This window comes from Lepisosteus platostomus, chromosome 5 (assembly GCF_059453375.1).
Source record: "Lepisosteus platostomus isolate fLepPlt1 chromosome 5, fLepPlt1.hap1, whole genome shotgun sequence".
NCBI lineage: Eukaryota > Metazoa > Chordata > Actinopteri > Semionotiformes > Lepisosteidae > Lepisosteus > Lepisosteus platostomus.
The window spans coordinates 60392875-60461931 of NC_142615.1; the positions used below are offsets into that span (position 1 = coordinate 60392875).

Consider the following 69057-nt stretch of genomic DNA (forward strand, 5'->3'; position numbering starts at 1 on the left):
TCAAGGCATAAATCAAGCCAATGACTTAGTTTAGGAATTTGTTAATTTTCAGAATAATCAAACACCTGAAAAATATGTAGTTCAAATTATACATGATATACAATATTGTAATCAACAAAGGCTAATTATAAAAAGACACAACTAGTGAACTTTAGCTACAAATTCTTGTAACATGGCAATATATATAGTAAAGACAAACACAAACTAATTACCTGAACATGCTAATATTTAAGTCAAAAACACATTTCAATTCAGATGTAAATTTTGAAATGTATAACTTCTATATTTCCAAGAAAATATGATTACAATGTGAAGTTAAGACCAATTTTTACTGTTCACCATTTGCAAAGCCCTCTCTTATTGTCCTAACAGTTAGAACCAGCAACTTATCATTTTCAGTGTCCAGACTTCCAGGCCCCCTGCCTTGCGTACGCAATCTTCAAACAAAGCATTTTGTGCTCCTTTATTTCATTTTCTGTTGTTGTTGGGTGGGACTTCAGCACTGCAGCTAGGAGAAAATTTTATAATATTAGTACTCAAATAAATTATGATTAATCTCAAGAAAGAACCATTAAGGTTTACTAAGCTCAAAGCTTAATCAGTGTATTAAGTTTAGCTTGCATCATAATAATGGACCAATAGTCTGTCCTAATTAAAGAGTACCCAAAGTTTGAAAGTACAACATAAAATAAGAGTACCTTTAATTACTCTATAAAGATTTGTCTCTCCCAGGCCCCTCTTTTGTCGTTGATCTTTCCAGTTTATGCCAGCGAAGTTGAATTCCATCATCAGTTCATTTGTCATTTGTCTGAAAAACAAATTCTCACTGAGCTTAGATGTTTTTCAAGTGAGTTTCCAGTCAATGTTTTTTTACTCAAATATTTAGGATCAAATGTACTACTGTAATCCTTATACTTTAAAAGACAGTTTTGCAGCTTTACATCTTGCAAATTCAGTGCTTAGCACATAGGTATCTATAAACTAAATTTTGTGCATATTTTAACTTGATCAAAGTAAAAATGTAATGTAAAAACATCTTAAAAATCAATAAGCAATACCTTGACAACACTGAACACACTCCCTCTGACATCACTGCCACCTACTCTCCAAAGTTGGTTTATTTGGAAATAATATATTTGAAATAATATTAGAAGTTTTTTTACTACTGGATCTTCATCAATCAACTAATCAGACATACACATTACCCATGACTACTCAATGGAACTAACACATTTTTACATATTAACTGCACTTTTCTGCAGTATTTGCTCAGTCTTAGAATACAAAGTCACCATATTTCAAAGTTAAATTGTAGTAACGTTTTAGAACATAGAACATTATGTAAAACACTTTATTTTGGCATTAAAAGATAAGTAATATTATACATTATAAACTAAAAATAAGAAAGTATGCCAGAGATGGATCCTATTAATCAGATGTAGGCTGTCAAATTATGACCCATCTGTAACCTAGAATACTAGTGAATATTTTCTACACCAGAGAGAATATACAGTAATATCATACCAGCAGCAAGGACTCACTCGTGTGTACAGAACTCATCCATTGTGCTCAGCCTCTTGATGTGGAACTGGGAGTCTAACGGTTCTGTACACCTTCCCACACATCTCAGTTCATCTCTGATCTCCATCAGGAGACCCAATACCCACTTCTGAACTTCTGAAGTCATTCACATTTTGTATCAACATTTGAAAGGAATTGGATCAGGATTTTCTTATACTATTGTTATATTAGCATTACTGTAGTGTTGCTAATGTGCTACATGCAATTTATAATCTTACAAGTTCCCACATTTGTAGTTGATTTTATGTGGTCTTCTCTTTCAAACTATTTTATGTGCCATTTATTGCTTATTAAAATACTATTTTTAATCAAAATAATATTAAGTAAGACCTGTAAGTAGTATAAAGCGACGCCTTTCGTCAAACTTTTTGACAGATACCATGCCCCCTTTTTCAGCCAATGGGAGGCTGTGGTGGGCGGATGTCCAGCCCCCTTTTCAACCAATGGTGTGTTGTTATGGTCAGCTGTCCCTCCCTCCACCCGAGCCAATGGTGTGTCATTGTGGAGCGGATGTCCCGCCTTCCCCCACTGAGCAGTCCTGAGCCTCAAGGTCCAAATACCCGCCACCGCATTCCCCTCGAAAAAGCACATATTAGTGACGAGGGTTGGAAGGCGATCATGTCTGCCACGGGGTTGAGTGCGCTCTATTATAACCCTAAGGAAGCGGGGAGTTACGGCAGCGTGGGGAGTCTGTTGAGGGCCGTGACTTCCCCGGGTGTGAGCGCCACGTGTGGCGGCGTGTGAGCTTTAAGAGAAACAGGACGCTGGTACCTGAAATGGACTGGCAGTGGCAGGCCGACTTGGTGAACATGAGAGACTACAGTGAGTTCAACGATGGTTTCTGTTACATCTCATCACGTATAGACATGTTTTCTAAATATGCCTGGGCCGTACCACTGAAAAGTCTGGAGGGGGCGTGACAAGCGCTTTCAGAAATATATTTCAAGAGGGTCGTACTCCTGAAAAGCTACAAACGGACGAGGGAAAAGAATTTCTTAACAGGACCTTCCAAAATCTTCTGAAATGTGAGAATATTGAACACTTCATTATGGCCAGTGATGTGAAGGTTAGAGTGATAGAGAGGTTTAACAGAACTATTAAAACTTGGACTTTTCCACAGCGCGTTTCATTTCATGCATGAGCTGATCGATGTTGCAGTCGTACCCTCTAGGTAAGGTACATGTCCATATAGTCTCATCGCTGATGAACAGAAAATCTTCATCCTGATCAAACGTGTTTAGCGTATGCGGATAGTGCAGCTCGACCAGACCCACTTCCCAGCTCCTGTCCAGGTCAATCGCCTTTGCCAGATGCTCTGTGAAGCACGCGCTGGTGTTCTTTGGAAACATCTTTGAGGATGAATTACTGGCTAGTGTAACATAGAAGACATTGCGGTTCATTTTTCAGCACCTCTATATTTCTTTGACCTCGGAAGCCTTTATCCAACTATTGAATTTATCGCTCTATCTGCGCCACTTTACCAAAATCTGTTTGTTTTTTTCACGCCCCCTGGCTGCTTTAATCTTTTGGATGCGATAGACGCTCTCAGAATTGGGGTTTATTTTCTGTACCTCTTCTGTGTAGAAGGAGCCCTTAATGTCATTGCTTGTGTAGTCCTGCAGTTTGTAATAGGGTCTTAGAGCCGGGGTCCGCTCTTTGACAATTAAAATTTCATCTGTGAAGGTCTGTTCATACCCCTTCTCAAACATTCCCTTTTATTTTGGACACCCGCACATGATCACCCACGTTAAATGAAAACTTTGACGGTTTTCACTTAAAGTGTTCGCCATAGACGGTTCTCCACATTTCAAGGGAGTTATCGATCGTAACAGAAGCCGGGGTTCGTTTAATAGTCATGTGGTAACTATGATTATAAAAGTAAATAAGATCAGACAGATCGATATATCGAAAGGTGTTTTTGTGTGTCGGGTACCTCCACATTTTTGTTTTAATAGTTTGGTTAAACCTCTCTATCACACTACTGCTCGGTGGGGGAAGGCGGGACATCCGCCCTATAACAACACCATTGGTTGAAAAGGGGGCGGGACATGGGTTTTAAAGTTTTGACAGACGCTGCACACCACAGTGGGGCAGACTTGAGTTTTTCAAATAGCTCTCGGTTACCAGCGTTGGCTAGCAAGGTGCCCGGTACGTTGATTTCGGCCATTGCCCCCGTGAACACATCCCAACCTTTTAGCTTCTTACCAGCCGCAACAGATTGCTGTTGTGTGAGAGCCCTGACAAGATCAATCATGTGAGAGCCCTCAACGGGTGCCCCCTTGTACACAAATTTTCCTTTTTAATTCCAGGCTATTAACAGTTTATTGCGTGCCATAGTCTTTAACAATATCTCGGCATTTCTCTGGAACCACTGAGACGCGCTGTCTAAAATATACCCAAAGTCAGCGTCGGTCGATGACGGCTGTTGTGGTGATGCGTGTGATAGATCGGCGGGTGCATTTTCGGGTAGTACAACAGTTAAAATCCCCTTTTCAGAAAACTCCTGGCGTACTATTGTCAAATACCGTTGTAACACCCGATTATATAATCTCACTTTTTCATATTCAGGCAGATGCGAGTTCTGAAAAAAGTCTCTCATTTAGTCATCCAACCTGCGGGTTGTTATTTTTCTCACATCGCTTTCGTTGCCGGACCGCTCTCGGAGTCGATCAAGCTGTTTCTGAGGTACAAGGTACATTTTTTTCAGCGTGCTCCATTATCGGTGTTGTAGAAGCCCCGTAATCAATGGTACCGCAATACTCAACAGTGTCCCACTAAAACTGCCGGACTGGTTCACCAAGAGTCTTTCTTTTAGGAGAAACCCAGTGGGCAAAAGACGTATAATATACGTCTATTAAATGCATACCTTAGACATCTAAATGTGGTCTACAATTAGTCTAGAATGAAATTCTAATATACGTCTAAAGTTATACGTCAATTATACGTCTATGTTTAGACGTTCATTATACATAAATGGTTGGAGTTCTATTATACGGATAGATTTAGAGGACTATTATACATATATGGTTGGAGGTCTATTATACGTATAACTTTAGAGGTCTATTATACGTATATGGTTAGAGGTCTATTATACGTATATGGTTAGAGGTCTATTATACGTATATGGTTAGAGGTCTATTATACATATATGGTTAGAGGTCTATTATACGGATAACTTTAGACGTCTATTATACGTATATGGTTAGAGGTCTATTATACGGATAACATTAGAGGTCTATTATACGTATATGGGTAGAGGTCTATTATACATCAAAGATAGATTTTATAGGTGTAGAAACAAGTAAACCAAGCCAATGATTAGGTTTAGAAATTTATTCTGAAAATACACATTCACACCTGAAACATACGTATTTCAAATTATACATTGTATACAATCAACAATCAACATATGGGCAATAATCATAAAAAACACAACTAGTCTTAAACTTCAGCTACAAATTCTGGTAACATGGCAATATACAGTATAGTAATGACAAACACAAAACTAATTACATTAACACACTAACTCAAAACCACATTTTGATTCAAATATACATTTTAAAATGTACAACTTCTATATTTCCAAGAAAAAAATATTACAATGGAAGTTAAGACGATTTTTGTCCACTATTTGCAAACCCTGTCTAATTGTCCTAACAGTTAGAACCAAAAACCTATTATTTTCAGAGTCCAGATCTCCTGGCCCCCTGCCTTGCATATGCATTCTTCAAGTAACACATTGCGTGCTCCTTTATTTCTTTTTCTGTTGATGTAGGGTGGGACTTCAGCACCGCAGCTAGGAGAAAATTATATAATATTACTTCCCAAATAAATGATGATTAATATCTTCTTTAGTATAATCTAAAAAATGAACGGTTTACTAAGCTCAAAGCTGAAATAAATGTATAAAATTTGGCTTGCATCATAGCAGTTGAGCAATAAAGTCTGTCCTAATTAAAGAGTACCCAAAGTTTGAAAGGACAACATAGAATAAGAGAAACGGCAAAACGATTTTGTGTCATCTTTCCCATTCACACTATTTTATGTGCCATTTTTTTGCTTATTCACGTACTATTTTAATCAAAATAATATTAAGAAAGATCTGTATGTATTCAGATAGTATTATTATTGTTCATACTTACTCGTCAAAAGAGGATTGCTGAGATATTTGCAGATATACTTCTACGTTTGAAAAACGTGTCCAAAATGGTGACCAACGAATACTAGCAATGCATTGTGGTATATATCCGGAAAAAATGCTGGGTTCGATATTTTCTCAACGTATGCGTTTATTAATGTTGTCGATATTATGGTTGAAATTTAACATTGATAATACATCGCGGCTATGTACCCCCTGCTATGAGCTGATGTGCAATTTTAACACATGCAGTTAGTAAGGATCGGTCACTGTTGTATGGTATTATATATAATGACATTATGGAATAGGATGGGGACAGGCCTGGCAACACGGGGGGAGGGGGGAATGTCGCCCCTTCAGTTTTGGGCAAAAAGATTTACCTAACTTAATTTGCGCCCTAAAAAAATAGTTGTACTTTGTCAATGGTCAGACAACACTAAATGACACGAACAGTCACTCAGTCTGTTTGATGGGCAGGAGGGCTATCCGTCCAGGAACTGCACATATCAGTGTCGTTATTGAGTGTCAACATTACGATCCTGTTTGCTCAGGTGGACCGATTCCTTGCAGTAGTTTATCATTATACTTAAAATCGTTATATAACTAGGACTAGTTATAGCAGTCTGTGCTTTCTGTTGGTTTTACAACATTTTTTTCTTAACGATTCAGAACGTCCATGTAGCTGCAAAAATGAACACTGGTACTTTTCGCTCCAGGCAATACAAACCGTGAGAGTGACGAAAAATGTGAAACTGAACTTCATCGCAAATACCAGATTGCTAGTCGTTATCTTCTATCATGAAGCACTAATCAATGGCATAGCTGCGAGATTTCATTTGGGTAGCTGCACCATACAGCTCCGTTTCAACCGAAATATCACCCCCCCTCAGAATTTCAGACGCCCCCCTACAGCTTTTTCCCCGGGCACCGCGCACTGATGGGGGACAGGGTGTCCAGGAAATGGTATCAACTTTTGTCAAGAAAATAAAAATAGAAACTCTATAGGCACTCAAACATTTTACTGTTTTTTTTCAGGCAGGTGGCAAGACCCCCTCAACAAAACCCTTGTATGCCAAGCTGTGGGCATTGATTCGTCGAATATACGTATATTTACGGCGAAATTACGTCTATACGTATATATACGTCGCCTCGACGTATAATCAACGTCGAATTGCAACCGTAAAATCGACGACATGAATAAACGCATATATAACGTCGAAAACACATCTAACACAGTGCCTGAGGCTTTTTACTGTATGTATCGTGTGTGCCGCAACTAGGAGTATACGGCACTCTGCACAGTGCACGAAGTAAATTATTTTGGCAGTAATTAATTTATTATATTTACTATATTTATTATACACGTGTAAATTAATTACTGCCAAAATAATTTACTTCGTGCACTGTGCAGAGTGCCGTATACTCCTAGTTGCGGCACACACGATACATACAGTAAAAAGCCTCAGGCACTGTGTTAGATGTGTTTTCGACGTTATATATGCGTTCATTCATGTCGTCGATTTTACGGTTGCAATTCGACGTTGATTATACGTCGAGGCGACGTATATATACGTATAGACGTAATTTCGCCGTAAATATACGTATATTCGACGAATCAATGCCCACTGGGAAGACCCTTTTGACAGTCTTTAAAAGCTTATGCTTTCTCTTCACGGTCCCAAACTGCTAAGCAGATAACGGTATGTTCCCTTTCAAGGTGTTCAAGGCGATTTTAGCTATTGCCTGTACAAGATCACCTGAAGCCCCACAGAGAATAGGTTTCCGCTGACTGGGGCTGGCTTTCACCAGAAAATGTAAGAGTCAGGTTTCACTGAACTCGTGAAGACATGTCGACGGACCGAATGTGTTTTTTTTTTTACTGAGTCTATGGTTGCAAGATCACTGACTTTAATTTTTTTTTTAAATACATAAGACGTGGGTACATCTGGGGGGGAAAGACTTGTTCGCAAGCGATAGTCTTCTGGGGTGTCGGCATTTAAATCCACCAACAAGTAACCGAAAGGTTTTTTAGTAGCGTCATTGAACGCTTCCAAATAAAATTTGGCTTTACCAGGGTACATCTGCCGGGACAGGGTTGTAATCTGTAGTTTATCTCTAGGGTTTTTAAACGGCACCATGAAATTTGTATCTAACGCTACGGTTCTACTTTTCCGGCTTTGACAAAACACATTTTGGATGATATCCATGATCATATACATGATGCTGAGGTTTCGGTGGTGTACGTATTTGGTTAAAGCTTTTTCTATCTCATTATTTTCACACGCAGACTCCATCAAATCATCAACTATAATCAAATTTACTCTACCCGGTGGCAGTAGCTGGTCGTCGGAAAACGACGTTGGTAGTCCTTCTATAAACTGAATGTATGGAAATTTCACAAGCAACTCAGCGTATAGAGGTTGCCAGCAGCTGTAACACCAGACTATGTTTTCGGGTTTACGAGTCATAACGGTATCACCGTTCTCCAAGAGCTGTTTTATAAAATAACTTTTACCGCAATTCGAGGGTCTGGACAAAATGCTTGAAAAAGGGTGTTTTAACCTGACATCCATCGTGTTAATATCCGTAGGGCAATGATGTCAAATTTTCTTGCAGCACCCGCTTGTCGTACACCACCTTTTGGGTTTTCTTTAAGGTCCGGGTCTCAATGTGCCAATCCTTTTTAACACGCACGATCATCGGCTGTTGAATAGAAATGTTTAAATTCCCGGCACTCAGCATAAGGGTTAACGCCATAGTCAAAAACCAAGTCCCGCAGACTCTCAAAGTTAACATTTTCACCATTATTACGCTCAATGTGAACAGGCTTTCCCACCAGACAGCTTGTACCCATACGACTTGGGCCCTGTTGATACAAACTTGATGTGTTGTCCAGCATCGATTTCGCTGGTCAGCTCATGATATGGCGTAAATAAGTACCTGAACAATTAATCGGGGTTTCTCACAATGGTGGTCTGTGGTAAATTGTCTCTTTGTCTGTACTTCCCCCCACAAACTGTTCAAGGCAATTTTTGAAAGCTGTCTTTTGGCCGGATTCTTTTTAATGTTGCCGGGGTCCAGCCGGACACCCTCTTTTTCATAATATTCGCTGATATATCTTTGTTGTTTCGCAACATCTGTACACCACTCTGGAAACCCCGAAGCTCCCTGTTCCCCTTTCAGAGGCAGTTAGATGTAGTCTGTAAAAAGATCGTGTGAGGACTTTTCGAAATGCCTAATTTCGTACATTTTACACACTCTATACCCCAGATCTAAGGCCATCTGTAATTCCGGGGTGCACCAGACACCAGTCAAGGCGCGATCTTCATCACTGTGCTCACAGGGAGTGGTCTGTTTTGTTTCACCACATGTACGACAGTGTTGACAGTTTTTTGTCAATTTTGGTTGGAAGAACTGGAAAGTACAAACGTCTGGGTGGGTAAACTTTCACCTTCACTAAACCGAAATACCGTTTTAAATCTCCAAAGTTGTTATATATTATTCGGGGGTGCCCCAGTGGGTATTTTTTATTTTTTAGTTTTGTTCACAAACGGATACAGACTGGTGAAATCATAGTAATGAATTTTTTCACCGGGCTGCGCTGTGTAATACAAACAAATCGCATTTGTTCTCCCCCCAAAAAGCGACTCATGCGGTTGCAGAGGCTCTGGTAACTGCGCAGCTGTTAGAAATTTACCCAAGTCTCCATTTTCAACAAGCATGTCTCTGAACTCGTGCTCCCACGAAACACGCACGTTAAAACCTCTCATTTTGAGAAAATTAATTTTAACCATCGTCTTTCTGTACAACCAACCAAAAGTAGTGTTTGTTAGCGGATTAAAATCGTTTTCACAATAACAAACGCTACAACCGTGAAAAAAACAACCGTTGAACTCAAAGGCTGTCGGCACTCCGTCAATTACAGCATAACCATCCACAAAATATGGGCCAACCTTGAACTCACCGGCCGTGGTTAACGCGTGTTGGATTTTAACGGGCTCTGTGTGTTCGATGTACATAAGCCATTGAATGCTGGGTGTAGAAAATCATTTTTGCTGGCGGTGGTAATTGTCATGGGGTAGCAACGCTATTGTTTCTTCCTGTAAAAACATAAGTCTGAACATGGCCATGCAGACACTAGCGATGGTCACAAACTGAAAGGGGTCGATGCACACAACGCAGGCGGCCCCTGACTCAGTCATGCGTGTCTGTCTGGTCATATTCATGACCTCGTCCCGAAACCTGATACAGCCTTCTCTTAGAATTGCCATATCCAACTGGCAGTAACGTTTCAACTCTCTCTGTAAGTTAAACACACGTCCCTTGCATTCTTCTTACCAAACCAAAAACTCGGCTTTCTTGCTCGGCAGCATGTAGTTAACGCCAAAAAGTTCTGGCGGCGGCATCGGTCCGACATAATTTTGGTTTTCTGAAGTGTTCATCAAGTGTGGAAAATGACCCTTAGCCCCAGGGAACCCCATGGCGGCCGGCAGTTTGCTTAATTTCATAGGTAGAACGTTTAAAGAATCGATAAATCTGATGTTCAGAGCTTTTACGGTCATACACATTATCTTACCACCCTGATTAATTAGTTCAACGTCCATCTTTTCAGCTAACAACTGTCTGATTACTAGGTAATTGTCATATCCCTTGCCATTGTGCGATATGAACGTATGGTTTTTAAAACGTCTATCGATAAATTTACACACAAAATCCTTTAGACAAGTTTCACCATAAAATTCCCAGCTTCATTTATTGTCAATATGAAGGGCGTGGACGTAATTTGGTATGTGAGTCCCCGTTTCTTGCATGCATTCAATGTCGAAAAAAATGTACTTGTTTGAAATTTTGGGGTTGTCCAAAGGCGGTATGTAGCAGAAATGTGTGTCAGGGGTGTCGATCACGTTGTTACAACGCGAGCACAGTTTCTCTTTACATTTGGGACTTGCGAGGTTATAAACCCCACATTTCTCACAAAAGACCCTGCGCTCACACTTACTCACACCTGTCGCCGCATTCCGAAAGTGTCTCGCCAAACACTGAAAGCTACGACAAAAGACCTTACAGGCCGGGCAATTCTGAATTTTGGCATCAATTTTGCAACACTGGGGATCTAAACAGGTTTTACAAGCTTTAACACAGGCGTGTGCGTTCTTGTGGCTATACGCCGCATGGCAGTTAGTGCAAAAATACGCCGCCCCCACAAAAGCTTTAATATTTAAAACCCCATAAAAATGCTCTTCATGCAGTAGAACAAAAAGTATTTTAGAAATTTGGTGGTGTGGGCCCCGTTGTAAAATATTTCCAATCACCCTGGTCGTGGTACAAAATTTTAATGACCACCTTTAAATGTTTTTCAAAAGCGGTAATGTCTGACAAACTAATTTTCCGATTCTCTGGAAAACCCAACTCTTTGTGCATTCGTTTAGCGCCCTGTAACATTTTCCTATCGGTACAACCTTCATTCAACAAACCGTACACACACCCGGCGAAACACAGATTACCGCCCGTGTAATGTAAATCGATAAGGTGCGCTTTTTTCTGAGCAATTACCCGGCTGTACAGAACGGATTTAAATCTTCGGCGGGCACCCCCCTGCATATTCCTAACTATCGTCACCACTAAGCGGTGGCTGTCATCGGTAAGAACCTCTGTGTGGCTCTGTAAGAGGTCCGAGATGTGGCTTAAAAAATCGGCAGCATTTAATTCTCCGGGGTGTCTCCTGCGTGAGAACAAGGGTTTGTTAAAACCACCCGCAGTCAAACGCAGCTGTACAAAATCATTCGCCCCGATGTTTGGAGAAAGTTCATCCAATATTCTCTGGACTGCACCATGCTCAGCGTCTATAGCCTGTACATACGAGGTTATTCTGTCGAGATTAACAAAACGAAATTCTTCATGGTGCTCTGTTGCTCTAAAATTATTATAAGACCTGTTATAACTACGTATACGCTCCAGGAAAACTAAGGGGTCTCTATTCGCCCCTGCACCGCCACCAACCTGATTCAGATCGTTCAGTACAACCGGTTCTCGGTTACCGACATCCTGTTCTGCTACAACAACCTCGGGCCTTAAGCTATTTTCTACCACGGCATTCTCATTGCATGGTTCGGGCGGCCCTTGGGAAATCTGATGCCGCTCTCTGAATCTTTGACGACGCAACAAACATGCTTTTGCCAGTTTAATTCTTTTATTTATGTACAAACGCTTGCTGTTGGCAAGCGCTCGGTCTTTTAAACACTTTTTAGACCGCATGTTTAGTCATTTATTGCCGGGGATTTGCACCAATGAAGCATGAAATATCATCATCATGGTCTGAAATCCTGAGCTTAGAGCGGTATCTTCTGTAGAAATTATATCTAAGAGGTTAGCGGTGAAAACCTGGATCTGTTTTGGAAACAAGGTCTGTACACCGGCTAAAACCGCTCTTAGACACTCTAAAGCTCGTTTTTTGGCCACCTCATTAGTGATCGCCGTTGATAGTGACTGTGTAATACCGCGCACTGAATCTAGCACATCACCCAACACCAAGTCTTTAGGCGCGTTATTATTTCTCTCCGCAGGCTTGACACGTCTGGCTTTGGTCAGTGTCTTAACAGCCGTCTCCGATGCAGTCACCACCTTAGGGTCCGACGTTTCCGCCACATTTGTTTCGCCGCTCGTCGATACAGCGGCTGTGTGAAAAAATAAAATACTTATTACCACGCCAATGCTCCACATCTCAAAATCAGAAAACTACACTGTGATAAAAATAAGACTTTTCAACACAACAATCAATGAAATCTAAACTGTCAAAATCAGAAAACTACGATAACTATGATAAAAACGATACACATGTGGCGCATCCTTACACAAAGGGCTGTGGGTGAATGGAACAAGTTACCCGGACATGTTGTTACACCGGTTTCCTTGACGGCGGTGGTGGCGCTAATGGGTCAAGCGGCGTGCTAACGGCTACTAGAGCGTGGTTAACGGCCTGTAGACCCTTGCACAGACCAGTCGCTTTTAACTTTAAAAGCTAAGCAGTTTTAAAATAAGGTTTTTAACACTCCCAAACAGAAAACTACGCGAAGTAGGATCTTTCAGCGAATTAACATCCTAACAAAAGAAGTAACGTTTGCCGTAAGTGGATCATAACACATCTTGACCACGCTTAAATTATTGTAACGCTTACGGCCGACAAGCACTGTGTGTAAGAGCCGGCGTACCAGAGCGGGTGACGTCACCGCCCTTCCCTGTGATAGCAGGACCACAGCTACTGGGCTGTGGAGAGATCTCTCTTTAGCTCACGGGGCTAGGTCGCTGCAGAGAGACGCGGAAGTCCCGGGTTCGAGCCTCCAGTCGGGATGGGGCTGACCAGATGCGGCAAGGGCGCCCGCTTGAGCCCCCGTTGCGTTACATTATATTAACCTTTGCTTTCTTGATTTCAGACGTTTTGAGCTCGTTGACCCAGTTAACGTGTTGGCGCGTCGCAGTTTATTTTTTGAAGGTCCGGGGTCTGCACGGAGTGGGAAAATACCATTAGTGAAAGAACTCAACACCGCAAATTACCAAAAAACGGTGGGGGTTTTTATTATAGACACGTTTAAATGGTTATGCTAAAAGAATGTTTTATATGTCTACATCCATGGGAGTGGCGTGGAGATGGTGGACTCGTACAAGTACCTGGGAGTGCACATCGACGATAGACTGGAATGGTCTAAGAACATCGAGGCCATCTATAAGAACGGACAGAGCCGACTTTACTTCTTGAGGAGGCTCAGGTCCTTCAATGTGTGTAGTAAGATGCTACACATGTTTTATCAGTCGGTGGTAGCGAGTGCCATTTTCTACGCAGTGGTGTGCTGGGGCTCTGGGATTAGAGCAGTAGATTCCAAAAGGCTGAACAAGCTCATCAGGAGAGCGAGCTCTGTCACTGGGTCTGACCTGGACCCCTTGGAGGTAGTGGCTGAGAGGAGAATGATGTCCAAACTGGAGGCCATCATGGACAACTTCTCCCATCCCCTCTATGACAGGCTTGCAGGAATGAAGAGCACGTTCAGCAATAGACTGATTCACCCACGGTGCGACAGGGAGCGCTACAGGAGGTCATTCTTGCCGTCTGCCATAAGACTGTACAACGCATCCACCTTGCGTCTTGGCAGAGGCAACAGCGACAGTGACCTGTTTCTGGACTAAACGCATATACACATATACTGCTACATCTGTTCTCTTTCTTTTTCTTTTTCTTTTTCCCGTTTACAGCCACTTTTGTGCAATATATGCCAGGGACCTGTGCAATACATTTATATTTATATTTATATCTATGGTTACATCTATATTTATATTCATACGTGTGATACGATTTTCTGTGTACTGTTCTGTTCTAGTTTCCTCTTGTGTGTCCGGACTGTGAGTAACTCTTGTATTGTATTGTATGTATTGTACTATTAGTATATAATTCGTTACACTGTGGCTGTGTTGTGTGTGTTAAGCTGCTGTTGCACTGCAATTTCCCTCACGGGATCAATAAAGTATCTATCTATCTATATAATACCGACGTCTTCTCTCAGGCGATCTGATAATATGCCCCGCACCCTCTGGTATGGCGTGAACATCTGCATGTGTCTCCACAAGGTTTTGCGGTGGGATTGTAAACCCCAAACGAGGTTTTTTAAATGTGTAGCTACTTGTCCCTTCGCCCGCGTCTGTGGAATAGACACATACGAGTTTTGGTGTGGAGTATATACCCCGGTGTCTTTAAGACTCACATGGTCGTAAAGCGTTATTCAAAACATTGTCGTAAATACTCACCAGTGTTGGGCTGTGCGGTAACTGGCCTTTTTACAGCTGTGGTTTTCGGGGCTAATGGAAATGAATGGATACACACAGTCATGACCACATTATGGAGCAACTCCCTGGTAATTCCATTATAATAATTCAATATTGTCTAGTATACAAATATTATACAACGTTTTGTAACTATAGCAAACATGAGACATGCACCGTGACAATGTAATTGTCTCACAAAAAGCCGGATATACATACCGCTGAAATTCGTGGAGTCCTGGCCTTCGTCTACCAAGTCGAGCAGTGTTAAGTCTATAAATAGAATATCTTCAGACTGTTGAAATTGATCGGCGTGATCCATTCTGACGAGTTGGGCGATAACGTGAGACTGTAAGAAATGGAATGCAGCCAAAACTTCGCCTGTTAAACCGCTGGTACTTATACACAAACCGATAAACTCTTCTAAGAAACCCCCCCACATAAAACCATTAATCTTCGGTATCGTTGGGTGTGCACGTACTGGGCTGTATAAATTAAGAAACATTTTAGAAAACGTTTTAGTCCGTTATAATGTAAAAATCTATATTATTTTAAGACATACAATGATTTCTAAATTTCATAGCTGTTAAACGTGGTGTAAATGTGCCGCGGTGTCTGTTTGATTCACCAACAGACCGCTAAGAATATTATCAAACAAAATGTTTTTTATTAACGCTATAAGAATTTATCTGTTCTTTATAGGGACGTGTTCACAAAACAAGCTTGACGTTTTGAGGTTTTATTTTTTAATAATGTTAAGAACATTTTTGCGTGAAATACATGGTGTGCTTGTAAATTAAAAAACTTAAAATGTATTTTCTGGGGAAACACAACATTTGTGTTTGCGTTGCGTGTTAATACTTTAAAACTTATAAACAGATGTGTGAATACTTTTCGCGCTCGATAAATCGGGGGGTCATCACAACCAATTGAAAAATGTCTTGTGTTATGTAGGCGTGTTACACCATTGGCGCATATTCTTAAACGCTCAGGCCTGACAGGGTCGCAGTGCGTGCTTGGAGCTGTCAGACACCGCAGAGGTGCTGAGATGGCTTCTTTGTGTGAAGAAACAACGGGGTCCACTACTCTACAAAGTGAAGAGGTAGGCGGCTAAAATATTTTTCTGATCGTGCTTGTATCGGTGCTTAGCATATTTCATTTTAATACTTGGTCTTCTTTTTAGCAAAACCCGACCCCACCCTCTACACCCTGTGACAGCGGCGGGGGTGTGACAGCTGGGGTACCAGATGTTGAAGAACTGCCGGGTGCTAGCGATGATACCACGCTACAAATGGTAAATATTAACGAAAAACCTTAGCTCACAAGCGCGTTAAATGCTCGATATTTTAGGTACAAAGCATGTCTATTTTGTTAAGCCTTCCTTTTCTTTTTCCTTTAATAGAATAAAGAGGATGTGGACGGGTTAATCTTCAGCCTACCGGCACATGTGAATGTCTCGTGTCTATGCATGTGTGTTCCCCCAAATGTTAATAAAGCTGATGCCTATGTCCCTAATGAGCCCGATGTTATGCCCCAGATTGTGAAAGCAGTAGTTTATTGCATCTTCAAACACTGTTTAAAGGGGGTCCTGGTTGATGACTGCCCGGCCTGTCTGATTGACCATCCCGGACAGCGGGGTCACACATGCCTGTCTGGCGGCTACACAGATGAAGACGTGACGTTTGCCGCTTTAGAAATTTATAAGTCTCTCAGTTTAGCCCGAATTTTATCGGCTGTTCTGTACACCGCACGGTGTCTGGGTTCGTACACCATTACAAATTACACTGAGCGGCGCATAAAACAGTTGCTTAAAAATATAATTGAGGACCGCTCCCCATACGAGCATGTACACACCACAGTTGAACAGCTGGATGGAAAATTAGTAGACGTGACTTTTGATGAGTTGCAAAAGAAACACTATTCTTATTTTTACAGACGCAAAAAAAAAGATCTATGTAAAATGTGAATACAGATTTCACTCTGTTTTACAGACCCGGGTGTGCCATCGTCCGAAGAAAGAAGAATTTCGAATGTATACGTCTGAATTCTTACTAAGAGTGCTTTACACACTTCTCTCTACAAAGCTTGATATGCAAAACAAAGAGTCGAATGCTAATGTCCTTAAATTTGTTAAAGAGATAGAGGTGTATGTCAAGAACTTGAGTGAAATTATTGTGGATCTGATGTTTTCAGATCAGAAAAGGAAGCCTGGGGGGTTCTAGTGTGTATTCCAAAATACAGCGTGTTTTGCACAGAACCTGTGGTAACACCATCCCGCTGATTACGCAGGCAAATTTTTTTGTCCTGCTAGATCGGATCGCCCAGTGTGGTTCGCATGGCTTTAGACACGGGGAGCGGAAGGGGGTTATGAATGCTTTTTCAGATAACGCAAAGTTTCTCAGCAATGTTGGGGTGGTGGTTACGTGTAGCGAACTAATTTTCCGCACCAACATTTAATTGTTGAATGCAAACAGGAGCTGGTAACGCATGTGTGCTGTGTTGTTTCACTGATTGAAAACCCCCTGTTGAAATAAAGCGGTTCACATTTCACATACTTGCAAACTGGAGTCTGTAACTTGTGTAAAAAGTGCTGCTGCGTTGTTTCACTGTTTGAAAACCCCCTGTTGAAATAAAGCGGTTCACATTTCACATGGTGTTTGTCCTGCAAATTCTTTCCGTGAGACTTTACGCAGTCAGTGTGTGTGTGTGCTTACACCCCTGCTGCTTTGGAGACACGGCTTGTGCAGCGTATAAGCAGCCTGGCCAGAGAACCACTCGGCCGCGGCTGGCGCCGCTCACACCCCGGGATCTCGCGGCCCGCAACAGACCACCTGCGCCGCTGTAACTGCCCGATTTCCTAGGGTTATAATAGAGCGCACTCAACCCCGCGGCAGACATGGTCCCCTTCCAAACCAATACACACTTGCACACACCTAAAGCGAGGGATGCACCATCTTGGGGCTTTGGGACCCCGAGGCGCCGGGGCGACTGGCCGGTGGGGGTTCCGACCCACACCGTTGGCTCCTGAGGGGGCGGGACATGCACAAATAACAACACGCCATTGGATGGCTGGGGGGCGGGGCAACCAAACACCGCGGACGACCATTGGATGGAAAAGGGGGCGTGGTACCTGTCAAAAGTTTGACGAAAGGTGTCGCTTTATACTACTCACAAGCACCCGTGTCTCGCCAAAGCTGACAAATAAACAGACGGACAAGCCGCACTGCACGTGTGAACAGGGGAATGAGCGAGCGCGCGGGGATAGGGCGCCTCCTGCGCTTAAAAGCTTACAGCACCTGGTATTCCCAGGCGGTCTCCCATCCAAGTACTAACCAGGCCCATCCCTGTTTAACTTCCGAGATCAGACGAGATCAGGCGTGCTCAAGGGGCTGTGGCCGTAAGTAAGAGCAAGGCACGCTGGCACCCTTCTTATTGAGAGGACAGCTCCGTCACCTCTTTTACGATGCTGCTTTTTTTCCCTTGCGTTTTTCTCTTCTTCCCACGTTCTCTCTCTTCACTGCCTTCGTCCCCGCTCTATTTCACTTCAGCCTTTCACTCTTGCTTCCTTCCAATGAGGACGGAGCTGCGGGAGAAAGGGCGCTATAGAGGATCGCTGTGGAGAGCTGCTGCTGTGCTCTGACATCTGAGCTCTGTGGAAAACGATCTCAATACAATTCTGAAAAACGCGATTCCCCGAATGCCAGCCGAACAAGTCTCCACAGCCGAAGCGCTGTGTCTCTTTTCAGCTGGCGATAAACCTTTCCTCAATCCTTTGCGGACTTGTAAAACTGTTCCTGATCAGAATAAAAAACGCTCACGCTAATAAACAATCACCCGTGTCTCGCCAAAGCTGACAAACAGACGGACAAGCCGCACTGCACGTGTGAACAGGGGAATGAGCGAGCTAGCGGGGATAGGGCGCCTCCTGCACTTAAAAGCTTACAGCACCTGGTATTCCCAGGCGGTCTCCCATCCAACTACTAACCAGGCCCATCCCTGTTTAGCTTCCAAGATCAGGCGTGCTCAAGGGGGTGTGGCCGTAAGCGCGAGCAAGGCTCTCTGGCACCCTTCTTATTTAAAGGACAGCTCCGTCACCTCTTTTACGACGCTGCTTTTTTTCCCTTGCGTTTTTCTCTTCTTCCCACGTTCTCTCTCTTCACTGCCTTCGTCCCCGCTCTATTTCACTTCAGCCTTTCACTCTTGCTTCCTTCCAATGAGGACGGAGCTGCGGGAGAAAAGGCGCTATAGAGGATCGCTGTGGAGAGCTGCTGCTGTGCTTTGACATCTGAGCTCTGTGGAAAACGATCTCAATACAATTCTGAAAAACGCGACTCTTCGAACGCCAGCCGAACAAGTCTCCACAGCCGAAGCGCTGTGTCTCTTTTCAGCTGGCGATAAACCTTTCCTCGATCCTTTGCGGACTTGTTAAACTGTTCCTGATCAGAATAAAAAACGCTCACGCTAATACACAAGCACCCGTGTCTCGCCAAAGCTGACAAATAAACAGACGGACAAGCCGCACTGCACGTGTGAACAGGGGAATGAGCGAGCGAGTGGGGATAGGGCGCCTCCTTTGCTTAAAAGCTTACAGCACCTGGTATTCCCAGGCGGTCTCCCATCCAAGTACTAACCAGGCCCATCCCTGTTTAGATTCCGAGATCAGACGTGCTCAAGGGGGTGTGGCCATAAGCGAGAGCAAGGCTCGCTGGCACCCTTCTTATTGAGAGGACAGCTCCGTCACCTCTTTTACGACGCTGCTTTTTTTCCCTTGCGTTTTTCTCTTCTTCCCACGTTCTCTCTCTTCACTGCCTTCGTCCCCGCTCTATTTCACTTCAGCCTTTCACTCTTGCTTCCTTCCAATGAGGACGGAGCTGCGGGAGAAAGGGCGCTATAGAGGATCGCTGTGGAGAGCTGCTGCTGTGCTTTGACATCTGAGCTCTGTGGAAAACGATCTCAATACAATTCTGAAAAACGCGACTCTCCGAACGCCAGCCGAACAAGTCTCCACAGCCGAAGCGCTGTGTCTCTTTTCAGCTGGCGATAAACCTTTCCTCGATCCTTTACGGACTTGTTAAACTGTTCCTGATCAGAATAAAAAACGCTCACGCTAATACACAAGCACCCGTGTCTCGCCAAAGCTGACAAATAAACAGACGGACAAGCAGCACTGCACGTGTGAACAGGGGAATGAGCGAGCTAGCGGGGATAGGGCGCCTCCTGCACTTAAAAGCTTACAGCACCTGGTATTCCCAGGCGGTCTCCCATCCAAGTACTAACCAGGCCCATCCCCGTTTAGCTTCCGAGATCAGACGAGATCAGGCGTGCTCAAGGGGGTGTGGCCGTAAGCGAGAGCAAGGCTCGCTGGCACCCTTCTTATTGAGAGGACAGCTCCGTCACCTCTTTTACGACGCTGCTTTTTTTCCCTTGCGTTTTTCTCTTCTTCCCACGTTCTCTCTCTTCACTGCCTTCGTCCCCGCTCTATTTCACTTCAACCTTTCACTCTTGCTTCCTTCCAATGAGGACGGAGCTGCGGGAGAAAGGGCGCTATAGAGGATCGCTGTGGAGAGCTGCTGCTGTGCTTTGACATCTGAGCTCTGTGGAAAACGATCTCAATACAATTCTGAAAAACGCGACTCTCCGAACGCCAGCCGAACAAGTCTCCACAGCCGAAGCGCTGTGTCTCTTTTCAGCTGGCGATAAACCTTTCCTCGATCCTTTGCGGACTTGTAAAACTGTTCCTGATCAGAATAAAAAACGCTCACGCTAATACACAAGCACCCGTGTCTCGCCAAAGCTGACAAATAAACAGACGGGCAAGCCGCACTGCACGTGTGAACAGGGGAATGAGCGAGCGAGCGGGGATAGGGCGCCTCCTGCGCTTAAAAGCTTACAGCACCTGGTATTCCCAGGCGGTCTCCCATCCAAGTACTAACCAGGCCCATCCCTGTTTAGCTTCCAAGATCAGACGAGATCAGGCGTGCTCAAGGGGGTGTGGCCGTAAGCGAGCGCAAGGCTCGCTGGCACCCTTCTTATTGAGAGGACAGCTCCGTCACCTCTTTTACGACGCTGCTTTTTTTCTCTTGCGTTTTTCTCTTCTTCCCACGTTCTCTCTCTTCACTGCCTTCGTCCCCGCTCTATTTCACTTCAGCCTTTCACTCTTGCTTCCTTCCAATGAGGACGGAGCTGTGGGAGAAAGGGCGCTATAGAGGATCGCTGTGGAGAGCTGCTGCTGTGCTTTGACATCTGAGCTCTGTGGAAAACGATCTCAATACAATTCTGAAAAACGCGACTCTCCGAACGCCAGCCGAACAAGTCTCCACAGCCGAAGCGCTGTGTCTCTTTTCAGCTGGCGATAAACCTTTCCTCGATCCTTTGCGGACTTGTTAAACTGTTCCTGATCAGAATAAAAAACGCTCACGCTAATACACAAGCACCCGTGTCTCGCCAAAGCTGACAAATAAACAGACGGACAAGCCGCACTGCACGTGTGAACAGGGGAATGAGCGAGCGAGCGGGGATAGGGCGCCTCCTGCGCTTAAAAGCTTACAGCACCTGGTATTCCCAGGCGGTCTCCCATCCAAGTACTAACCAGGCCCATCCCTGTTTAGCTTCCGAGATCAGACGAGATCAGGCGTGCTCAAGGGGGTGTGGCCGTAAGCAAGAGAAAGGCTCACTGGCACCCTTCTTATTGAGAGGACAGCTCCGTCACCTCTTTTACGACGCTGCTTTTTTTCTCTTGCGTTTTTCTCTTCTTCCCACGTTCTCTCTCTTCACTGCCTTCGTCCCCGCTCTATTTCACTTCAGCCTTTCACTCTTGCTTCCTTCCAATGAGGACGGAGCTGCGGGAGAAAGGGCGCTATAGAGGATCGCTGTCGGAGAGCTGCTGCTGTGCTTTGACATCTGAGCTCTGTGGAAAACGATCTCAATACAATTCTGAAAAACGCGACTCTCCGAACGCCAGCCGAACAAGTCTCCACAGCCGAAGCGCTGTGTCTCTTTTCAGCTGGCGATAAACCTTTCCTCGATCCTTTGCGGACTTGTAAAACTGTTCCTGATCAGAATAAAAAACGCTCACGCTAATACACAAGCACCCGTGTCTCGCCAAAGCTGACAAATAAACAGACGGACAAGCCGCACTGCACGTGTGAACAGGGGAATGAGCGAGCGAGCGGGATAGGGCGCCTCCTGCGCTTAAAAGCTTACAGCACCTGGTATTCCCAGGCGGTCTCCCATCCAAGTACTAACCAGGCCCATCCCTGTTTAGCTTCCGAGATCAGACGAGATCAGGCGTGCTCAAGGGGGTGTGGCCATAAGCAAGAGCAAGGTTCGCTGGCACCCTTCTTATTGAGAGGACAGCTCCGTCACCTCTTTTACGACGCTGCTTTTTTTCCCTTGCGTTTTTCTCTTCTTCCCACGTTCTCTCTCTTCACTGCCTTCGTCCCCGCTCTATTTCACTTCAGCCTTTCACTCTTGCTTCCTTCCAATGAGGACGGAGCTGCGGGAGAAAGGGCGCTATAGAGGATCGCTGTGGAGAGCTGCTGCTGTGCTTTGACATCTGAGCTCTGTGGAAAACGATCTCAATACAATTCTGAAAAACGCGACTCTCCGAACGCCAGCCGAACAAGTCTCCACAGCCGAAGCGCTGTGTCTCTTTTCAGCTGGCGATAAACCTTTCCTCGATCCTTTGCGGACTTGTAAAACTGTTCCTGATCAGAATAAAAAACGCTCACGCTAATACACAAGCACCCGTGTCTCGCCAAAGCTGACAAATAAACAGACGGACAAGCCGCACTGCACGTGTGAACAGGGGAATGAGCGAGCGAGCGGGGATAGGGCGCCTCCTGCGCTTAAAAGCTTACAGCACCTGGTATTCCCAGGCGGTCTCCCATCCAAGTACTAACCAGGCCCATCCCTGTTTAGCTTCCGAGATCAGATGAGATCAGGCGTGCTCAAGGGGGTGTGGCCGTAAGCGAGAGCAAGGTTCGCTGGCACCCTTCTTATTGAGAGGACAGCTCCGTCACCTCTTTTACGACGCTGCTTTTTTTCCCTTGCGTTTTTCTCTTCTTCCCACGTTCTCTCTCTTCACTGCCTTCGTCCCCACTCTATTTCACTTCAGCCTTTCACTTTTGCTTCCTTCCAATGAGGACGGAGCTGCGGGAGAAAGGGCGCTATAGAGGATCGCTGTGGAGAGCTGCTGCTGTGCTTTGACATCTGAGCTCTGTGGAAAACGATCTCAATACAATTCTGAAAAACGCGACTCTCCGAACGCCAGCCGAACAAGTCTCCACAGCCGAAGCGCTGTGTCTCTTTTCAGCTGGCGATAAACCTTTCCTCGATCCTTTGCGGACTTGTTAAACTGTTCCTGATCAGAATAAAAAACGCTCACGCTAATACACAAGCACCCGTGTCTCGCCAAAGCTGACAAATAAACAGACGGACAAGCCGCACTGCACGTGTGAACAGGGGAATGAGCGAGCGAGCGGGGATAGGGCGCCTCCTGCGCTTAAAAGCTTACAGCACCTGGTATTCCCAGGCGGTCTGCCATCCAAGTACTAACCAGGCCAATCCCTGTTTAGCTTCCGAGATCAGGCGTGCTCAAGTGGGTGTGGCCGTAAGCGAGAGCAAGGCTCGCTGGCACCCTTCTTATTGAGAGGACAGCTCCGTCACCTCTTTAACGACGCTGCTTTTTTTCCCTTGCGTTTTTCTCTTCTTTCCACGTTCTCTCTCTTCACTGCCTTCGTCCCCGCTCTATTTCACTTCAGCCTTTCACTCTTGCTTCCTTCCAATGAGGACGGAGCTGCGGGAGAAAGGGCGCTATAGAGGATCGCTGTGGAGAGCTGCTGCTGTGCTTTGACATCTGAGCTCTGTGGAAAACGATCTCAATACAATTCTGAAAAACGCGACTCTCCGAACGCCAGCCGAACAAGTCTCCACAGCCGAAGCGCTGTCTCTTTTCACCTGGCGATAAACCTTTCCTCGATCATTTGCGGACTTGTTAAACTGTTCCTGATCAGAATAAAAAACGCTCACGCTAATACACAAGCACCCGTGTCTCGCCAAAGCTGACAAATAAACAGACGGACAAGCAGCACTGCACGTGTGAACAGGGGAATGAGCGAGCGAGCGGGGATAGTGCGCCTCCTGCGCTTAAAAGCTTACAGCACCTGGTATTCCCAGGCGGTCTGCCATCCAAGTACTAACCAGGCCCATCCCTGTTTAGCTTCCGAGATCAGACGAGATCAGGCATGCTCAAGGGGGTGTGGCCGTAAGCGAGAGCAAGGTTCGCTGGCACCCTTCTTATTGAGAGGACAGCTCCGTCACCTCTTTTACGACGCTGCTCTTTTTCCCTTGCGTTTTTCTCTTCTTCCCACGTTCTCTCTCTTCACTGCCTTCGTCCCCGCTCTATTTCACTTCAGCCTTTCACTCTTGCTTCCTTCCAATAAGGACGGAGCTGCGGGAGAAAGGGCGCTATAGAGGATCGCTGTGGAGAGCTGCTGCTGTGCTTTGACATCTGAGCTCTGTGGAAAACGATCTCAATACAATTCTGAAAAACGCGACTCTCCGAACGCCAGCCGAACAAGTCTCCACAGCCGAAGCGCTGTGTCTCTTTTCAGCTGGCGATAAACCTTTCCTCGATCCTTTACGGACTTGTTAAACTGTTCCTGATCAGAATAAAAAACGCTCACGCTAATATACAAGCACCCGTGTCTCGCCAAAGCTGACAAATAAACAGACGGACAAGCCGCACTGCACGTGTGAACAGGGGAATGAGCGAGCTAGCGGGGATAGGGCGCCTCCTGCACTTAAAAGCTTGCAGCACCTGGTATTCCCAGGCGGTCTCCCATCCAAGTACTAAACAGGCCCATCCCCGTTTAGCTTCCGAGATCAGACGAGATCAGGCGTGCTCAAAGGGGTGTGGCCGCAAGCGAGAGCAAGGCTCGCTGGCACCCTTCTTATTGAGAGGACATCTCCGTCACCTCTTTTACGACGCTGCTTTTTTTCCCTTGCGTTTTTCTCTTCTTCCCACGTTCTCTCTCTTCACTGCCTTCGTCCCCGCTCTATTTCACTTCAGCCTTTCACTCTTGCTTCCTTCCAATGAGGACGGAGCTGCGGGAGAAAGGGCGCTATAGAGGATCGCTGTGGAGAGCTGCTGCTGTGCTTTGATATCTGAGCTCTGTGGAAAACGATCTCAATACAATTCTGAAAAACGCGACTCTCCGAACGCCAGCCGAACAAGTCTCCACAGCCGAAGCGCTGTGTCTCTTTTCAGCTGGCGATAAACCTTTCCTCGATCCTTTGCGGACTTGTAAAACTGTTCCTGATCAGAATAAAAAACGCTCACGCTAATACACAAGCACCCGTGTCTCGCCAAAGCTGAGAAATAAACAGACGGACAAGCCGCACTGCACGTGTGAACAGGGAATGAGCGAGCGAGCGGGGATAGGGCGCCTCCTGCGCTTAAAAGCTTACAGCACCTGGTATTCCCAGGCGGTTTCCCATCCAAGTACTAACCAGGCCCATCCCTGTTTAGCTTCTGAGATCAGACGAGATCAGGCGTGCTCAAGGGGGTGTGGCCGTAAGCGAGAGCAATGCTCGCTGGCACCCTTCTTAATGAAAGGACAGCTCCGTCACCTCTTTTACGACGCTGCTTTTTTTCCCTTGCGTTTTTCTCTTCTTCCCACGTTCTCTCTCTTCACTGCCTTCGTCCCCGCTCTATTTCACTTCAGCCTTTCACTCTTGCTTCCTTCCAATGAGGACGGAGCTGCGGGAGAAAGGGCGCTATAGAGGATCGCTGTGGAGAGCTGCTGCTGTGCTTTGACATCTGAGCTCTGTGGAAAACGATCTCAATACAATTCTGAAAAACGCGACTCTCCGAACGCCAGCCGAACAAGTCTCCACAGCCGAAGCGCTGTGTCTCTTTTCAGCTGGCGATAAACCTTTCCTCGATCCTTTGCGGACTTGTAAAACTGTTCCTGATCAGAATAAAAAACGCTCACGCTAATACACAAGCACCCGTGTCTCGCCAAAGCTGACAAATAAACAGACGGACAAGCCGCACTGCACGTGTGAACAGGGGAATGAGCGAGCGAGCGGGGATAGGGCGCCTCCTGCGCTTAAAAGCTTACAGCACCTGGTATTCCCAGGCGGTCTCCCATCCAAGTACTAACCAGGCCCATCCCCGTTTAGCTTCCGAGATCAGACGAGATCAGGCGTGCTCAAGGGGGTGTGGCCGTAAGCGAGAGCAATGCTCGCTGGCACCCTTCTTATTGAGAGGACAGCTCCGTCACCTCTTTTACGACGCTGCTTTTTTTCCCTTGCGTTTTTCTCTTCTTCCCACGTTCTCTCTCTTCACTGCCTTCGTCCCCGCTCTATTTCACTTCAGCCTTTCACTCTTGCTTCCTTCCAATGAGGACGGAGCTGCGGGAGAAAGGGCGCTATAGAGGATTGCTGTGGAGAGCTGCTGCTGTGCTTTGACATCTGAGCTCTGTGGAAAACGATCTCAATACAATTCTGAAAAACGCGACTCTCCGAACGCCAGCCGAACAAGTCTCCACAGCCGAAGCGCTGTGTCTCTTTTCAGCTGGCGATAAACCTTTCCTCGATCCTTTGCGGACTTGTAAAACTGTTCCTGATCAGAATAAAAAACGCTCACGCTAATACACAAGCACCCGTGTCTCGCCAAAGCTGAGAAATAAACAGACGGACAAGCCACACTGCACGTGTGAACAGGGGAATGAGCGAGCGAGCGGGGATAGGGCGCCTCCTGTGCTTAAAAGCTTACAGCACCTGGTATTCCCAGGCGGTCTCCCATCCAAGTACTAACCAGGCCCATCCCTGTTTAGCTTCCGAGATCAGACGAGATCAGGCGTGCTCAAGGGGGTGTGGCCATAAGCAAGAGCAATGCTCGCTGGCACCCTTCTTATTGAGAGGACAGCTCCGTCACCTCTTTTACGACGCTGCTTTTTTTCCCTTGCGTTTTTCTCTTCTTCCCACGTTCTCTCTCTTCACTGCCTTCGTCCCCGCTCTATTTCACTTCAGCCTTTCACTTTTGCTTCCTTCCAATGAGGACGGAGCTGCGGGAGAAAGGGCGCTATAGAGGATCACTGTGGAGAGCTGCTGCTGTGCTTTGACATCTGAGCTCTGTGGAAAACGATCTCAATACAATTCTGAAAAACGCGACTCTCCGAACGCCAGCCGAACAAGTCTCCACAGCCGAAGCGCTGTGTCTCTTTTCAGCTGGCGATAAACCTTTCCTCGATCCTTTGCGGACTTGTTAAACTGTTCCTGATCAGAATAAAAAACGCTCACGCTAATACACAAGCACCCGTGTCTCGCCAAAGCTGACAAATAAACAGACGGACAAGCCGCACTGCACGTGTGAACAGGGGAATGAGCGAGCGAGCGGGGATAGGGCGCCTCCTGCGCTTAAAAGCTTACAGCACCTGGTATTCCCAGGCGGTCTCCCATCCAAGTACTAACCAGGCCCATCCCTGTTTAGCTTCCGAGATCAGACGAGATCAGGCGTGCTCAAGGGGGTGTGGCCATAAGCGAGAGCAAGGCTCGCTGGCACCCTTCTTATTGAGAGGACATCTCCGTCACCTCTTTTACGACGCTGCTTTTTTTCCCTTGCGTTTTTCTCTTCTTCCCACGTTCTCTCTCTTCACTGCCTTCGTCCCCGCTCTATTTCACTTCAGCCTTTCACTCTTGCTTCCTTCCAATGAGGACGGAGCTGCGGGAGAAAGGGCGCTATAGAGGATCGCTGTGGAGAGCTGCTGCTGTGCTTTGACATCTGAGCTCTGTGGAAAACGATCTCAATACAATTCTGAAAAACGCGACTCTACGAACGCCAGCCGAACAAGTCTCCACAGCCGAAGCGCTGTGTCTCTTTTCAGCTGGCGATAAACCTTTCCTCGATCCTTTGCGGACTTGTTAAACTGTTCCTGATCAGAATAAAAAACGCTCACGCTAATACACAAGCACCCGTGTCTCGCCAAAGCTGAGAAATAAACAGACGGACAAGCCGCACTGCACGTGTGAACAGGGGAATGAGCGAGCGAGCGGGGATAGGGCGCCTCCTGCGCTTAAAAGCTTACAGCACCTGGTATTCCCAGGCGGTCTCCCATCCAAGTACTAACCAGGCCCATCCCTGTTTAACTTCCGAGATCAGACGAGATCAGGCGTGCTCAAGGGGGTGTGGCCGTAAGCAAGAGCAATGCTCGCTGGCACCCTTCTTATTGAGAGGACAGCTCCGTCACCTCTTTTAAGACGCTGCTTTTTTTCCCTTGCGTTTTTCTCTTCTTCCCACGTTCTCTCTCTTCACTGCCTTCGTCCCCGCTCTATTTCACTTCAGCCTTTCACTTTTGCTTCCTTCCAATGAGGACGGAGCTGCGGGAGAAAGGGCGCTATAGAGGATCGCTGTGGAGAGCTGCTGCTGTGCTTTGACATCTGAGCTCTGTGGAAAACGATCTCAATACAATTCTGAAAAACGCGACTCTCCGAACGCCAGCCGAACAAATCTCCACAGCCGAAGCGCTGTGTCTCTTTTCAGCTGACGATAAACCTTTCCTCGATCCTTTGCGGACTTGTAAAACTGTTCCTGATCAGAATAAAAAACGCTCACGCTAATACACAAGCACCCGTGTCTCGCCAAAGCTGACAAATAAACAGAAGGACAAGCCGCACTGCACGTGTGAACAGGGGAATGAGCGAGCGAGCGGGGATAGGGCGCCTCCTGCGCTTAAAAGCTTACAGCACCTGGTATTCCCAGGCGGTCTCCCATTCAAGTACTAACCAGGCCCATCCCTGTTTAGCTTCCGAGATTAGACGAGATCAGGCGTGCTCAAGGGGGTGTGGCCATAAGCGAGAGCAAGGCTCGCTGGCACCCTTCTTATTGAGAGGACAGCTCCGTCACCTCTTTTACGACGCTGCTTTTTTTCCCTTGCGTTTTTCTCTTCTTCCCACGTTCTCTCTCTTCACTGCCTTCGTCCCCGCTCTATTTCACTTCAGCCTTTCACTCTTGCTTCCTTCCAATGAGGACGGAGCTGCGGGAGAAAGGGCGCTATAGAGGATCGCTGTGGAGAGCTGCTGCTGTGCTTTGACATCTGAGCTCTGTGGAAAACGATCTCAATACAATTCTGAAAAACGCGACTCTCCGAACGCCAGCCGAACAAGTCTCCACAGCCGAAGCGCTGTGTCTCTTTTCAGCTGGCGATAAACCTTTCCTCGATCCTTTGCGGACTTGTAAAACTGTTCCTGATCAGAATAAAAAACGCTCACGCTAATACACAAGCACCCGTGTCTCGCCAAAGCTGACAAATAAACAGACGGACAAGCCGCACTGCACGTGTGAACAGGGGAATGAGCGAGCGAGCGGGGATAGGGCGCCTCCTGCGCTTAAAAGCTTACAGCACCTGGTATTCCCAGGCGGTCTCCCATCCAAGTACTAACCAGGCCCATCCCTGTTTAGCTTCTGAGATCAGACGAGATCAGGCGTGCTCAAGGGGGTGTGGCCGTAAGCAAGAGCAAGGTTCGCTGGCACCATTCTTATTGAGAGGACAGCTCCGTCACCTCTTTTACGACGCTGCTTTTTTTCCCTTGCGTTTTTCTCTTCTTCCCACGTTCTCTCTCTTCACTGCCTTCGTCCCCGCTCTATTTCACTTCAGCCTTTCACTCTTGCTTCCTTCCAATGAGGACGGAGCTGCGGGAGAAAGGGCGCTATAGAGGATCGCTGTGGAGAGCTGCTGCTGTGCTTTGACATCTGAGCTCTGTGGAAAACGATCTCAATACAATTCTGAAAAACGCGACTCTCCGAACGCCAGCCGAACAAGTCTCCACAGCCGAAGCGCTGTGTCTCTTTTCAGCTGGCGATAAACCTTTCCTCGATCCTTTGCGGACTTGTTAAACTGTTCCTGATCAGAATAAAAAACGCTCACGCTAATACACAAGCACCCGTGTCTCGCCAAAGCTGACAAATAAACAGACGGACAAGCCGCACTGCACGTGTGAACAGGGGAATGAGCGAGCGAGCGGGGATAGGGCGCCTCCTGCGCTTAAAAGCTTACAGCACCTGGTATTCCCAGGCGGTCTCCCATCCAAGTACTAACCAGGCCCATCCCTGTTTAGCTTCCGAGATCAGACGAGATCAGGCGTGCTCAAGGGGGTGTGGCCGTAAGTGAGAGCAAGGCTCGCTGGCACCCTTCTTATTGAGAGGACAGCTCCGTCACCTCTTTTACGACGCTGCTTTTTTTCCCTTGCGTTTTTCTCTTCTTCCCACGTTCTCTCTCTTCACTGCCTTCGTCCCCGCTCTATTTCACTTCAGCCTTTCACTCTTGCTTCCTTCCAATGAGGACGGAGCTGCGGGAGAAAGGGCGCTATAGAGGATCGCTGTGGAAAGCTGCTGCTGTGCTTTGACATCTGAGCTCTGTGGAAAACGATCTCAATACAATTCTGAAAAACGCGACTCTCCGAACGCCAGCCGAACAAGTCTCCACAGCCGAAGCGCTGTGTCTCTTTTCAGCTGGCGATAAACCTTTCCTCGATCCTTTGCGGACTTGTAAAAGTGTTCCTGATCAGAATAAAAAACGCTCACGCTAATACACAAGCACCCGTGTCTCGCCAAAGCTGACAAATAAACAGACGGACAAGCCGCACTGCACGTGTGAACAGGGGAATGAGCGAGCGAGCGGGGATAGGGCGCCTCCTGCGCTTAAAAGCTTACAGCACCTGGTATTCCCAGGCGGTCTTCCATCCAAGTACTAACCAGGCCCATCCCTGTTTAGCTTCCGAGATCAGACGAGATCAGGCGTGCTCAAGGGGGTGTGGCCGTAAGCGAGAGCAAGGTTCGCTGGCACCCTTCTTATTGAGAGGACAGCTCCGTCACCTCTTTTACGACGCTGCTTTTTTTCCCTTGCGTTTTTCTCTTCTTCCCACGTTCTCTCTCTTCACTGCCTTCGTCCCCGCTCTATTTCACTTCAGCCTTTCACTCTTGCTTCCTTCCAATGAGGACGGAGCTGCGGGAGAAAGGGCGCTATAGAGGATCGCTGTGGAGAGCTGCTGCTGTGCTTTGACATCTGAGCTCTGTTGAAAACGATCTCAATACAATTCTGAAAAACGCGACTCTCCGAACGCCAGCCGAACAAGTCTCCACAGCCGAAGCGCTGTGTCTCTTTTCAGCTGGCGATAAACCTTTCCTCGATCCTTTGCGGACTTGTAAAACTGTTCCTGATCAGAATAAAAAACGCTCACGCTAATACACAAGCACCCGCGTCTCGCCAAAGCTGACAAATAAAGAGACGGACAAGCCGCACTGCACGTGTGAACAGGGGAATGAGCGAGCGAGCGGGGATAGGGCGCCTCCTGCGCTTAAAAGCTTACAGCACCTGGTATTCCCAGGCGGTCTCCCATCCAAGTACTAACCAGGCCCATCCCTCTTTAGCTTCCGAGATCAGACGAGATCAGGCGTGCTCAAGGGGGTGTGGCCGTAAACGAGAGCAAAGCTCGCTGGCACCCTTCTTATTGAGAGGACGGCTCCGTCACCTCTTTTACGACGCTGCTTTTTTTCCCTTGCGTTTTTCTCTTCTTCCCACGTTCTCTCTCTTCACTGCCTTCGTCCCCGCTCTATTTCACTTCAGCCTTTCACTCTTGCTTCCTTCCAATGAGGACGGAGCTGCGGGAGAAAGGGCGATATAGAGGATCGCTGTGGAGAGCTGCTGCTGTGCTTTGACATCTGAGCTCTGTGGAAAACGATCTCAATACAATTCTGAAAAACGCGACTCTCCGAAAGCCAGCCGAACAAGTCTCCACAGCCGAAGCGCTGTGTCTCTTTTCAGCTGGCGATAAACCTTTCCTCGATCCTTTGCGGACTTGTAAAAGTGTTCCTGATCAGAATAAAAAACGCTCACGCTAATACACAAGCACCCGTGTCTCGCCAAAGCTGACAAATAAACAGACGGACAAGCCGCACTGCACGTGTGAACAGGGGAATGAGCGAGCGAGCGGGGATAGGGCGCCTCCTGCGCTTAAAAGCTTACAGCACCTGGTATTCCCAGGCGGTCTCCCATCCAAGTACTAACCAGGCCCATCCCTGTTTAGCTTCCGAGATCAGACGAGATCAGGCGTGCTCAAGGGGGTGTGGCCGTAAGCGAGAGCAAGGTTCGCTGGCACCCTTATTGAGAGGACAGCTCCGTCACCTCTTTTACGACGCTGCTTTTTTTCCCTTGCGTTTTTCTCTTCTTCCCACGTTCTCTCTCTTCACTGCCTTCGTCCCCGCTCTATTTCACTTCAGCCTTTCACTCTTGCTTCCTTCCAATGAGGACGGAGCTGCGGGAGAAAGGGCGCTATAGAGGATCGCTGTGGAGAGCTGCTGCTGTGCTTTGACATCTGAGCTCTGTTGAAAACGATCTCAATACAATTCTGAAAAACGCGACTCTCCGAACGCCAGCCGAACAAGTCTCCACAGCCGAAGCGCTCTGTCTCTTTTCAGCTGGCGATAAACCTTTCCTCGATCCTTTGCGGACTTGTTAAACTGTTCATGATCAGAATAAAAAACGCTCACGCTAATACACAAGCACCCGTGTCTCGCCAAAGCTGACAAATAAACAGACGGACAAGCCGCACTGCACGTGTGAACAGGGGAATGAGCGAGCGAGCGGGGATAGGGCGCCTCCTGCGCTTAAAAGCTTACAGCACCTGGTATTCCCAGGCGGTCTCCCATCCAAGTACTAACCAGGCCCATCCCTGTTTAGCTTCCGAGATCAGACGAGATCAGGCGTGCTCAAGGGGGTGTGGCCGTAAGCGAGAGCAAGGTTCGCTGGCACCCTTCTTATTGAGAGGACAGCTCCGTCACCTCTTTTACGATGCTGCTTTTTTTCCCTTGCGTTTTTCTCTTCTTCCCACGTTCTCGCTCTTCACTGCCTTCGTCCCCGCTCTATTTCACTTCAGCCTTTCACTCTTGCTTCCTTCCAATGAGGACGGAGCTGCGGGAGAAAGGGCGCTATAGAGGATCGCTGTGGAGAGCTGCTGCTGTGCTTTGACATCTGAGCTCTGTGGAAAACGATCTCAATACAATTCTGAAAAACGCGACTCTCCGAACGCCAGCCGAACAAGTCTCCACAGCCGAAGCGCTGTGTCTCTTTTCAGCTGGCGATAAACCTTTCCTCGATCCTTTGCGGACTTGTAAAACTGTTCCTGATCAGAATAAAAAACACTCACGCTAATACACAAGCACCCGTGTCTCGCCAAAGCTGACAAATAAACAGACGGACAAGCCGCACTACACGTGTGAACAGGGGAATGAGCGAGCGAGCGGGGATAGGGCGCCTCCTGCGCTTAGAAGCTTACAGCACCTGGTATTCCCAGGCGGTCTCCCAGCCAAGTACTAACCAGGCCCATCCCTGTTTAGCTTCCGAGATCAGACGAGATCAGGCGTGCTCAAGGGGGTGTGGCCGTAAGCGAGAGCAATGCTCACTGGCACCCTTCTTATTGAGAGGACAGCTCCGTCACCTCTTTTACGACGCTGCTTTTTTCCCTTGCGTTTTTCTCTTCTTCCCACGTTCTCTCTCTTCACTGCCTTCGTCCCTGCTCTATTTCACTTCAGCCTTTCACTCTTGCTTCCTTCCAATGAGGACGGAGCTGCGGGAGAAAGGGCGCTATAGAGGATCGCTGTGGAGAGCTGCTGCTGTGCTTTGACATCTGAGCTCTGTGGAAAACGATCTCAATACAATTCTGAAAAACGCGACTCTCCGAACGCCAGCCGAAAAAGTCTCCACAGCCGAAGCGCTGTGTCTCTTTTCAGCTGGCGATAAACCTTTCCTCGATCCTTTGCGGACTTGTAAAACTGTTCCTGATCAGAATAAAAAACGCTCACGCTAATACACAAGCACCCGTGTCTCGCCAAAGCTGACAAATAAACAGACGGACAAGCCGCACTGCACGTGTGAACAGGGGAATGAGCGAGCGAGCGGGGATAGGGCGCCTCCTGCGCTTAAAAGCTTACAGCACCTGGTATTCCCAGGCGGTCTCCCATCCAAGTACTAACCAGGCCCATCCCTGTTTAGCTTCCGAGATCAGACGAGATCAGGCGTGCTCAAGGGGGTGTGGCCGTAAGCGAGAGCAAGGTTCGCTGGCACCCTTCTTATTGAGAGGACAGCTCCGTCACCTCTTTTACGACGCTGCTTTTTTTCCCTTGCGTTTTTCTCTTCTTCCCACGTTCTCGCTCTTCACTGCCTTCGTCCCCGCTCTATTTCACTTCAGCCTTTCACTCTTGCTTCCTTCCAATGAGGACGGAGCTGCGGGAGAAAGGGCGCTATAGAGGATCGCTGTGGAGAGCTGCTGCTGTGCTTTGACATCTGAGCTCTGTGGAAAACGATCTCAATACAATTCTGAAAAACGCGACTCTTGAACGCCAGCCGAACAAGTCTTTAAGTGGAAATCTAATAAGTAAATTGATTCTTAAAATGTAGAGAGCTTTGCAAAGAAATATATTGGGGCTTTTAGATAATATATTTCAAGGATGTAATTGCTGTGCTACAGTACGTGCAGAATTTTAGAAAACAGTGCGTCAACAAAGTACACTGTTTAGGTTACTTTAGAAGACAATGTACCAAAACAATATATGCTGTCTGGGTCGTTAGATTTAGCTGAAAGTAACTGATAAGCTTTGAATAACATATCTAGTGCTTCTTCTTTCGCTTTTTGATGTAATCTGTTTTCTCTTAGGGAAAGTGGAAGTTTTAGAATGGACAAAACGCTGAGCTTTTTTACAGCGCAACGTCTTATGAAAACCCTGTACTGCTTGTAACAAATTGAGTCTCTGGTTGCTCCCAATATTGAAATAAAGACCTTACTCAGGTGAGAACTCTCTCTTGTGGCTTCCTTGATAGTTATATTTCCATGACACCGGTTTTAATGTCTGTAGATTGTATCTTATTTTTATTTTTTGTTTTGTTTCATGTTCATATTATGTGTTTTCACCCAGTTGACTCCAGTTAATAACAGTTTACCCAGTTAATAGCCACTTTTTATGCGCGAAAAACGGGTGATCTTTCTATCTCGTGATCAGCTTAGTATCTTTCTGTAAGTTTTTTTCTTCTTAATTAAACGTTTAAAATACATGAATTTCATAAAGACAACACACGTTTCGAACAGAAAAAAATCATATTCTGTTCTCTTCCTGGTATGTATAACAGATCAGCAGGTCTTATTTTCCCAATTGCTTTTTTCCACTGTATTTATCATAATGGCTAGCCAATGTCCTCTCTTAGCTAGGTAATGTTACTTGTGGATGTGCTTCTGCATTGCGTAGAAGCACATGTATCCATAGAAAGTGTATTATACTACTATTTGAGCTACAGTACATAAAAATAATTATATCGTTATTAATTTCTTTAGGTACGTGATTCCATATTATATTCCCTATTAATCAAATTCTAAAAGTATGCTTTTGTTTACTCCGATAACGAGCACATTCACAGAAAATGTGAATATCTTATGACTTTTCACAAAGTATATAAAGTTAAGATGGTCAGAAGGAGCATGTAAAAACGTTTCCGAAACGTGGTAAAATCTTACTACATGTAAGACTTTGATGCTTAAAATGTTTAGGAAGAAAGTGGAATACTGGTATGTATTTTTTCTTTAAACTACCAATACCAGCCATATACAGTTTACACTATATGTTTATGTTCCTAAATTAATATAGTTTATGGTGGTGTATCGTGGTTGTAGAGGTTTGATGGGTTTACTGAGACAATTATTAATTGTAGCAGTAATCACGAGGTTGTTCGTTGTGGCTTTTAGAAAATCAATCGTCAGAACAACTAACAACGCACACACACGGGTTCAATACACGAGATACATTTATTCATATAAATTGTGCACCAAACATATACTAGTCTGCCTGGATACGAGCGACAGACCTTACTGTGAGGGTTATCAATATACAAGGTATATAATCTCGAAGAGATGCCAACACAAAGAGATACACAACAGAGAATATATGTCAATATATATCGTTCGGTTACCAAATCGCTAATCAGTGTTATTACCCACTGTTACTCTAAACTCGGAAGTAAATACGTTACTCATGAATTAAATTGATAACAACTTGTGTTGAGGTACAATTGAATTCTCGAGACACAATGTAGAACATGGGGTTTACTTATCCACTGTGTATGGATTTGGAATCTCCCGGCACGAACACCAAGTCACTCTTTTGCCTGGGAAGAAGCTGGTTCGTTCCTGGTCCAGCGCTGCTTCTGAATAAGCTATTCAGGTTGTCGATGAGGGTCCAACTGTAGGCTGCCGTTGATCAAGCGGATCATTCACGTTGGTAGAATTCTGAGTACGTATGGGATCCTCGGCCTCGCGCTTAGAACAAAGTCCAAGTCCCTTTGCAGACAACAGCAGTTGTCACGTGATTGTCTCTGAGGATACGCGAAAATGGCCAAGGAGAGCCCCGATCTGAGCTTGCGCTCCCTTTTTGACCAAGACATAGATGTGTGCTGATTGGTTGAGAGTTTGGCGGGCATTAGAGACCCACGTGGTATTACCACGCCCTGCCAGTCCCTGATTGGTTGGTCAAGGTGAGATATGAGTCACTTACTCTTGACACTTAGGAATGCAGTCCAGATGTCCATTCGGCACTCCCTAGACAGATAGGCACCAATGGATGACCATTGATCATGATAGCCAGGCTAAGCTAAGTGCATCCCCATCTGGGAGCTGTCCATTATCAAAAGAAAACATCTTAAATCAACCCAACCTGCATGAATACTTTCTCTGTGGCTGCACCACAAAGATGGAGGGTGAGATGGGGCCTCATTTAGGACAGAATACCACCGCCTAATTCTGTCTTATTAACAAGCATTGCCGCTACAACGGCATCTCTCCTGTCAAACGTCCTCCTGACGTGTTTGACAGGATCTGGGCCGTGGTGAACAGTGGGAAAGACGCCCTGTGGAGAGTGAGGAACATGGGGCTGTTCAAAGGCATCGAGGTCCCAGTCAAGGCAGCAGGTAGCCTGGCCCTGTTCATCACCCGAGAGAACTATTACCTCAGAGATCTGTGGAGAGAAGGGAGGGAGGAAGCAGAAAATCTGTGGGAAATTGAGAGCATAGGTCAATATCTCAAGAAACTGTGAAAAACATTATCATGTTTAAGTAAAGAATGTGATTTGCACCAGAAAAAAATAAATTGTTGCTATATAACTGGTACCGTGTCAAAATGTAATGAGATGTGATTATATATACTGTTTTAAGTATGTATATTAATGTAAAGCTTTCTAATTTGTGATGTCCTGTATTTTTTTGTGAAAAGAAAATAAAGTTCTTAAAAAATCGATTCACCCAGGGCGAGGCTCGGCCATTGCACTCCGGCTGTGCTGACCCCTGCGAATTCCCCAAATGTGGGAATCTCGACTGCATAATTTCTGGTAGTGGGGGACTGCGTTCGCGCTCTCTCCTGATGTGCTTGGTCCAATATCAGATACGGGAGAGTTAGGACACCATGAGCTGCGATAGGATCCCAGTTCGAAAGGAGTCGATGCCACTGCTGGTTCCCGGTTTCTTTTAGTTAGAGGTCCGGAGAAGCATTTCAAGCTGGTTACACTACTCCTTCCGGACATTCATTCCCTTTTCAAAGTCAGTCGTTTTGCTGTTGTCTGCATTATTTAGGCTGATTATCGAGGTTAGCCTTTATTTGGTCATGGGGGCCTCGGTACTGTATGCTAATTCTCAAAACAGTTTCACCCGTTTTCTGATTGCTAGGTTCTGTACCAGTGCAGACATGTCAAACAGTGAATGGCTGTACCTCTATTGTATCCGTGCTCAATGAATGAAATCAGTATTAAATGAATATATGTATAGTTATATGAAAAACAAGTGGTTTGTCGACTCATCTTCATTTGCAGATTTAGAGGCAGCTTCGATATTCGGGGGAGGCGTAAAACATGGTGCTGATCTTTGGAAAGCAGGAGGCAAAACTGACACGTTCTCATACAAGGAGCTGAAACCAGGCCACCTGGGTGAAGATCAGGTATCGTAACCGCTAGACCATATGGGAGCATACAGCCATGTTGTGCGTGCGTCATGTAAGCAAACTGTAATTGCTGCCTTGATGACCTGCTTGATGGAGAAAACACACAAGAGAGTTGGCACTCAGAGTGTCGAAGGGTTGATGTATACTAGGGCTCAGTTGAAATGCAGCGTCAGGACTTTTCCGACTAGTGTCACACAAAGAGAGTACATCCTTTCCTACTGGCTGTGTATGTCTCGGTAACTCGCTGTGATCGTATAGTGCTCAGAATTTGTGTTGTGGCCGCAACAACCCCGGTTCGAATCCGCATACTGGCAGAATAGGAGGAGTACTGCCTGACTGGATCGTTGATGAACGACAGAGGCCACTCCGACCTCCTCTTGGTTTTCTTCAATGACTTACTAAGGATCTTCTTCACATTCGCCCATGCAGGGGAAGCCAGTTACACCAAAGCAAACGCAGGAAAGTGCATTTCAAGCAGAGACCAGGAGGGACTTGTTTACACCGAGAGTGGTCGGAGAATGGAACAATGCGCCCAGCCCTGTTGCTGGAGCCGATTCTTGATGAGATCTTGGGCTCACTAAGAGGCCCCCGCTGGATGCTAATCTTTCTGTTGTTCTTGCAGGTCCTGCGCTGCTTTTGAGCCGACAGAGCTCGTCCTGGTCTGTCGGCACAGCCCAATTGCAAATGATCGGCTCCACGTACAGAAGGAACGTGCGTTTGGTACAAGAGTGCACGAAGGCACCGGAAATACATTGGGAACAAATGACCGGTCGTTCAAGACCTCTGTGAAGTACAGGAGCGTGCAAAACGAGGCTGTTTCCACCCGGTCTCGAACCGGGGACTTTTCGCGTGTTAGGCGAACGTGATAGCCGCTACACTATGGAAAGCTGCAGGGACTGCTGCTGGTGTCTTGCTTGCATTTCGGGCTGAGAAAGGGACGCGTCACTTTAGGCAGGGTGCGCTGGAGAGAGGAACAAAGGGCGCGATGAAACAAAATACCAAAACCCGTGATCAAACCAGGGACCTTTAGATCTTCAGTCTAACGCTCTCCCAACTGAGCTATTTTGGCGGTGCGCAGAGCCCACAGCCACCTGCTCCAGCCTTCCTGTGTTGCGGCATGAGCGCACCAAGAGTAGCGGGAGAGTGTTGCAGGAACGTCACTCTGAAGGAAAGCCACCCAGGTGCGCCCTCTGAGCTCTGTCCAGCGCATCTTCCTCGCATGGACTCCTGCCTGCGACGGGCAGGAAACAATTAACAAGAACAGAACGACACCCCATGGGTGTCTCATGACCACACCTTAGGTTGTGACACGTGCAGGTGTGAGGGGTTGCCGGGCTACTTTGGAGCAGAACTTGGGCGGAGGGGGGGCGGGAAAGCAGACAAAGAGGTGACACCTCAAGGTCTGCACGATCACAGCTCTCCGCCGCCCCAGGCTTCCGCTCGATAAGCTACTGGACACACCCGCCCCTCCTCACACAGACCGTGGAAAAGCCCCCGAGTGTGAGGGCTCTCTCTTCCTCCCAGGAGCTCTTGGACACGACGCACAGACAGGGCGCGGGGAGCCGCCGCCTGCAAACACGGCTCCAGGCAGGACTCCACTCCGCAGGAGCCGCAGAGCAGAGGAGATGGGGGCAGCTTAGCTCCTGTGCAGAGACCTGAGCTGTTGTTGCTGCGGACGCTGTCTTTTCTGCACTCGGGGTAGGAGTGAATGTTGAGTTGCCCTTAGAAATGAAGCAGAGCACTTCAACGGCACGGGTGTGTGTGTGTGTGCGCCCTGGTGATTCTGGGAGACAGATCGAACCTGGGCTGTGGTTTAAATGCTATTGGTTTGTGAACAGAATACCCTTATCCCAGTGCATTGTGCCACATTAAATAAACGCACGAGAAAAAGAGATTCAGAACGCAAAGCTGTGTCAGTGTTCTGTGTAAAAAATCGGTTTGAACATCACGGGAGCTGTTTTTAATAAGCTGCTGAGTAAAGAATATTGTAGCATTTACAGGTTCTTTTCAGAACAAAGGACGAGTGGAGACGCGATTAACAAACAAGCGCTTTGTTATTAATACTCACACTTTGTTATGAACACTACCATTAAAACTACCAGTTGTACTCTCACTAATGTTAAAATGAATACACTAGTAGTAGAATTAGTTGCTGCCCGTGACGTCACATACACTCTCTGTGACGAATGCGAGACACCTAGACACATACAGTGACGTGCCGGCTGTTGCCGTGGTTACCATACTTATGATTTATAAACACTGGAAAAAATGCATTTAAACTGTTACTTACATACATTTATCAACTTGGAATATAATTTTCTAGCTCTAGGATAGAGTTACCTAAATAATAATATGAATAATCATTGTTTAATTTCGGATTGAACATTATTAACACTAAACGCACTATGGTAATTGATCGATACAGTCTTTATTGACTGTTTTCTAGATATTTAAACAGGGTCAAGAAAAGAATCAGTACTCACCAATCAGTTAAGTTAATCGATTATTCTATGGTCCTTCAGCTGAATAAATTGGTTGTCGATACATAAGTGATCAATAATTCTCCTCCGTTCCCTCCGCGCGTCTCCCGCGGTCTCGCTCTCTGATCCCGGCGCTCTGGCTGGTGTCTGTGACGTCACAGCGCTCTTTCTGACAAAGCAGAGCTGGAGGAGACTCCTGTCCGGAGCCCGGGGGGCTTTTCTTACAGATATAAAATCTCCCCCCAAAAAAAAAACACACCGGACTGTGAAGAGAAGCGAATCATCACAGTTGGAGAAGGAGAGCGACAAACCTAGGAATAAAATTCATTAAACAGAAAAAAAAGTTTACATCGCAGATTATTGCGTTACAAAGCGTACCCGTGTGGAGCAGTAGAGGACAAGCACGAGTCCCTGAAATAAGCGCTTTTAAGAGTTTTACACAAATCTTCAGAGTATAGAAGCCAGGAGGATCAGACTCCTGATCCTGGAGGTTAAAATGTGTATCCTGGTTTTATTTCCACCCAGCTCTCAGTTCCATCAGTGGTCTGATGATTTAAATTAACTGTATAACTGTTACCAGACTTAATCTAAATTGTAAATTTATAAGACTGGCTACTAATAATAAATATACTGATCAAAGTGTCAATACTGGTGTTTATAAAATAAATACTGTAGCATTTGCAGGTTCTTTTCAGAACAAAGGACGAGTGAAGACGCGATTAACAAACAAGCATTAACACAAAACCAAACACAGGATATACACACACATGAGGAGACTGAGGGAACAAGTACACATAGTTAGGGTGGTAATTACCTAACAACACACTATACTTTTACAAGACTACACAGGGCACTAGAACTACTAGGACATTATTTACACAGGTAGGGTCAGCCGCTGGTCATCGTGCTGACCCTCAGACTCTCCCCGGCTACCACTCCCAGCATGCCCAGCGGTACTACGAGCGCCTAGGGGCACTTTCTCCTCACCACCAGGCGAGGGCATTACACTGCCCCCACCTGAAGCGTCTGGCGTCTGGCATCTGGCGTCTGGCGTCTCGCCGACTTCGAACACCCCCTCAGGCTGTACTCGTACTGGGCTAACTGCTGTGGAACCCTGCACCGCAGTGACGGCTGGCGACCCACGGACGCCCCACTATCATCCGGCTCCAGCCCCGGCTGCTCCTGTAGAGCCTCCCCACACGGCTCCTCCTCCCGGGCCCGGTAGGGGGCCAGGCGGTCTCGGTGCAGGACCACCACTCTCCCCCGTGTTCGCAACCGGACACGGTAGCAGACCTCACCCACCACCCCGAGTACCTCAGCGGGACCCTCCCACGACGGCGCCAGCTTAAGGCTGAGGCCTTTGCAGCGGCGCGGGTTGTACACCCAAACCGAGTCCCCGGGCTGGAAGGCAGGCCCCCTGCAGCGCAGGTCGTAGTGCCGCTTCTGCCGGACCCCCGCCTGTGTCAGGTGGGTCCGTGCAAAGCTGTGCACCTGCTGCATCCGCTGCCGCAGGTCCCACTCGTAGTCCGGTCCAGCCGGCGGTGCCGACCCGTCTCCGGGCGGCGGGCCGAAGACCAGGTCCACCAGGGTTCGCATTTCCCGGCCCAGCATGAGCGAGGCCGGGGTGCACCCGGTGGATTCCTGGACCGCGGTCCTATACGCCCAGAGCGCAAGGGGGAGGTGGCGGTCCCAGTCCCGTTGGTGCCGGGACACCAGGGTGGCCAGCTGGGTGGCGAGCGTCCGATTAAACCGCTCCACCAACCCGTCGCTCTGGGGATGCAGCGGTGTGGTCCGCGTCTTAGTGATCCCCAGGCGCTGGCACACTCTGGCGAAGACCTCGAAGTTACGCCCCTGGTCACTGTGTAACTCCTCCGGCACCCCCAGCCTGGCAAACATCCCCTCCAGCAGTGCATCGGCCACCGTGGGGGCACTCTGGTCCGGGAGGGCGTAGGCCTCCGGCCACTTCGTAAAAATGGCCACCAAGACGTAGCGCTTCCCAGCCTCGGTGCGCGGAAACGGGCCCAAAACATCCACCCCCACCCGCTCCATAGGAGCCCCCACCTGGTGTTGTTGGAGGGGGGCCCGAGAGCGCTCGGGGGGACCCTTCTGCGCCACGCACACCGCACACGTTCGGCAGTACCGCTGTACGTCCCGGTGGCAAAGACCCCAATAAAAATGGCCTCGGAGACGCTGCAGGGTTTCTTACCGCCGAAGTGCCCCATGCCCGGCTGGCCGTGCACCGCTCGGAGCACCGCCCCGCGGAGCGACCGAGGCACCACCAGCTGCCACCGTACCTCGCCACCCCCGGCGCAGCACCCCGTCCTTTACCTCCAAGGCCTCCCACAGGGTGCAGAGGGCCTTGACGGACTTCGGGTGCAGGGCGAGCTTCTCTCGCGTAGGCCGCACTCCTGCTGCCCTCCAGCGGAGCACCGTCCCCACGTCAGGATCAGCTGCCTGACGCTGCGCCAGGTCTGGCAGGCCCACCCCCAGCGGCCCCTCCCGGGCCGTGGCCGCGGTGCTCACCCCCGCCACGGTGCGGACAGCCTCCTCACGCTGCTCCCGCCAGGCGCAGTGGTGGCAGTCCGCGGCCTCGCAGGGGCGCCGCGAGAGAGCGTCGGCATTGAGATGGCGAGACCCCGCACGGTGCACGACAGTGAAGTCGTACTCCTGCAGGATCTCTATCCATCGCGCCATCTGCCCCTTCGGCTCCTTAAAGTGGAGCAACCAGGTGAGGGACGCATGGTCGGTCCTCAGCCGGAACCGGGTCCCGAACAGGTACGGCCTGAAGTGGTGGACCGCCGCCATCACCGCCAGCAGCTGGCGACGGGTCACGCAGTAGTTCCGCTCAGGCCTAGTCAAAGCCCGACTATAGTAGGCCACTACGCGCTCCCCATCCGGCCCCTCCTGCGCCAACACCGCACCCACCCCCGAGTCACTCGCGTCGGTGTCGAGAACATACGGCAACCGCGGGTCGGGGTAGGCCAGCACGGGGGCCCCCACCAGAGCTTCACGCAACCGGCCGAAGGCAGTCTCACAGCCCGAGTCCCAGTCGAAACGGCGGCCCTTGTCGGTGAGGCGGTGCAGCGGGGCAGCGATGCTGGCAAAGTCCCGGACGAACCTCCGGTAGTACGAGGCCAACCCCAGAAAGCTGCGGAGCTCCGTGACTGTGCATGGAGTCGGCCAGTCCCTCACTGCGGCGACCTTACCTGGGTCCGTAGCCACCCCTTGCGGTCCAACAACATGTCCCAGGAAGCTCACCTCCCGCCGCAGGAGCTCGCACTTGCGGGGGTTGAGCCTCAGGCCAGCACCGCCTGGAGGTTCGTCAAGGCCTGGTCGAAGCCCCGGGCATGAACCAGCAGATCATCCAGATACAGCACACACTGGTTCCGCGGGACAGATGCCAGCACCCTCTCCATCAGCCTCTCGAACGTCGCCTGGACATTGCACAGGCCAAAAGGCATGACCGTAAACTGCCAGAGGCCCTGGCCGATAGAAAAGGCCGTCTTCGGGCGAGCATCGGGAGCAAGCGGTACCTGCCAGAAGCCGCAGCGGAGGTCCAGGGAGCTGAACCAGGTCGATCCGGTGATGTAGTCTAGGGCATCATCTATCCTCGGCAGGGGGTAGGAATCTTTCCGGGTGACCTCGTTCACCTTGCGGTAGTTGACGCAGAACCTCCACGAGCCGTCTTTTATTTTTACCAGTACAGCTGGCGCCGACCACGGGCTCGCGGAGGGCTCAATCACCCCCGCTGTGGCCATCTCCCGGATCTTTTCCTCGGCGGCGGTCCGCTTGGCGTGAACCATGCGTCCTGGTGGGATGCGGATGGGCCGAGCGTCGCCGGTGTTGATCTCGTGTTGGACCAGGGCAGTGCGGGTGCAGTCCTCATCTATCGCCGCAAAGAGATCCTCGTTCAGGGCGAGTAGCGCCTGGAGCCGCTGCCGCTGGTCCTGATCGAGGCCCTCGCAGCTCCGCTGGTAGAGATCCTCAACGGCGCGCCTCGCTTCCACGCAACGCTCGGCTCCCGCCGCCGCCACCTTGTCTGGCCCCCCGGCTGACTCGGGAGCAGGATCCAGCACGCTCGCTCCCCGGCTCACAGGCCTGGTCTGCCCCGGCGACTGCCGCCGCCGCCGCCGCCACTGCCTCTTTTTCTCCCAGCTCCGGCAAGCCCGCGTCCCTCAGCCTTCGCCGAGCCTGCCCTCCACCAGGTGAAGTCACCCCTGCCACACCAACTCCTGCCAGCTCAAGTCCAAACTGGCCCCCACTCGCTGCAGTACGTCCAGCCCCAGAATGCAGTCCTCCTGGATGGGTGCGAGGTAGCAGGGGTGGCGCACCGTCGCTGCACCTAGATGGAAGGCAAGCACCTGTTTCCCCTGGACTGCAGCGAGCTGTCCCGTCACGGTCCATAGCCGCAGGCTGGAGGCCTCCCATCCTGGGGGGTTGGTGCCCACGGTGTCGGGGAGGACGCCCGGCCGGTGTAGGGTTACCGATGAACCGGTGTCAAGTAGGGCCAGGCAGGGTTGGTCCTCGATCCGGCAGTGGAGGTACAGGCCCCGGCTACAGCCGACTCGCCCCACAGTGGCGTGAGGGGCGCCGGTTTTTACAGCGCTCTCCGGAGCGGGGGTTGAGGTGTTCGAGGGGCGGCCTTCCCCACGCTGAGTCGCCCCGTTCCCGTTTCCCGACGCCGATCGAGGAGTGCGAGGTTCGGGTGCCCGGCAGAACCGGGCTCGGTGTCCTCTCTTCCCCTCGCTGGATTCCTCCGTCGCCGTCTTTGGTCAGCCGGCAGGGCGCACTGCGTCTGCTGCCACTTCCAGTCACCCCGAACACGGCCTCAGCCCATGTAGCAAGGGCCAAGGCCTGCTCCAGCGATGTTGGCGCGGCCAGCTGCACGTGGCGCCGCAGCTCCTCGGGTGAGAGGGCCTTGAGAAAAGCCTGGAGAGCCATCTCCCGCTGCGCCTCCCGGGGGAAAGTTGGGTATCCTCGGCGGGCGAGGAACGCGACATCAGCGGCAACCGGGCCCAGTCGCTCTCCTGGTCGGCGCCGCCGCAGGGCCAGCCTCTCCCGCATCAAGTCCGGCGCCTCCTCCACACCGAAACGCAGCTGGAGAGCCGCCGCCAGCGCCGTGTATTCGCCTCTGTCCTCCTCCGGGACGTCCAGGAGCACCTGGCAGGCCACTCGTTCCATCTCCGCCCGGCTCCAGCCATTCGTCCGGGCCGCGAGCTGGAACTGCGCCTCGTAGATTTCCCATGGCGCTTCCCCATTGTAGCGATCTGGTCGCACCCGCACTGATGGGTGTGGGAATCTCTGATCGGCTCCAGCAGGGAGAGTATCCTCTATCTGGGGTGCCCGCTGACCAGGAGTAGCAGCCAGTCGCCCCAATTCTACTGGCGAGACCACTATTGAATAACCATGGTAAGGGCTGTGGCTATCTGTCGCACCCAGGAGTTGCTCAGGCTCCCTATGTGCGCTGCCGATGGGTTCTGTTTCTTCCAGCGTCAGCCGGCGCTTAACAGAATCGGGTAGTGTCTGCCACGAGTTGTCCATTCTGCCCACTTCTGACACTAATGTAGCGTTTGCAGGTTCTTTTCAGAAAAAGAACGAGTGGAGACGCGATTAACAAACAAGCATTAGCTTTATTCATTTACAACCACACAAAACCGAACACAGGATCTACACACACATGAGGAGACTGACGGAACACGTACACATATTTAGGGTGGTAATTACCTAACAACACACTATACTTTTACAGGACTACACAGGGCACTAGAATTACTAGGACATTATTTACACAGGTAGGGTCAGCCGCTGGTCATCGTGCTGACCCTCAGACTCTCCCCGGCTACCACTCCCAGCATGCCCAGCGGTACTACGAGCGCCTAGGGGCGCTTCCTCCTCACCACCAGGCGAGGGCGTTACAATATGGACTCCCGGGAGGCTCCCATACTTCGGATTCTTGCGTTCTTATCAGAACATACTGATGCGCAAACATATTCATTACCATATTTCAAAGCATTGGAATAATATATGTCGTACAGCAACACAAAAACAGGAAGACAAGTATCACAGCTACTATAATCGGTGTTAGTAACTTAAAGAAAAACATTCCCCCTGGCCCAAACAGTGATTCTAACCAGGAGAGAAAGGGGTGAGGCTGTAGAATGAGGCATTAAAGCACATACATAACAAGATGCATTAAATGTCTTTAACTTTACAGTATGATTTATAAGTTTATACCACAAATTACTCATATCACCCTCATTATCAGTTTCATTCAGCCAGTTTGTATACAAAGAGGCTTCGCATTTAGATTCTTCCTCTTTCTGGGTGGTGACAGGCTTCCACATAAAAAGGAAAAAGGCTGGGCACATCAGTCCCAAGCATGTGATCCCCATCTATCCCTGTGGAGACATCACTCCTGCGCTTTGCTCAGTTCGTTTGTGACCTTTTTACAGTGGAAGCATGAATTCAGGGCACCCTTTCCGTAACTTTCACAGCAGTCGCAGTGGTCAGCAGCCTTGGTACGGCCCCCTCCACCTGAGTGAACACCACTTCTTTTTCCTGAAGTCTTTCACCAGAAGAGTAATAACTCTTAGAAAAATCTACACATTGTTCCACTGCCTCAGCTGTGCCATTTTGCAGAACAATTCTAGCTGAAGTTGTAAAATTTCTCATTGGCCCGTTCCTGCAAAACATCTTATTATGAACAAACAAATCATAATAATAATGTGCATCTAGGGGAATCACTCCCAAGGGTAACCCCCCCTTAAAACTATATTGTTCTACCATTCAGGTTCTGCCACTAGATAAGAGAACCTTTCCCATGAAATCATTTGTTGACCTTCATGATCCCTTCAGGGCGTACAATTAGCACAGAAGCAGCAGCTTTAGTCCACATGTTTTTCAAGCAGGATATTAACAGTATGATTATAACGAATAATACCAGACACACAAATATGTATTGAACCAGAGACCCTCTCCAGGTTCCTAGCACAGACTGTAGCCATGCACCAATGCCCCAATCATCTGGATTATAATTATGATATATATTTTTCTTCATCATAGATGTGCTTTGCTAAGTCATTAATTTGCTAATAATTGTCTAGAATACAAGTACTGTTTAGTCTTTGCTCACCTAAACAGCTGTCTATCACCCTAATAGAGAATGGCCTAAAACTGTGATTATAGCGAGGAGCATACAGTTATTTCCATTCTAATACATCTGAGTTACACTCAGACTAAAAGCAGGGCTATTTACCCATGCCAATAAACCTAAATAATCACCTCTATCAAAGGGGATTACTCCCATGAGCATCTTTTATAGCAATACAATCCCAACAGGAGCTCTGATTATTATTTGTGGCTGACTGATAAAGTATTGATTCCATATCCCCATTTATAAAAGTAAAACTCCTTACACTTAACAGGTACACTGTCACCCCCCCTTAGGAAGCTCAACAAACACAGAAACAGTGACAATATAATAATGTTCACTCAGTCTCTGGTGCAGTGGTTCGGTGTCAGCGATCTCATCCTGTCACTCAGATGGCAGAGTCGGTAGTCAGTTGCACTTGATATGGTCCTTCCCAGCAGGGTTGCAACATCTGGCAGGGTATATCTTCCTCACCCACACCCACTCGCCAAGTATCAGATCGTGTCTTCCCTCTACTGGAGGTCTCCAAGCATCCAGCACCTGTTCACCAGCCCCGTGCACCACTTCAATTAACAACCTACAATACTACAATAGAGAATTAGCAAATTCAACAATCCATTAGCCAAATTCATCCCTCCAGGAAGTTTCGTTGATTGGCCTGTGATGATATCAAACAGGCTCTATTACACAGTTCTGTTTGATCCAGCCCGCATCCCATGGCGTTCCTTCAGTCTGATGTCTAGTCAATCTTTTCTGTTCCTTCATTCCACTGTTCCAGCAGACTGAGGGTGATCTCAGTCCATCTCACCCCGAATAATCCAGCCACAGCCTGTCTCTTGATCATAATACATGCGGTAGGGCAGTGCCCACCAAGGGCTTATCTCCATCATCAAGTGTTTGGTAGACACAGAGGCAGTGACAGCAACCCACTGGGAAAACAGATTATAAGAGCCAAGGTTGTAAACATTTGCTACTGCATGAAAGGTTTCTCAGGAGCAGGCCTTTTGAGCTGTAGCACCTGCACCTGAACTGTAGTTGAGTTCCTTTGATAAGCACATAAGTGGCTACTGCTTCAAACACGGTCCCCACCCAGGTTTGGGTAACCGGCACACCATTTGACTCACACCCAGGTGTCCGACAGAGTGCATTAGTCGAGCTACAAAGGGCATTAGGCTGTGAGGGCATGCAGAGCGTCCAGTGTGCTGGCAGCACCACACTCTTTTCTAACCATGTCCTTTTCTCTGCTTTAGAGGCCTCAGCCTGAATATCCTGTAGCTGTCCCCTTTTCACCAACAGAGGTCTCACAGGGGTCTCAGACTCCTGTTCTACCAGGACTGTGCACCTGACAGCTACATCTGCAAAGTTGTTCCCTTGAGTTACTGGAAACATTTCTTTATTATGTGATTTATACTTTACCACAGCTACTTCAGTCAGTAGCTGCAAAGCTTCTAACAGTTCAGAGACAAACCCAGCATTCTTGACTGGAGTCCCTGCCATGTTGGGGAAATCCCTATTCCTTCACTGCCATCCAAAATTGTGGCATACACCAAATGTATATATACAGTCTATATAAATTGCTACAATTTTCCATTTAGCATATTTACAAGTTTCAATTAAATATTTTCATTCGGTCTGCTAGTTCTACACCAGATTATTCACAGTTTATACAGCCAGGCAGGTAGCCTGCACAACACATAAACACGGCCCCTTGGCCACCGCATCAAGGGGTCCTGAATAATAATAACCCACCAGACGATGCCTATCTCCATGCTACTGCACCAGCACAACGGCTCACAACCCATTTCTTTCACTTACAGACAGATTACATACAGATGATCCGTCTGAGGGAATACAGTCCAGGGCCAGTGTCTGCAAGAAAGCTTGTTTCAAAACATCAAAAACGGTTTCTGCTGCAGGGGTCAAGGCAATTTTGTCTTTAGACTGCACTACCCCCCTTAAACCAATACGTCACTGGACAAGCTCGTTCTGAGAAGGCATTCACCCTGGCTTTATCATGTAGTTGGTTTTATACTCCTTTTTTTCCTCTTTAGATCCAATACTTGGAGAAGCCCGGCCTTATGGATTCCCTGATTAGGTAAAACAATCACAATATCACATAACTCTATTGAGTTAGTTTACATAAATGCTATTTCATGCAGTAATTCCTTATAAAATGCTGCAGTCTGGGCCTAAAATAGGTCTGGGGTGTCCCCCACCCACATCAGTAGTTGAAACTGTACATCTTTTCCCAAGCAGACTGTGACAGCTTATATTTGCTTTAAACACAACCCTTGCACCCCTTCTCCTGTAGCCTCCTGTTACCCGTTAGAAAACTTTATATCACATCTTTATGCTGTTTTAGTTTAAAAACAGGACAGCTGTGCTCCTGTGTCCCCCAGTTTCTGGTTACAGTTAAGATTATTTCACTTTTATTTAAATCCTGAGATAAATTTAGGAAGGCTACAGAGGGGTTTACTAGATTAAAACTGTTAGTTCACGCACGGCTCTCGTTTCAGCTTCTGACATGTTCTTTAATTGTGAAATCAAGCCTCTTTCTTACAATTTCTCCAAAAAACACCTTTTTTTTAGTAACTGCACACCAGCTTATTAGTAGTTTTGTCTTTGGGGTTTTATATCTCGGTATAACATTAAAGTCGCACAATAATTTCGACAAACTGGCGGCTCCCTTTTCTCCTCCTTGGGAGTCTTTTTACCTCCCATTTGCAGCGCTCGCACTTCTGCATGCATGCTTCGCGAGTTATTAAATCAAATCTGTTTCCGCTGTCCGTAATATCAGGAAAGCATAGTTGTACATTCTTGGCAACATCAGGTTTTAACCCACTCAAGTAAATTTGTTTTATTACTGTGGAAGTATCTTCATTCACTTCCTTCTCATCGACTAACCCCGAGTATACTATCCATAAAGCTATAAACCTTTCTGTAAAATCTGAAAAAATCCTCACTTCCTTCTGCTGACATGCTGTTACTTTTCTCTAATCAGTTTTCGGTGGGTAATGCTCTTTCAAAAATCTCCACACTAATTCCCACCCTTCTCCTAGATTCTCTCTTAAGGCGTTCTATTTCTTCTTTTGCTGTTTCTTTTTCTGCATATATAACTTCGTTTCGTTCAGCCATTGCTTTTAGCTTTTCCATCAGAGATTTTTGCGTCTCATCTATGACATTCTGTTGAATTCTCAAATATTCCTCTAAATATTGTTTATTTTAATCCAAATGTTCATACACTTTTCTACATTCCTGTTCAGCCTAAATTCCGTCTGACACATTTCTTTTAAGTTTCACTTTGGATTAATCAAACTTTTTTTTTTCTTCACACCAAACCATTTTCACGTCTCCCACGCGCCCCGCGGAACCCCCCAGTCCAGACAAACTGCCGAACTATCACAATTCGGGAACACGGACCAGGTTCCAAATCCTGGCTTTAAACACACAGTTGAATCGAGTTACCATTTTCGGCTCTTCTGCGAGTACAGTTCTAGTTACTACCTTCAGCCGTACTGCAGTCGTGTACCAGGATGCAACACCTGGATTGTTTCGCACGGGCAGGGCGAGACGCTATTCCTTCAGCAATCCCTCCTTTTCTACCCCACCTTCACAAAACAGGCATCTAAAAACACATACACCATTAACTCATTTTTCTGTTGTACTTGCTTCAGCACCACAGCAACATGGAGAGGACAAGGGACTTTTTAGAAAAGAGGAGTCCTTACCTCTTTTTAGAAGCGGACGCCTAACTTTTCCTCTCCATGTCCGTGTGGATTAATTTAGATGGATACTTCTTCATCATTTGGGTCACGTATCCGCCAATCTGCCTCCTCCTTTTTAGAGGACGTTGTAAACCTTTAGGAGCAATATGATCTAGCAACAAGGTTATGTCACTGTAATTAGGCTTAAGACAATCAAGAACAAGGCTTGGCTTTCTTCGAAATTCTTTACGGTCATCAGGCAATTTAGGAAAAGACTTAACTAATGCAAATAATTCACTAGGAGACCAATGTCAATGTACATATGCTGGAGTTCCTTCTGGACCTGTAAAAGTGCACATTGGCATTTCACGAACAAGTGAAAAGGCTTTGGCTCCGGACCGCTTTCTAGTTTCGGTGGAGACTTTTTCTTTTTAGAAGGCATGGCCATGACTTTAGCTGCAGCTTGCTGTTCTTTAGTTTCAAGACTAGTCTTTTTTGAAGCTTCCCATTATTTCTGTGATTCCTCTTTCCATTACGTAAGTATTCCAATTCACTTTCTTTCCTTTCTTCTCCTTCTCTTCTAAGTTTCCCCTTCTTCAGGAAACTTCTTTTTCCTAATTCAACTTTCCTCTGTCCATTCTGATTCACTTACAAAGATCCTATATAGTTATGGGCCCCTAATTATCATATATAAATTATGTGCAAGTTCCCTTACACCTATTACCCTAGCTTTACAGTTCATGAACATAAAACATGTTTTTTACTCTAACCCAGGCTATAATTGTTTCTCTGAATTTGTCGTACATGTACTTTTGCTGGACTGCTCGGTCCCATTTTCATCTTTGAATTTTAATTTCCCATTTTTACCGATCGGTGCCTTACTTAGAACCTTATCACATCAACTACTCCGCAGAGCAAAAACCACACGTCTGTGTTAAGATAAGTTCTTTATATGAGTCCCAGACTCATCAAACCCGCGTGAGAACACCCCTGTGGCTCGCTTCTCAAACTATTAATTTTTAAGGATCACTTACTGGCGTCAGACAGCTGCCAATTCTCCAGACGCGTCTCTGGAAGGATAAACAATTTATCCTCCGAGGTTCGTCCAATTTTGCTAAAATTGTCAGGGACGGATGGAGTTTCAGCAGCCGTTCGCGTTCAGGTTTCTGATCCCTCAAATTGTCATGGAACTATCAAGGAAGCCACAAGAGAAAGTTCTCACCTGAGTAAGGTCTTTATTTCAATATTGCAAGCCCTGCTGCCACTTCGCAAAGTGCAACCAGAGACTCAATTTGTTACAAGCAGTACAGGGTTTTTAAAAGACGATGCGCTGTAAAAAAGCTCAGCGCTTTGTCCCTTCTAAAAGTTCCCCTTTCCCTAAGAGAAAACAGATTACATCAAAAAGCGAGAGAAGAAGCAATAAGATTTGTTATTCAAAGCTAATCAGTTACTTTCAGCTAATTCTAATGACCCAGACAGCATATATTGTTTTGGTACATTGTCTTCTAAAGTAACCTAAACAGTGTACTTTGTTGATGCACTGTTTTCTAAAATTCTGCACGTACTGTAGCACAGCATTTGCATCCTTGAAATATATTATCTTAAAGCACCAATATATTTTTTGCAAAGCTCTCTACATTTTAAGAATCAATTTACTTATTAGATTTCCACTTCAAGACTTGTTCAGCTGGCGTTCTAGGAGTCGCGTTTTTCAGAATTGTATTGAGATCGTTTTCCACAGAGCTCAGATGTCAAAGCACAGCAGCAGCTCTCCACAGCGATCCTCTATAGTGCCCTTTCTCTCGCAGCTCCGTCCTCATTGGAAGGAAGCAAGAGTGAAAGGCTGAAGTGAAATAGAGCGGGGACGAAGGCAGTGAAGAGAGAGAACGTGGGAAGAAGAGAAAAACGCAAGGGAAAAAAAGCAGTGTCGTAAAAGAGGTGACGGAGCTGTCCTCTCTATAAGAAGGGTGCCAGCGAGCCTTGCTCTCGCTTACGGCCACACCCCCTTGAGCACGCCTGATCTCGTCTGATCTTGGAAACTAAACAGGGATGGGCCTGGTTAGTACTTGGATGGGAGACCGCCTGGGAATACCAGGTGCTGTAAGCTTTTAAGCACAGGAAGCGCCCTATCCCCGCTCGCTCGCTCATTCCCCTGTTCACACGTGCAGTGCAGCTTGTCCTTCTGTTTATTTGTCAGCTTTGGCGAGACACGGGTGCTTGTGTATTAGCGTGAGCGTTTTTTATTCTGATCATGAACAGTTTTACAAGTCCGCAAAGGATCGAGGAAAGGTTTATCGCCAGCTGAAAAGAGACACAGCGCTTCGGCTGTGGAGACTTGTTCGGCTGGCGTTCGGAGAGTCGCGTTTTTCAGAATTGTATTGAGATCGTTTTCCACAGAGCTCAGATGTCAAAGCACAGCAGCAGCTCTCCACAGCGATCCTCTATAGCGCCCTTTCTCCCGCAGCTCCGTCCTCATTGGAAGGAAGCAAGAGTGAAAGGCTGAAGTGAAATAGAGCGGGGACGAAGGCAGTGAAGAGAGAGAACGTGGGAAGAAGAGAAAAACGCAAGGGAAAAAAAGCAGCGTCGTAAAAGAGGTGACGGAGCTGTCCTCTCAATAAGAAGGGTGCCAGCGAGCCTTGCTCTCGCTTACGGCCACACCCCCTTGAGCACGCCTGATCTCGTCTGATCTCGGAAGCTAAACAGGGATGGGCCTGGTTAGTACTTGGATGGGAGACCGCCTGGGAATACCAGGTGCTGTAAGCTTTTAAGCGCAGGAGGCGCCCTATCCCCGCTCGTTCGCTCATTCCCCTGTTCACACGTGCAGTGCGGCTTGTCCGTCTGTTTATTTGTCAGCTTTGGCGAGACACGGGTGCTTGTGTATTAGCGTGAGCGTTTTTTATTCTGATCAGGAACAGTTTTACAAGTCCGCAAAGGATCGAGGAAAGGTTTATCGCCAGCTGAAAAGAGACACAGCGCTTCGGCTGTGGAGACTTGTTCGGCTGGCGTTCGGAGAGTCGCGTTTTTCAGAATTGTATTGAGATCGTTTTCCACAGAGCTCAGATGTCAAAGCACAGCAGCAGCTCTCCACAGCGATCCTCTATAGCGCCCTTTCTCCCGCAGCTCCGTCCTCATTGGAAGGAAGCAAGAGTGAAAGGCTGAAGTGAAATACAGATGCAGCCATTCAAAATGAGCGTTAAAAACCCGCGGTAAAGTAACCAACCCGCAGGGCACCGTAGGGCACCGCGGTAAGTGATTGGCTGGCCAAAATGACCGACAGGGGCACTCGTGGTGCATTGGTTGGTAGTGAAAAGATTTAATAATTTAATGTCTTTACTGTGCACGTTTCAATCCGCTTAGTTTTGAATATTTATATGGAATTTTACCACTAAAGGGAAATTTTAGTAGCTGAGCATAAAAAGAAGAGGAGCATAACGCATCTGAAGGTCATAAACGATATTAATTTAGGGACATAAACATTACTGTATGTACATAAACTGTACTGTGTATGGCTGGTCTTGATAGTTTAAAGAAAAAATACACACCAGTCTTCCATTTCTCCCTAAACATTTTATGCATGAAAGTTTTATGAAACGGTACCCAAATATGTGATTGCTGTATAGAATGAATTTTAATTTTTAAAAATTATTTAACACGAAAATTAAGCTGTTTACATCTTCCGCCTGAGAACAGTCACCCGTTGCTACCCAACGCAGAAACACAGCCACTAACTAGCAAAGAGAGGACATTAGCTAGCCAATATGATAAAGAAATAAATGATTATTTTGTTTATTTCTTTTGCACATTTATTTGAACATTTCCATCGATTGTACAAGCACTTGGAAACTGTCCAATCCCTAGTTCATCAAGCATTTACCAGTCTGGCGCCTTTCTGTGTCTTCTAGGATATAATGCCAGCGAACTCTTGTTTTTATGTCCACTATAACTACGCTGGGCAAACGTTCCGGGGTCAAATTCTTCCAGCACGGGGGTACCTTTAAAGCGGAGATGACGGCACCGAAATTTTTTGGCGCGCCTTCTCTTTAAAGCCATGGCCAAATATGAAGACAGTACGTACAGTTATAATTCAAACGGAATTAAAAACTACACATCCCAGTTACCATGGTGGTGCTTGTGATCATTGCGTTTAACCAACGAAACAGGGCGAAAAATCAGTCACATGACTTTGGGGCAGAGTTTCGAAAGCTTAACCTATCAGCAACAAAGCGAAATTTACACGATAGGCTACCTCAAACTGTCAGTTACACGACTGTGTATGTCGCTTAAGCCACACCTATTTGGCATTTTAGTTATGGAGGCGAGAAGACGCCCCCCCCCTCTCTCTGGGTGTCTGATTTGCCGCCATCTTTAACTGTTCGGTGTCCGAATCGGAGTAGCTACGCGTACGAAATAAAGTTAATCCCAACTACAAAACATATATTTTTGTGGTAGGAGGGCGCAAAACATCAGTATTTTCTGCTATTAATTACTGTACGATTTATAGTTGAAATCTGAGCCTAGATATAAAGTTAGATATAAAGTTAAAATCTCGACAAAGCAATGTAGGAAATACAGAGAAAATAAATCCTTTCTGACATCTAAAATCAGTTTCGATCAAGGTCTCTAAAACGAACAAGAAAAAGAGGATTTTCGGAGGGCAATTACTCTGTGTTTATATAGAATAACTGATTTTTGAGCAATCTAATTTCTTGTTCGTTTAAAACAGTGAAATGTCAGCTGCAAAAGATCGCACCAGAAACAGCACTCTCTCTGCCTGTCATAGATGTTCAGGAAAGGCTGGATGAAGTCATGTCAAGTACAATAATTCGGTGATCAATAATAACAGTTGTAGGACAGTATATAAGGAGGATAAGGATTTTGAAGTTGACTCGAAATCTGATAGGTAACCAGTGCAAGGACTTGAAAACAGGTATAATGCATCCCTGATAGGATTCTTGCTGTCATATTCTGAACATATTGAAGATTGCTCAGTGTGGATTTAATTTCCCCAGTGAACAGGATGTGCATTTATTAATTCTAGAAAAAAAGCCTTTCTTGATTTCTCTAGTTCTTAGTTTCTCTAGTTCCCTTTAAAATAAACTATTATTCCACAATGCAGAGTATTACATGGCCAGTATTTACACATGATATTTGTGATTTAAAGAAATTAACACAAGCAGCTTTTGGAGATTTAAGTGTTGGCTGAGTTATTGCAGGATAAAAGACTAGAGATGTTGGCAAGAAGAAGATAATTTGGGGAAAGCTGAGGAATACACTTATAACAAGAACACTTCCTAATGGGGTTAGGCATACTTTTGATGAAGATGATGAAGTTAACAGACTATATGTTTACATAGATACTGAAATAAGGATTGTATTTTAGATTATGTGTAGTTGCTGGCATTGAACTGTGTGTTGGATGCACATGAATTGAAGGAATGGGCAAACATAGCTGATGCGGATCCACAGAGCCAGCATATTAAGATGTTTATAATTAGAGGCAATTTGTTTAAATAACTAGGTATGGATACTGATGTGCAAGAGAGGTGGAAAGGCTGTTTCCTTAAGCCAGCACTATAAGATATTTTATTCTCAGTGAGATGCTGCCATTTCATAGTGGGTTTCTAACACTGTGTATAGTTCCATCCACACAGTGCCTTTACTTCCATCCATTTCTAATCTCTTTATCCAGTACAGAGGATTTGGAGCCTATCCCAGTAAGCAACGGACACAAGGCAGAATACACCCTGGACATAGTGCCAGTCCATCACAGGACAGACAGACACAAACACACACACACCAGGGCCAGTTTTCCCATAAACCAATTAACTTACCAGTATGTTTTGGAGTGCGAGAGAGAGTCATATCACACATATGGAGAAAAACCATCTAACCCAGAGAGAACATGTAAACCCCACACACACAGGATGGCAGGAATTGAACCTAGGACCCCACTACTGCAAGATAGCAATGCTAACCACTTTGTCACCATTATAAATGGATGGATATCTTAGTTATCTTTCTAGTTCACAGGTTTGCATGCATAATTTAATTTTGAAAGCCACTGAGACATCAGGTACTACTGTTGTATTTATGAAAAAGAAACAAAACAAAAAACATACTAACAACTGTGCCATCCTACTTCTTAGTTAATACATTGTATTATTCATAAACAGTTAACATTGTTAGCAAAATATTTTGAATTATATTTAACCCTATTTTTTCTTTATTGTTGTATTTAACTTATTATATGATAGTCAGACTTAATGTATATTTGAACAATGAAAATATATTTTTACAAGATGCGGGGGAAAGTGCAACAGCTTATTACAGAGCTTAATTTAATATTATTGATTGCTAATAGTTTATGCTAACACCTAACTTTCTTAATTAGATGTATTTAAAACAGTGAACTAAGTGTAACATACTATTCAGAAATACAATCGAAAATAGTTTTGTGGTGTTTGTATGGATGAAACGTTTCTAAAATGTATAACGTAACAAAATTAAAGACGATTCTTTAATCTACTTTACGAGTACAACCCCCTCTCTGCCGGAGTGCTGGCTGTGACGAATTAAACCGGTTTCACAGGTTTCAATCACAGACCATGTGACATGGGAGTCAGGAAACTAACACACAGCGCCACCGGATTTGATAACGCTATAAAAACGCTATAAAATAATGTGACTAGGCACTGAACAAGTTTACAGCACAGTACAATAATAAATGCTGACCATGACTTTAGAAGCATAAATTGCCTTACACTCAATTTAAACACAAGCTGTCTTTAGCCCTCTAAGCTGGTTCATACAGAAATGTAGAGATCCAGGCTCAGAACACACAGCTTCATTAGCGAATACATATGCAGGACAACTAGAGAAGACGTTTTACAGAGGATGGATTTTTAGAAACATCCCATCAGTGACATCACTGAAGTCAACTCCTAGGTACTGTAACTGTCGTGTGGATAGTTTCACAAGAATCAGACAAAGGTTTAAGCATCACTTGTTCTAGATAAAACTGCAAAAAAAAACAACAACCCATAATGTACTTCTTTGCGGCTCTGTTTGCCCAAATCATATATTCACAACTTCAAATTTAGAAAATAATATTACGTACCCAAAATCCGCAATATGGAAACAGAACCTGTGTAATTGTTGATAGATGATGTACTCGTAACATTTTTACAAGACGAACTACAACATTTAAAAAATGACTTGTATGTACTTGATATCTCTAATCAATCCACGGCGACATTGTTAAAGCAGAGTCCCAGTAAAACGAAACTAAAGCGCCCTGCGCATACCGTTTCGCGCTTCTTATTAGTTGCTCAAAAGTAATTTGACCGTATGAAATGCATAATATAAACCTAGAAACATATACGTGAGCAGTATTTACGTACTGTAGTATCGGTGTTAAGACATACCTCTCAAATACTGTAAATCAAGTTAAAAATATCTCAAGACCGATTCTGGTCATAATGAAACCATGTTTCGTGTATGTTTTCTTTAAAGTACCGAGACCAGCCATATACTGTATGTTTATGTTCCAAAATTAATATAGTTTATGGCCTTCACACGCGTTGCAGTATGCTCCTATTCTTTTTATGCTCAGCTACTAAGATTTCCCTTCAGTGGTAAAATTAGATATGAATATTCAATACTTAAACGGGCACAGTTAAGACATTAAATATACATATACATACTGTATACAGTACAGTTTTCATACAGTAATATGTTTATGTTCCTAAATCAATCTCTTTTATGAGCATGTGAAAGGCATGGTGAATCGATTATCAAAAATTACTGTACTTTGCATGATTGGAAACAAATGCGTGATTGCGAAATGCTGTGGTGTTACTTTTACAAAGACAGTCAATGAAAAAAAGAATGTTGACCAGGGCAATACTTTGAGTTTACACTTACAGCTTGTCCAAGGTCATTCATTATTAATACTATTAGTAATATCTTCGTTAAAGACTTTGATGGCCACAGCTCAAACATGAGAGGTTGAGCTTTATTAGCTCCACCTTGCCGAAATTCTGGATACTATTATTTTGCTTGTCATATTATAGGAGAATTTACGGTAACTAGCTGTATTTACCGGTAACTCGCGGTATTTACCGGTAACTTGCGGTAGACTGCGTACAGCGTACCGGAAAATAATGCGGTATCGCCCACGCATTTTGAATGGCAGCATCTGTATGTCCCCCAGCTCTGAGCCCATTGGGCCTGCTGGTGTGACCAGAGCTGCAGCGTTGCCATGCTGGTGGGGGTCAGTTCGGCTTTTCTGTTGGAATGAACAGGGGGGTTACATGATGGTGCTGTCTGTGGTCTGGCTGTCCTGCTGGTCTGGATGAGGGGTGCGTAGTGTGGTGCAGGTTCTTGTCCCATCCTGCTCTTGGTCCAGGTTGGAGGGTTGCACCGATTCTGAGTCTTGTTAGCTGGTATGGATGGGTTTGGGGGTGTTGATACCAGAGTGGTCCAGGGGGGGTGCAGGTGTCTCGGGGCATTCTTGTTTTTCTGTGAGTTCAGGTTGATTCTGTTGGTTTTGCCACGAATCTCCCTTACGCAGGCAAGCGCTCCCGCATTCCTACGAGCTCTCCCCGTACCAAACGTGCACGCGTCAATCAGTCCTCTGCTTAAACCCTCATCTGCCCCCCGGTCATTGCTCACGATTGAGATTCTCTCCAGGAGCTTACGTACTAACTACACCTTTGCCTTACTACGACTTCTCCCCTGGACCTCGACCCCGCTTTTCCGACTACCGCTTTAGCCACTCGATTTTGTACCTTCGCCTGTTTTAAGCTTTCTCGGATCCTGACCCCAGCCTGTCTCTTCGTTTACGCCTCTGCCTTCTGAATCCACACCGACGCAACTTCTACGCCTTCCCGGACTCCGACCCCTGCCAGTCCCTCGACTACACTTTCGCCTGTCGATTCTGTGCCTACGCCTGTGCTACGTGTGGAAGGACAGTGACTATGCGTGGGAAAGGTTTCTGTTCGCACCTAAGACCACTGTCTTAGGTGCAAACTAAAGCCTGTGATTCCTCACACCCATTCAACCAGAGAAAATTGAAACAGATTGTAGGATGCCAAATGGCACCCCCCTGTCCTGTTTGTTTGACTTCTGACACTGCCCCTTTCCCTGTATGTTCCTTTGATATGTTTAAGTATTGCCTACTTTTAATGTATAAAAAAGGAAAGTATAACTTCAGTCCAGTGAGCATGTCTTGAGTGCTAGGGGAAACCCTTTCTCTGTGATATGCTCCCCTTCAGCTGATTGTATTAAAGATCTCTGTTGACAATCTCCCAACCTGAGTGAAGACTGAGTTTTCTTCGACATACGCCTTCCCGGACTCAGACCCCTGCCTGTTTACTCCGACTACGCCTGCGTCTCGCGCCAACCCTACCAAGGGCACCGCATTGGATCCCTATCCTCAGCAGTCAGCCCCTGCGTGACAGGTTCTGAGTGTCTTGGTTACATCCGTTTGTGTGTATAGATGAAAAAGGTATTGAAGAGCACCCCGACACCCCCCACCCATCTCGGTGGAAGTTGCCATGTTCAAAAAATCCTAAAAAGATAATTAAAGTTTCACACAACAAAGCATGACTGTGAAAGGTCAGGAGGCCTGCCTAATGGTGGTGCTGGCCCCACTAGCACCTCTTCCAGCAGCAACCTTAGTTTTTCCCAGGAGGTCTCCCATCCAGGTACTGACCAGGCTCACACCTGCTTCAGTACTGAAGGCTGCTGATTATGGCCAGCAGCCATATCACCCTGCAACTCACAACTGGCAACCCACTGAAGCTAAGCAGGTGTGAGCCTGGTCAGTACCTGGATGGTAGACCTCCTGGGAAAAACTAAGGTTCCTGCGGGAAGAGGTGCTAGTGGGGCCAGCAGGGGGTGCTCACCCTGCGGTCCATGTGGGTCCTAATGCCCCCAGTATAGTGACGGGGACACTATACTGTAAACAGGCGCCTTCCTTCGAATGAGATGTAAAACTGAGGTCCTGACTCTCTGTGGTCATTAAAAATCCCATGGCGTTTCTTGAAAAGAGTAGGGGTGTAACCCTGGCGTCCTGGCCAAATTTCCCCATTGGCCCTTACCAATCATGGCCTCCTAATAATCCCCCTCTTTGAATTGGCTACAATCCCTCCTCCTCACTGATAGTGGTGAGTGTTCTGGCGCACTATGGCTTCTGTTGGATCATCCAGGTGGATGCTGCACATTGGTGGTGGTGGAGGGGAGTCCCCATTACCTGTAAAGCGCTTTGAGTGGAGTGTCCAGAAAAGCGCTATATAAGTGTAAGCAATTATTATTATTATTATTAATGAGCACAACACTTGATTACAGTAAAAAAATCATTAAAAAATAAAGAAATGTTCCACAACTCAAAGCAAGGTTATATAAGGTTAGGGGAGCTGTCTGATGTGCAAAACACCTGGTTGCAGCACTGTGGCTGTTGTGCTTGAAGAGCTATTGACTCGTGAATAGCACCCTCCTATCACCATGTACCGCCTGTCTAATGGTGCCATATTGAAAACATCATAAAAAAATAAAGAAAAGGGACACAGCCACAGCAAGATTGTATAAGGTTAGGGGGCCTGTCTGGTGTGTAAAACACCTGGTTGCAGCACTGTGGCTGTTGTGCTTGAAGAGCTATTGACTCGTGAATACCACCCCCCTATCCCCATGTACCGGCTGTCTAATGGTGTCATATTGAAAAAATCATTACAAAATAAATAAAGGGGCCGCAGCCACAGCAAGGTTGGATAAGGTTAGGGGGCCTGTCTGGTGTGTAAAACATATGGTTTCAGCAGTGTGGCTGTTGTATTTGAATTACTATTGAGCCATGAAGAAGACCCACCTATCCCAATGTATTACCTGTAGTGTTACCTTCAGAAAATCATTAAAAAATAAAGAAAGGGGTCACAGCCACAGCAAGGTTGTATGAGGTTAGGGACCTGTCTGGTGTGTAAAACATATGGTTTCAGCAGCTGTTGTATTTGAATTGCTATTGTAGCGGCAATGCTTGTTAATAAGACAGAATTAAGCGTTGGTATGCTGTCCTAAAGGAGGCCCCATCTTACCCTCCATCTCTGTGGTGCAGCCACAGAGAAAGTATTTATGCAGGCTGATTTAAGATGTTTTCTTTTGATAAGGAACAAGCTCCCAGACGGGGATGCACTTAGCTAAGCCTGGCTATCATGATCAATGGTCATCCATTGGCGCCTATCAGTCTAGGGAGTGCCGAATGGACATCTGGACTGCATTCCTAAGTGTCAAGAGTAAGTGAATTATATCTCATCTTGACCAACCAATCAGGGACTGGCAGGGCGTGGTAATACCATGTGGGTCTCCAATGCCCGCCAAACTCTCAACCAATCAGCACACATCTGGGTCTTGGTCAAAAAGGGAGCGCAAGCTCCGATCGGGGCTCTCCTTGGCCATTTTCGCGCATCCTCAGAGACAATCACGTGACAACTGCTGTTGTCTGCAAAAGGACTTGGACTTTGTTCTAAGCGCGAGGCCGAGGATCCCGTACGTACTCAAAATTCTACCAACGTGAATGCTCCGCTTGATCAACGGCAGCCTACAGTTGGACCCTCGTCGACAACCTGAATAGCTTATTCAGAAGCAGCGCTGGACCGGGAACGAACCAGCTTCTTCCCGGGCAAAAGAGTGACTTATGAGGACTCGCGGTCACACTCTGTCCATAGAGACTTTCTACTAGCCAGCCGGACTCCTGGTAGATCCCCTCGGAGCAACGACTGCCCTGCGCGCCGCAGTCAGATTTCTCCGCCCGTCCTACTCCGAGCTGCACCTTGACTGGTTGGCCGGTAGCCAGAGGACGCCGGGACAACGCCCATTGGACAACCGCTGGAACAGAGGCTGCAACAGAGCCTGTCAGCTGGATTGGTGTTCGTGCCGGGAGATTCCAAATCCATACACAGTGGATAAGTAAACCCCATGTTCTACATTGCGTCTCGAGAATTCAATTGTACCTCAACACAAGTTGTTATCAATTTAATTCATGAGTAATGTATTTACTTCCGAGTTTAGAGTAACAGTGGGTAATAACACTGGTTAGCGATTTGGTAACCGAACGATATATATTGACATATATTCTCTGTTGTGTATCTCTTTGTGTTTGCATCTCTTCGAGATTATATACCTTGTATATTGGATAACCCTCACAGTAAGGTCTGCCGCTCGTATCCAGGCAGACTAGTATATCTTTGGTGCACAATTTATATTAATAAATGTATCTCGTGTATTGAACCCGTGTGTGTGCGTTGTTAGTTGTTCTGACGATTGATTTTCTAAAAGCTACAACGAACAACCTCGTGATTACTGTTACAATTAATAATTGTCTCAGTAAACCCATTAAACCACTACACTATTGAGCTATGAAGAAGACCCACCTGTCCCAGTGTATTACCTGTAGTGTTACTTTCAGAAAATCATAAAAAAATAAAGAAAGAGGCCACAGCCACAGCAAGGTTGTATGAGGTTAGGGGCCCTGTCTGGTGTGTAAAACATATGGTTTCAGCAGTGTGGCTGTTGTATTTGAATTACTATTGAGCCATGAATAAGACCCACCTATCCCAGTGTATACCTGTAGTGTTATCTTCAGAAAATCATAAAAAATAAAGGTTCCACAACCCAAAACAAAGTCAGAAGACCTGCTTAGTGTGCAAAACACTTACTTGCAGCATTGTGGGTGCTGTGATTTAAATGCTATTGGTTTGTGAACAGAATACCCCTATCCCAGTGCATTGTGCCATATTAAATAAAAGCAAGAGAAAAAGAGATTCAGAACGCAAAGCTGTGTCAGTGTTCTGTGTAAAAAATCAGTTTGAACATCATGGGAGCTGTTTTTAATAAGCTGCTGAGTAAAGAATATTTTAATCTTCCTGCTGTCAGTAGTATTGTCAATATAGTTGACCCTTACCTGAATGAAAACAGGGCGTAAAGGAAGGGTTTCAGAAATCAAACAAAGCTTTATTTCTGTGCTTACAGTCTGGGTAATTGGAGACTGCGCTGTTCTGCTTCCTATGGTCATAGGCGGGTTATTCGCACGAAGCCGTATTGAACAGTATTTCTCGCGTTGTGAACGTCTGTTCACAGCGGTCCTCCGGGTTCCAGTAAGTGCGTAATTACGCATCGATGAAAAACCGGAGGTTTAAAAAAAGATAATTAGCCCACTGATAGTTTGATGTAGAGGCTGTGGAAATATCCACAAGTCTTGGTCTTTAAAATGGATTTGGTTTGACGGCGTTCTGTGCTTCCATTGGGAAGATATGGACAAAAGAATATTCGTGCTCGGTCAAAAAAATGTCATAAAAACGAAAAAGTAAAGGCTGAGAAAGCATTCACAATGTATTTTATACACAAAGGAAGTATTCTCGCAACTCTAAGAGGTTTCGTGGTTTAATTTTTTTTAATTGTTGAATCATATTTAAATGTTAAACAACTGAAGAGTATCTTGCTGTAGACCAGGATGGCCGAGTGGTTAAGGCGTTGGACTTAAGATCCAATGGACAAATGTCCACGTGGGTTCAATCCCCACTCCTGGTAGTGTTGTAATAAGCTTTAAGTGACAGAACACTCTATTTAAATATGAATTTACTAAATTTCATTTCAGTTCTCTTCACTCCCACTCCCTGGCATAACTGAGCTCTCACTATCGCATACTGAAGGCTTTACATGCATTAGCTGTGATACAGCTCCCAATAAAGACAGAATCAAACAGTTTGTTCTATTTCTCATGTTGAGCCTCTTCTTGATCCAAATGAAATGGATCATTTAATATGATGCCTCGAGAAAAAAAAAGGAGTGAATTTCCGCCTATAATGATTGATGCCCCATCAAACATTTTGTAACATCCCCGGAAGATTATACAGTAGAATCCTGGTTTGTGGCTTAAATTCAAGGTAAACAAGACTAAGGAAACGAGTTGGAAACTTGATGTCGAACTGGAATTTAAGTACCCAGAATATTTCACTACATTGGGCAATATGTGCCAGAGAGGAGCACTTTAAATCCCTTCGATAGCTCAGTTGGTAGCGCGGCTGACTGTATTAGAAACAGTTAGGAATCCTTAAGTTGCTGTTTCGACTCCAGCTCGAAGGAAGGTGCTTTTGTGAACTTTAATCAAATAGTTAAAATAGCGAATCTTTTTCACTCAGACGTTGATCAAAAGCTCAATAAACGATGAAGCAGAGGCTCTTGTTCCGAATTCAGCTAACATCTGGTTGTCTTGTTTTGGCCAAGATCTGATCTTTGAATTAAGGGACTACGCTGTCTGATTTGTAATTCAAAAGTAGATACAAATGTCACTGTTTTCAAAGGATAGGTACTTAATTGGCTTTATGATTTGGTATTGATTTTGTATCATTATATTATTACGTTTGTGCTTTCTGTGTTTTTTATCGTATTGTGAACTTATTTTTTAAACAAATGCTAACAAAGGCAAACACAGCACAAATCTGTTTATACCAGCGGTGAATTGTACATTTTTATTAAGTACAATCTACTGTATTTTTAGAATAAAATGGCATACTGTGCACGATATGTTGCAGAAACACAACCTGATATTTTCATAATTATTATTTTAATCATTTGACAAGTATGAGGTCCCGGATCCAAATCTTCAGTTCTGATTTTTTTAAAGTGATATCTTCTCTTCCTCTCGTGGAAATCACAAGATGTGAGCAAATGTTTTTTGTTCTTTTTTTTTCACGTTGCTATCCAAAGAGCCTCAGACGCACAGTCTGACAGTAACCAAACCAGAATGGATTCTGCTGGGAGCCGGACTGAGCTCATTCTCACTCCCTGTGCTGAAAACAGCATTATCTCTTCCCCAAACATCGTCTACAGCTGCTAGATATTGCTCTGCGTCCTACTGCTCCAGCAATTCCTTTGACCAAAGACAGATCACTTGTGAGCTTTTAAACTTCTTGCCACTACAGGCTCTTTGATGACTCATGCTGACTGTCCTGTGAATCCAAAAGAAAATGTTAAAGCTGATACATTTTCGATTGTAATTTGCATCTAACTACAATGTCCCTGGAAAAGAGATTTTATTCGTTGCGTGCAATCGCTATCTTTTACTTTACGTATGGTAGTGGAAATAGTTTTAAAAATGCTTTCTAAAGAAGATTGTATTGGCAGGACCTGCCTTTAACGCTCAGTAGCAATTACGCTGTTGATATAGATGGAGAAGAAATATAAGATGAATTGATGATCTAAGCTAAAATATCCCTAACACGCCTCCTGTAACAGTGTTTGTATTCATAGCAAGTAATATTTTTTTTCAAACCCGAACGTTGCTTTTGCATTAAGTGTTATGTAACCATTAGCGGTTTTGGTAGCTTCTGAAGAGCGCACTTTTCCAAACTGAAGCCTATAAGAACATTATTCAAGATGCACCATTGCCCAGAACGTGCATCGGGACAAGGATTAACATCAATTGAAAGTACTCCCAAATAAAAGACTTGACGGAAAAATTGAAAGAGTAGGCAAGTATTAAAAAAACACCATAACTTCAGGGCTTCCAATCTCTTTCTAGGTTCAGGCTTTGTAAAATGACATGATTAATGGAGTCATGCCGCGGTTGTAAGTTCAAGCCTCACCTGGAGCAGCCCAGTTTTCTGTCTTGACAGGTAAACAGTGTTTTGTGTTATTTGCTAAATGGAGAGAGGATTCTGTGTTAATTGTGCTCCTCCTGGGAGAGGTCAAGATGAGAAGTTCACGAGGCTGGTGGTAAATATCCTGTCCAGGAATATCGAGGCTGTAGGGGGTCAGATCTATAGATGTAGTAAACACATCAGTGGAGACGGTGTGTCTGCTCTCTGTGAGAGAGCCGGGCGGAAAGAATAATCTGTGGTCGGGGAAGAAGAGACCCTCGTTGGAAGAGTGGCGCTCCACACAGGAGAGAATGAAAAAAAATATTTTTCAGGGACGCTGATTGTTCTCTTTGGGGGAATTAAAAGCACGTGAGGCGAGCGACCTTGTGGCGCAACGGTAGTGCGTCTGACTACAGATCAGAAAGTTGCATGTTCAAATCATGTCGAGGTCAGCTGATGAGTTTGCAGGTGCTGCTGGTGCCGAACTTGGAAATTATGAATCTTACGAAGTAACAGCACAGTACAGAACACCCAGTCAGGAGCTTATTCAGCAAATGAACATGACAAGAGAAAAGGCACACTGCACATTCGTGAAACATCACGTCTGGCTTTAGAGACAGTGACATCAGAGAATGGAAGTTTCAGACTGCTTTTCTTGTTACAGGTTCAAGCAAACCTGAAAGTTAGGGAGTGTTTGGTCACTTTTGTATGAAAAAGTGTCTGAAGCCTGTAATTATAATTTGTCCTTTTTTAATTGTGGTTGAAATCCACTCCCATGTACCAAGTCCTACAGTACATTCATGTTTGCTTAAATGACTAACGCTATTGGACATGTGTTGGACTGGTGTTTTTTGTAACGATTTGCTATTTCATGCAGGAAAGAAAGGAAACCAGACCCAACGTTTGCTTTCAGGTGCGGTCTATTTACATAACGGACATCTATTTCTGAGGAGCCTGATTTAAATCACACAACCCCGGTAGAAGTCGAATCAACAATCTAATAAACCGAAATCAGACGCGTTATCCATTAAACCACTAGTCCGTCACGTAAATGAATTGCACCATGGTGAGTTCAGCGCCACTACTAGTAATACCCCACCCCCATTCTTAAATTTCTACGTGAGAAACGTGTTTTCCAAATTTTTATCAGTTTTTAAAAATCATCACTTTTAAGCAGACAAAGCCTTTATGTGTCGCTCTGAATTTCTAATTGATTTATAATTAAAAGAAAATAGTGTTTTGTTCCACAACGGCGTGAAATTATCTCTAGTAGTAAAGCAGACCTTGCTAGGTGAGCATTTGCTCCGGTAAATTAGGTCACTTTTCATGTTAACTCACTTCTTCTAAACACAACATTTCCTGGTGCACGTTTTCTCCATGAAAAAAGACATTTTCCCTTACATGATTACTCATTTTTTTTTTCATCAAAGAGTACAGAAAGAAGAAAGAAAGAAAGGAAAAGTGTCGTAAATGAACTCTGTCGCCCGTGGGAGATGTCAAGCGCATTGGACATGAAAAGTGCCCGATAAAAGCCATTTCTGTACGTTTCTCTTAGTGTCGGGGCCCGAATGTAAAGGAGGCAACATGCTCAGCCAGCCGACTCAGCTTACTGAACGCAGGTGTCTCTGAGCAGTGTGTCCAAGGGACAGTAAAAGAGGAGAATTCTGCCTGCGTCGTGGCTTAGTTGGTTAAAGCACTTGTCTAGTTAACGGGAAATCCTGGCTCCAAATCCCAGCAGTCCATCGCCTGTGTTGCACTAGACACCCTGTAGATAATCAAAAGCATATTGAGCTCCTTGGTAATGAAATTGGCGGATAAAAGCCATTTCACATCCTTTCTCAACTTGCTCAGTGAGCAGGCTCACCGCACACCGAACGAAGATATAACAGAGCAGCGTGTCCAACTGGCTGAAAAAGGGCAGTGCTTTGCCGGCGCTGTGGCTTAGTTGGTTAAAACGCCTGTCTAGTAAACAGGAGATCCTGGGTTCAAATCACAGCAGTGCCTTACTTCCTGTCTTCGCCCACCATTTATTGTTACAGACAATATGCTTCTTCATTATGTTTAAATGAAGTTTTCATTTCGCTTTTTGCACAACTTGTTTTTCAAGAAATCCACACATTGTGTGCTCATCTTTCTTATCAGTGCAAAAGAATTACTGCCAGCTGGCAAGAAAATGACAACGATTTTTTTTTTTTACTTTAGCCAAAAATCTGTGAATGTAGAAAAAATACAAAAAATGTCAGTTTCTATGGCACACTCAGTCAGGGTGTCCTTCAGTTAAACACAACGTTGGTAGATCAAACGCACCCATAGACACACTTCGAATTAATCCGATCTAAACATTATCTTCTCTAAATGTGATTGAGTTTCTTGCCACATCCTTAGCCATCTTGATGTTTGCAGAGATTTTCAACTTTTGACACCAGTCAAACTACAAGTAACTAGTGGAGTACCTAAGTCAATATCACCGGGAATGTGAATATAAATGTAAACATCAATATTTCTGCTGTCTCCTGAGAAACACAAGTATAGA

At 46.2% G+C, this 69057-nt stretch overlaps 1 long non-coding RNA gene, 19 other non-coding genes and 10 pseudogenes across 21 annotated transcripts; 6 read left to right on the plus strand and 24 right to left on the minus strand.

Moving 5' to 3' along the window:
• The first annotated feature begins 14263 nt into the window (after nucleotides 1–14263).
• Nucleotides 14264–17077, plus strand: LOC148670469 (uncharacterized). Of its 2 annotated transcripts, none has more exons than XR_015936949.1 (4): nucleotides 14264–14619; nucleotides 15482–15629; nucleotides 15711–15821; nucleotides 15930–16059. It is a non-coding gene; the product is annotated as an uncharacterized LOC148670469 (long non-coding RNA). The 2 variants fall into 2 exon arrangements; XR_015936948.1 differs by lacking the exon at nucleotides 15930–16059 and adding an exon at nucleotides 16519–17077 and having other exon boundaries at nucleotides 14267–14619.
• Nucleotides 17078–17811: 734 nt separating this feature from the next.
• On the minus strand, nucleotides 17812–17930 carry LOC148670470 (5S ribosomal RNA; annotated as a pseudogene).
• A 533-nt stretch (nucleotides 17931–18463) lies between these two features.
• On the minus strand, nucleotides 18464–18572 carry LOC148670471 (5S ribosomal RNA; annotated as a pseudogene).
• Nucleotides 18573–19109: 537 nt separating this feature from the next.
• LOC148670472 (5S ribosomal RNA) lies at nucleotides 19110–19218 on the minus strand (annotated as a pseudogene).
• A 537-nt stretch (nucleotides 19219–19755) lies between these two features.
• LOC148670473 (5S ribosomal RNA) lies at nucleotides 19756–19874 on the minus strand. The gene has a single exon (XR_015938155.1). It is a non-coding gene; the product is annotated as a 5S ribosomal RNA (ribosomal RNA).
• Nucleotides 19875–20411: 537 nt separating this feature from the next.
• LOC148670474 (5S ribosomal RNA) lies at nucleotides 20412–20530 on the minus strand (annotated as a pseudogene).
• Nucleotides 20531–21067: 537 nt separating this feature from the next.
• On the minus strand, nucleotides 21068–21186 carry LOC148670475 (5S ribosomal RNA). The gene has a single exon (XR_015937806.1). It is a non-coding gene; the product is annotated as a 5S ribosomal RNA (ribosomal RNA).
• Nucleotides 21187–21723: 537 nt separating this feature from the next.
• On the minus strand, nucleotides 21724–21842 carry LOC148670476 (5S ribosomal RNA). Its single transcript, XR_015938313.1, has one exon. It is a non-coding gene; the product is annotated as a 5S ribosomal RNA (ribosomal RNA).
• Nucleotides 21843–22379: 537 nt separating this feature from the next.
• LOC148670477 (5S ribosomal RNA) lies at nucleotides 22380–22498 on the minus strand. Its single transcript, XR_015939133.1, has one exon. It is a non-coding gene; the product is annotated as a 5S ribosomal RNA (ribosomal RNA).
• Nucleotides 22499–23679: 1181 nt separating this feature from the next.
• LOC148670478 (5S ribosomal RNA) lies at nucleotides 23680–23798 on the minus strand (annotated as a pseudogene).
• Nucleotides 23799–24335: 537 nt separating this feature from the next.
• On the minus strand, nucleotides 24336–24454 carry LOC148670479 (5S ribosomal RNA; annotated as a pseudogene).
• A 536-nt stretch (nucleotides 24455–24990) lies between these two features.
• On the minus strand, nucleotides 24991–25109 carry LOC148670480 (5S ribosomal RNA). Its single transcript, XR_015937211.1, has one exon. It is a non-coding gene; the product is annotated as a 5S ribosomal RNA (ribosomal RNA).
• A 537-nt stretch (nucleotides 25110–25646) lies between these two features.
• LOC148670481 (5S ribosomal RNA) lies at nucleotides 25647–25765 on the minus strand. Its single transcript, XR_015938156.1, has one exon. It is a non-coding gene; the product is annotated as a 5S ribosomal RNA (ribosomal RNA).
• Nucleotides 25766–26302: 537 nt separating this feature from the next.
• Nucleotides 26303–26421, minus strand: LOC148670482 (5S ribosomal RNA). Its single transcript, XR_015938314.1, has one exon. It is a non-coding gene; the product is annotated as a 5S ribosomal RNA (ribosomal RNA).
• A 537-nt stretch (nucleotides 26422–26958) lies between these two features.
• LOC148670483 (5S ribosomal RNA) lies at nucleotides 26959–27077 on the minus strand. Its single transcript, XR_015938315.1, has one exon. It is a non-coding gene; the product is annotated as a 5S ribosomal RNA (ribosomal RNA).
• A 537-nt stretch (nucleotides 27078–27614) lies between these two features.
• On the minus strand, nucleotides 27615–27733 carry LOC148670484 (5S ribosomal RNA). Its single transcript, XR_015938789.1, has one exon. It is a non-coding gene; the product is annotated as a 5S ribosomal RNA (ribosomal RNA).
• A 537-nt stretch (nucleotides 27734–28270) lies between these two features.
• On the minus strand, nucleotides 28271–28389 carry LOC148670485 (5S ribosomal RNA; annotated as a pseudogene).
• A 537-nt stretch (nucleotides 28390–28926) lies between these two features.
• LOC148670486 (5S ribosomal RNA) lies at nucleotides 28927–29045 on the minus strand. Its single transcript, XR_015938803.1, has one exon. It is a non-coding gene; the product is annotated as a 5S ribosomal RNA (ribosomal RNA).
• Nucleotides 29046–29582: 537 nt separating this feature from the next.
• On the minus strand, nucleotides 29583–29701 carry LOC148670487 (5S ribosomal RNA; annotated as a pseudogene).
• Nucleotides 29702–30238: 537 nt separating this feature from the next.
• On the minus strand, nucleotides 30239–30357 carry LOC148670488 (5S ribosomal RNA). Its single transcript, XR_015938642.1, has one exon. It is a non-coding gene; the product is annotated as a 5S ribosomal RNA (ribosomal RNA).
• Nucleotides 30358–30894: 537 nt separating this feature from the next.
• Nucleotides 30895–31013, minus strand: LOC148670489 (5S ribosomal RNA; annotated as a pseudogene).
• Nucleotides 31014–31550: 537 nt separating this feature from the next.
• Nucleotides 31551–31669, minus strand: LOC148670490 (5S ribosomal RNA). Its single transcript, XR_015937807.1, has one exon. It is a non-coding gene; the product is annotated as a 5S ribosomal RNA (ribosomal RNA).
• A 534-nt stretch (nucleotides 31670–32203) lies between these two features.
• Nucleotides 32204–32322, minus strand: LOC148670491 (5S ribosomal RNA). Its single transcript, XR_015937808.1, has one exon. It is a non-coding gene; the product is annotated as a 5S ribosomal RNA (ribosomal RNA).
• A 537-nt stretch (nucleotides 32323–32859) lies between these two features.
• Nucleotides 32860–32978, minus strand: LOC148670492 (5S ribosomal RNA). Its single transcript, XR_015938348.1, has one exon. It is a non-coding gene; the product is annotated as a 5S ribosomal RNA (ribosomal RNA).
• A 536-nt stretch (nucleotides 32979–33514) lies between these two features.
• LOC148670493 (5S ribosomal RNA) lies at nucleotides 33515–33633 on the minus strand. Its single transcript, XR_015937809.1, has one exon. It is a non-coding gene; the product is annotated as a 5S ribosomal RNA (ribosomal RNA).
• Nucleotides 33634–36823: 3190 nt separating this feature from the next.
• LOC148670494 (U1 spliceosomal RNA) lies at nucleotides 36824–36988 on the plus strand. The gene has a single exon (XR_015938125.1). It is a non-coding gene; the product is annotated as a U1 spliceosomal RNA (small nuclear RNA).
• A 15895-nt stretch (nucleotides 36989–52883) lies between these two features.
• Nucleotides 52884–53002, plus strand: LOC148670495 (5S ribosomal RNA; annotated as a pseudogene).
• Nucleotides 53003–53539: 537 nt separating this feature from the next.
• On the plus strand, nucleotides 53540–53658 carry LOC148670496 (5S ribosomal RNA). The gene has a single exon (XR_015937810.1). It is a non-coding gene; the product is annotated as a 5S ribosomal RNA (ribosomal RNA).
• A 10732-nt stretch (nucleotides 53659–64390) lies between these two features.
• On the plus strand, nucleotides 64391–64473 carry trnal-uaa (transfer RNA leucine (anticodon UAA)). The gene has a single exon. It is a non-coding gene; the product is annotated as a tRNA-Leu (tRNA).
• A 2431-nt stretch (nucleotides 64474–66904) lies between these two features.
• On the plus strand, nucleotides 66905–66976 carry trnac-aca (transfer RNA cysteine (anticodon ACA)). The gene has a single exon. It is a non-coding gene; the product is annotated as a tRNA-Cys (tRNA).
• The last annotated feature ends 2081 nt before the right edge of the window (nucleotides 66977–69057 follow it).